General features: G+C 37.9%; 2 protein-coding genes and 1 long non-coding RNA gene across 3 annotated transcripts; all 3 read right to left on the minus strand.

Annotated features, from left to right (window-relative positions):
• Positions 1-18,902: 18,902 nt before the first annotated feature.
• On the minus strand, positions 18,903-22,353 carry LOC107827601 (receptor-like protein EIX2). The gene has a single exon (XM_016654767.2). It carries the CDS (start codon positions 22,222-22,224, stop codon positions 19,063-19,065), a length of 3,162 nt encoding a protein of 1,053 aa, XP_016510253.1. The 5' UTR covers positions 22,225-22,353; the 3' UTR covers positions 18,903-19,062.
• Positions 22,354-23,010: 657 nt separating this feature from the next.
• Positions 23,011-29,960, minus strand: LOC107827600 (conserved oligomeric Golgi complex subunit 8-like). The gene is made up of 12 exons (XM_016654766.2): positions 29,646-29,960; positions 29,404-29,556; positions 28,795-28,943; positions 27,860-27,937; positions 27,667-27,760; positions 27,471-27,545; positions 27,042-27,338; positions 25,504-25,571; positions 25,355-25,409; positions 25,068-25,206; positions 23,854-24,038; positions 23,011-23,767 (listed from the first exon to the last, which is right to left on the minus strand). Exons 1-12 carry the CDS (start codon positions 29,772-29,774, stop codon positions 23,465-23,467), a joined length of 1,725 nt encoding a protein of 574 aa, XP_016510252.2. The 5' UTR covers positions 29,775-29,960; the 3' UTR covers positions 23,011-23,464.
• A 3,449-nt stretch (positions 29,961-33,409) lies between these two features.
• LOC142176353 (uncharacterized) lies at positions 33,410-36,914 on the minus strand. Its single transcript, XR_012704863.1, has 2 exons — positions 34,407-36,914; positions 33,410-33,788 (listed from the first exon to the last, which is right to left on the minus strand). It is a non-coding gene; the product is annotated as an uncharacterized LOC142176353 (long non-coding RNA).
• Between the last annotated feature and the right edge of the window lie 35,175 nt (positions 36,915-72,089).

The following is a 72,089-nucleotide window of genomic DNA, read 5'->3' on the forward strand; positions in this document are numbered from 1 at the left end:
CAAACAAACTAACTAACGTAAAACATTCGTTCTTTTTTTCGTTTTTTTTTAAAATTTCGGTAGAGTTTCGACACTACTTGGACATTGGTTTTTTTTTTCTAAAAATAAGTAGTTATATCTCTACACTGTTATTTTCTCCTCTTTTTCACGATTTTCTAATTTGTGGAAAATGGTGACAACATACAATATGTTTTTGAATTTTCAATGCTCCTTTTTATTTATTATTATTTTTGTTATTATTTTCAAAAATGTGGCATGGGGGACATAGGGAATTCCAAGACTTCTTAGATTCCACAAATGTTCCCCATGTGCTTTTCCCAAAAATGAAGTGTGGGGGACATATGGAATACCAAGGCTTCTTGAATTCCACAAATGTTCCACATGTGCTTAATTAACATAATAGCATGCTTATCTAAAAAATCGTGCAACTTTCTTATTTAACGTGATCAGCATGATAAGGAGTGCCATTTGTCCTCAACTATCATTGGTCCGCCAAATGACCATTTTACCCTTGAATAAATACAACATGTAGCACATAGGATGCCTTAAGATGGTCTACTATTTCCGGGTTGCTTGTCCTAGACGGACCCAACCCCTGTGTTGAGTCCCCTAAGTCAAATGCAACGTGATGCAGATAAGCGTTCCTACTAGGGATCCGGCATGAAGTTGAGTTATTCTAGGTTCAAAACCTGGGTGTTTGTTCTAGACCTGGCTTACCCGAGCGGACAACTCGAGCCGAGGATGGGAGCTGCGTACCGGTAACCAAAAGGCCATCCGGCTTTGCAACTCCTCCGAATCCTCATTCTATTTTGGTATATGACACTAACAGAAAGAAGTCACGACCAGCGTGCACTCCTCAAGAGAGAGAAGAGAGGGGTTTCAACACAGTTTATATATACAGTCCAAGTAATATCAAAGCGGTAAGAGCAACATTTTGCACATTTAGGCTAAAACATGTAATAAAATCAGATAATAAATAAAGCCAAATAATAACAATTATTCTAAGCTCGAATTCTTAACCCTGAACCAGTGGTTCTGGGTCTAAATTCCCCAGCAGAGTCGCCAGAGCTGTCACACCTCCTTTTTCCGTCCCCGCGAGGGGTGAAGGAGTTTTTTCCAGTTAAAGGACAATCGAAACAGGATTTATTTATTTATCTCAGAGTCGCCACTTGGGAGATTTTAGGGTGTCCCAAGTTACCAATTTAATCCCGAATCGAGGAAAAGAATGACTCCATATTACAGTCTGCGCACCAGAAATCCGGATAAGGAATTCTGTTAACCCGGGAGAAGGTGTTAGGCATTCCCGAGTTCCGTGGTTCTAGCATGGTCGCTCAACTGTTATATTTGGCTTGATTATCTGATTTTATACAAAATATAAACTTATGTGCAAATTTTATCTTTTTACCGCTTTCATAATTATTATTATTATTTTTACAAGGAATTGCAACATTGTGAAGATGTATCTCAAACCGCGTCACAATCAATGTACCCGTGGTCGTTGACACACTTTGACTCCGTTGAGATTTGGATTTGGGTCACATAAATGTGCACCCGAATTTAAGAAAATTAAATTATTAAAGGCGCCTAAGGCGACTAGCGTATCATTTACTTTGGGTAGGGCCGTGGAATTCGCTAAACGGCCTGTCCCGAATTCTAAGTATTTTAATATATATATTTAGAGGGCCCCGCAGCTTGTGCATTTTTTGTTTGTCGAGGCTCGTCTCATTCATTATTTTAAAAAAAGAATTTGCAACGTCATGGAAATGCATCTCAAACCACGTCACAATCAATGTACCCGTGATTAGAGACACATTTCGACTCCGTGGAGATTTGGATTTGGGTCACATAAATGTGCACCCGGGTTTAAAGAAATAAATTATTAAATGCGTGCCTAAAGATACTAACGCGTTATTATTTTGGGAAGGCCGTGAAACTCGCTAAACGACACATTCCGGAGTCTACATATTTTTTAATATATATATCTATGAGGGCCTCGCAATTTGTGCCTTTTATTTGGCGAGGCTCGTCTCAATTCCATTTTTAAAGGATGCCATTTTTAATACCTTTAACAATACCAAACCTTACAACCTATTTACAACTAAAATCTCATAACTTGTCAAAAGTTTAATAAAGGAAGTTTAGCGAATGAGTGTTTCGGGAGTAGTAACAACAGGTACTAATTTGTCCAAATGAACTAAGCAAGGGAAGGGACGAACAAATTAACGTCAAGCTGTGTCATAGAACAACTAATCCGACTTAATTAAATGACATCAAATAAACAAGAATAACATAACGCAAAAATGAACAAAAATGCATATGGTGAAAACATGAGCAGAAAATTATCATACCAATTTCTATATTGCATCTTCGAACATTTAACGTGACGTTTCCTTATCTAATACTTGAGGTTTACTAACCTGAACAAACAGAAACGGATAGAGCCATGGACCAGCCCTCAACATCGACCTCAATGGATAACCTCGAACGGGAACCCATGGAAATAGTCATCAAGGCTCAAACGCTCGCGCTAGAAACTCGACCACGACCGGACTGAGAATGAGTCATGGCTGCTACTGGTTTTTTTCGGTGCTCCTTTGAACGCGAGGGGCTGAACGGAAATTACTGTATGTTGGACGGTGGAGATGGGGGAGGATACCACGTTTCTGTTGGTGAAGCAGAAGAAACGCAGCAACAGCTGGACTTGGGAAGGAGAAGAAACGCAGCCACAACTGCTCAACAACGCAGCAACTGGACATGAGGGTGGCGACTGGATAGTCGCCTGGTATGGCGTTACTGGTTCGTTGCTGGGGGTGAGGAGCAACGGGGAGGCTGGTTGTGGTCGCCGGACGTGAAGGAGGGAGGTGGTTCCCTGGTAGTTTAGTCACGACGGGGAAGCAGCTGCAACAACAGCTACTCGGCAACGCAGCAACAGCTGCTTGCTCGACGGGAAATGGTGTAGCAGCAGTGGTCGTGGTTTTCTGGTGACGACAGGGGTGGCGATGGTTTAGGGTTCTTGTTCGTTTTTTGGTTTAGCGGAAGAAAATGATAATTTAGGGTTTTTTCTTTTCTTTTGGAAGAAGAAGATGAAGTGAAAAATGTTCCTTCAAAAACCAGTCCCCCCCTCTAGCCTTGTCCGTGTGTTTTTGTATATGTGCAAAGAAACATGGACCTCATGTGTGTAGGGGTCCAAGATTTATGTCCCCCATGCGCGGTGGGGTTCCCCGTGTGTGGTGTTCCGTCCGTGTTCCCCACGCGTGTCCCCCCATGTGTGGTGGGCTCGGATTATTACGGGCTAGGTCCGAAAATTAGGCCTAAAAACGGGTAGTTTGAACCCAAATATTATTCTTTGCCCAGACCTGAGAATAAGAACACGACGTTGTTCAATTAATCCTATGTAAGTAAAATAACTACCAAAATAAGACTGACATTTAAAACAAAACTATTTTTTAATATTTCAAGATTTAAAATAGCTACAAAACATTAATAAAACTATTTTTGTAATTTTCATTTTTTTTATATAAAGATAAAATATAAAGTAATATTTTTGTATTTTTTTCAAAATTAAAATGACTACAAAACATTAATAGAACTATATTTTTTTGGTAATTCTCGAAATTATATAAAGTACAAAAATAAGGTACAATTTTTGTATTTTTTTCAAGTTTATGAGAAATACATAAACTAAAATTTATATATATATTTTTTGTAATTTTGCTTTTGCGACGAAATAAAGTAAAATAGTCAAAATAGCTATATTAGACCCAATTTAAATATTCACGCTAAAAATGTGAAAATTCTCGGGGAGGGTCAAAAATCACACGTCTACAACTGGCCTCGCGCTTGTTCCTTCCTAACTTAGACCATTTGGATGTTCTAATCGGATCTGGTCTTGCATAATTGGAAAGTTGATGGCAGATTTTGAAGTCATTTCTCACTTGTTCTGACCAAACAGACTCTACTGGGGAATTTTTCTATGAAAGGAGAAAGATAAACAAAAAAGGAACCGAATAAAAGACAAAGGAAAAAGAGGACTCTTTAACAAGAGAAACTGTAAATAAAAACCTATCAAACGCAGATACCGACTCTAATGGTCATGACATGCACATGTGGCCTATCCTCTGCCGTCAATCGTCTTTCAAGATCTTCATTTGGCGATTCCCCATCTGATTCTCAATCTTATTCGACTTGTAGTGCCCGAAGGGTTTTCACTATCAAGCCTCTCTCATTTTGGTTTTTCTCTCAGCTTTCATCGCCTTATGGTGCCCGTGAAGATCTTCACCGATAAGACTCTCTCATTTGTATTACTTTCCAGCTGGGGATTGAGGTGTTACCCATAAGACTCTCTTTTTATTTCTTTTCTGTTGGGGATTAGAGTCCTTTCTGTTGTGGATCAGACTCTGTATGTGGACCAAAGTCTTTTCTGCTGGAGATCAGAGTGTTATGTTATGATAAGACTCTCTCATTTGTCTGACTTGGCATCTTTTGAAGACTGATCGGAAGGTCTTTCTTTGGACTGTAATGTGGGTTTTTGGATAGGCTAGAAAGAAAGGGTATTAAAAGCTCAAAAACAAATCAATTTGGGGTTCAAAATTACAACCTTCGGAACCATATTTGTTTACAACAAGCGGAACCCTTGTCCCAGTTTCTTGCTTGGGGATTTTTTTTTTGTTACACTATGACCGAGCCGTGAGGCGCCTACGTATCCTCTTTGAGGAATCAGGTCAAACGTAGTTCCCAATTCCTTGTTGTGACTTTCTTTTGTTTTTGTTGTCATTTTTCCTTTTCTTTATCTCTTCTCTTTTTTTGGTTGTTTTTGTTTTTTTTTTCTTTCTCTTTTTCTTTTCATATCTTTTTATGTTTGTGTTTCTACTCTTTGCTACTGATTCCGAAAGAGGGGTATGAAAGAAAACAAATAAGTCTCAAAGGGTTAACGAAGGAGAAAGTGTTTATATAGCAGAATAAAATGTCTTCGTCATTCCAATCTTCAAAACACGCCAAGCACAAACAATACCATTAAATATTCGCCACGTCTTCTGATTGTGCCGGACTTGATAACCATATGCATACATTTGCCTTTCATTTGTCATTTTTAAATCACCGTTGGGCAATACTCTCACTTGATTTTATGGTTTTTCTTTATGTTTTATTTGCCCCAGTTCCACATGACTCGAACTCCGAATAATCTCAAACCGTCCTTATTCCTTTTAAATGTTTCGATCACCTCCCAATGGTTTTATGATTATCTTTTAAGATTAGGCCCAAACTGTGTGTGCATGTCATGTCATGTTACCAGAATCGGCGTTGAACAAAATGATAAAAGAACTAAACAAAAGATGACTGGAAATAATAAAAGACCGGATTTTGCATTAGACTAACGGTAAAGTGGTTTGAATAACAAGACAAACAAAACAAACCAGAATACAATCTCGAAACAAATCTGGACAAAATTAAACAAACCGCTATGACAAAAATGGAAAGATAAGAAGGTTTGACACAAGACAATATCCGAATTACAACCCTAAGAATAATCCGGAGAACATAAATGACAACAAAATAAGCCACCAAAAGCTTCTCTCCTGCTAACCAAGGAACGGAGCATCCTCCCAATTATCAAACCTGGCATCTTAGCCACTGAGCTTCGCATCAATATTGCCAATACCATTACCAACTTCAATATCATCAACCTCAGTCAACAAGTTCCCAATAGGATTCGAGTGCTCCATGTCACTGTCATCGATCACAATCCGCCCTTTTTGGATCATTCTTTCTACTTCCCTTTTAAAATTACGACAGCCCTCAATGTTGTGCCCTCTCACATTGGAGTGGTATGTGCATCGTGCAGCAGGATCAAAGCTTCTTGCATGTGGATCTGGAGTATATGCGGGGAGCGGCTCAATCAGGCCAGCATGCCTTAGCCTTTCAAACAGACTTGCATAAGATACTCCGATAGGGGTGAGAGCTTTTCCTTGCTTCAGCAACCTCTCGTTCCTAAATGTCTGATTTGTCTTAAAACCTGATCCAGGAGGCTTCCGGTATGCTTGAGGGGGTGGATAGGCCTTTTGTGGAGCCGGGTACCTGGAAAGTGAAGTATGGTTTTTAGGGTCCCGGAGAGAGAAGTGGTGTTGGGGAGGGGAGAAACATTGAGAAAACATAGCTGGAGGGCGAGTGATGGAGCTACTCGGGTGGCTGGGAAAGCTGTGATAGGCGGTTATATATGGAGAGTGTGGGGGAGCGTATGGCATTGTGCTCGGTGTCTGGGTAAGGACATATTCCAGGAAGCTAGGTGGTGGCGGGGGTGGTGCTTTCCGAGCCATCCACGCCCGATACATGTTTGTCACATGCTGTCTCAGCATTTTCACTTCTTCTACCAACCCGTTGTTCCGTTCGACCAGTTGTTGTCAGTCATTGGTACCGACCCACTCGGTTCTGAGGTTTTGTGTCATTGTCCTTTGACTTTGCTTTGCAGGGAGGAGTTACCACAACCAACCACTTTTCTATATATGAACACAGCAAAGTGAAGCCATCACGTTGGTGTTAGGCATTTGACAGATAATCATATATCAGATATGCAATGCACCTAAGCAGTTAAACCGTTCTATCATGCATTCACTTCAGTTACGTGCGTCGTTCCGGCTTCTTGTAATTGTGCCCCTTTGAAAATCTCCCGCACTTTCCTTTATTTCTCATTCTCTTTTTGTTTGTTTTTTTCTATTATTCCTTTTTTTCTTCAATAGTGGTCGAATCTTATGGATATTGCCTATGTATCATGACCCCGCATGAATCAGACCTTGCGTAGTTCGGACACATAAAAAGTAAACAACAATAAAACATTTTTGGAATTATTTAAAGACGAACAACAAGCTCGAAAGTCAAACGGCCCACATTCTCTAATCCAAAGAAATACAAACTCAAGCAAATAAAATGACAGATTCCTTCCCTTATATGCCGATTTTGACCAAACGGCTGTTTTTGCAAACGTGGCCCCTTCCCAATTTCACATGAATTTTGAGGCCGGGAAGATTATTTTATGACATTTCACAAACTTGTCTGTTCTTTTACGAAAATAGCCTTTTGAAAATTGAAAGATACTTTTAAGGCTATCTCGGCAAGAACGGTTTAAGACACCGCCGAAGTTGGCTCGGCTTATTTTGACTGAAAATCCAAACAGTATTCACCTGGCCGCTGACTCTTTATTTTTTTTTTAATTAAAATAAAAAACCTGGTGTTGCAAACACAGCCTTTCAGCGTCTCTGGGACAAATATTTTAAGGTTGCGTAGCTAACCGGCCAAAATCCTAAAAAATGACCCAAGGTGGCTGTTTATACAAAGTCAACCTTCCGGCATCCCTTTCGAGAACATTCGGCTATTTTTGACAAAAACAGCATCACCCGACTTTTTTATGACTCTCTTATTTTATTTTATATTTTTTTTTCAAAATAGAAGACCCAATATTGTAAACACGACCTTTCATCGCCTCGGCGGCGAAGATTTTAAGGTTGTGTGGGTCAACTGGCAAAAATCTTGAAAAATGACCCAAAGGTGGTTGTTTATGCGAAATCAGCCTTCCGGCGTCCCTTTCTTGAACATTCGGCTATTTTTGACAAAAACTGCATCACCCGACTTATTTACGACTCTCTTTACAATTGACATTTTATTTTATTTTATTTTATTTGTTTTTTTGGCTATTTTAGCAAAAGGGGAGGTTGGACCCGATTAGGGTTGCCTACGTATCTCACATCCGGTGAGAATCAAACCGGCGTAGTTCGCCAATCAGAAATAAAGGAAATAAACTAACTCTTTTTTTTCGAATAAAAATACTTACAAAGAAGAGAGAAAATATTTTTGGATTTCGATTTTTGTTTTTTTTTTATTTTTTTTATTTTTGAAAAGAAACGACGACTAAAGAAATATTTTTTTTTTTTGAATTTTAACTTCTTCTTTTTTTTTTTTTTTGGAAAGTTCGAAAAATCTTCTAAAGAAAAAGGAAATATTTTTGGACTATTACTCTGAATTTCTGAAAGAAATACTACAAAAGAAAAGAAAAAACATTTTTGAATTTTGAATTTTCTTTTGAATTTTTAAACAAATATTTTGGATTTTGAGAGAGATTAAAAGGAAATATTTTTGTATTATTTTTTAATTGAGGTCTAAAAGACTGAGTAATGGAAAATATTTTTGGATTTTTTGGAATATGGTGGGCCGGAACCGAAGAGGTTTGCCTACGTATCTCACATCCGGTGAGAATCAGACCCGCGTAGTTCGGGCAATTAATTGAACTATTTTAAAACAAGACTCTTTTTTTTTATTCATTTTTGGCAGCAAATAACAAAACCACTTTCAAAGCACGACTCTTTTCCTTTTCATTTTTGGCATTTTCATAAACAAATAAAAAAAACTATTTTAAAAATAAGACTCTTTTTCATTTTTATTTTTCATGGCAAGACAATCTATTTTCCTTTTCTATTTTTGAAAACAAGACAGAACAACGACTCTTTTTTTTTTATTTTTCCTTTGGTTTTAGTAAAACAAACTAATAAAACATTATTTTTCTCATTTTCTCAAAATTTCGGCAGAGTTTTGACAGTATTTGGGCATTGGGTTTTTCAAAAATAAACAATTAACTCCCTAACCACTATTTTTCTTTTTTTTCCTCAATTTCACAATATTCCTGATATTCAAAAACCGGTTAGCATGCGGGCGCGAGACAAATAAATGCACGGAAAACAAATAGGATGCATCAGGATGGTCTTTTCATCTCATGTTGCTAGTCCTAGTCGGACCCAACCCCTGTGTTGAGTCCCCTAAGTCAAATGCAACGTGATGCAAATAACCGTTCCTACTAGGGATCCGGCATGAAGTCACGCTATTCTATGTTCAAAATCTGGGTCGGTGTTCTAGATAGTGTACCCTAGCGGACAACTCGAGTTGAGGAAGGAGCACCTTTCCGGGAACCAAAAGGCCAGCCGGCTTAGAAACTTTCCAAGCCTCTTTTATTTAGGGTATGACACTAACAGAATAGGGAGTCTCAACCAGTAAGCACATCCCCAGAGGTAAGAAGAGAAGGTTTCGGCACAGTTTATATGTACAGTTCAAATAATATCAAAGCAGTAAAAGCATCATTTTGCACATTTTAGGCTAAAACATGTAATAAGATCAAATAATAAATAAAGTCAAATATAACAATTCATCTAAGCTCGAATTCTGAACCCTGAACCAGAGATTCTAGGTTCGGTCCCCAGCAGAGTCGCTAGAGCTGTCACACCTCCTTTTTCGCCCGCGCCGCCCAAAAGGGGCGCGGAAGGGAGTTTTTTCCAATTAAAGGACAATCGAAATGAGATTTATTTATTTATTTCAGAGTCGCCACTTGGGAGATTTATGGTGTCCCAAGTCACCGGTTGAATCCCGAATCAAGGAAAAGAATGACTCTATTTAACAGTCTGCGTACCAGAAATCCGGATAAGGAATTTTGTTAACCCGGGAGAAGGTGTTAGGCATTCCCGAGTTCCGTGGTTCTAGCACGGTCGCTCAACTGTTATATTCGGCTTGATTATCTGATATAATACATGTTGAACATATGTGCGAATTTTGACTTTTAACCGCTTTTATCATTATTATTATTTTTATCGAGAATTGCAACATCGTGAAAATATATCTCGAACCACGTCACATCAATGTACCCGTGGTTATCGACATATTTCGACTTTGTTGAGATTTGGATTTGGGTCACATAAATGTGCACCCGAGTTTAAGAAAATAAATTGTTAAAGGCGCGCCTAAAGCGACTAGCGTATCATTATTTTTGGGGTAAGGTCGTGAAATTTGCTAAACGACCGATCTTGAAGTCAATACAATTATTAACCTTTTATTGAGGGCCCCGCAACTTATACGTTTTATTGGGTGAGGCTCATCTCATTTATTTTAACAGGATAATCCTAAAGTGCCTACATTTTCCTATTAAATTTGTCTCTACAAAATGAAAGAGAAAAGGTCCTAATTTGTTTACATGCTTACGAGTTGTTATAGTTGGGTTCCGAATATGATTCGTAAAATCTGAAAATGATGCAAGCAGGGCAGTCCGTTGCCAATGCGGGCCCAGACCCAATGTGTATGGTATAAACAGGACCCGGACCATCTCATTCACATGTTACTACCTAGTTACAGTATACTAGGCATGCTCACAGTTTGTCAAATTAAAAAAAAACTTGGCAATCTAATTTTAATCCTAAACCATTTAAATGCTGAAATTAACCAATAGTATTTAGCTAAACCATATTCCTACAAGTTCCGAAATGATCTATTCGTTTAATGAACTAACTGTTGAATGTTTAAAAATAGTCTAAATCAGCTAACATGCTTTTTGAGACATGATAATCATCCAACAATAACGAATTAACTGGACAGAGTTACTACACCATTTATTTATTTATTAGGCAATACATAGATAGTTCGTCCGCTAAGCTACCGTCAGATGTTCCACTATATATATTAAACAACTACATGATTCTGATTAGAGTAAGCTAAATAGTGTATATATACAAATAAAATTCAGAATATAATTAAGATAAATTCAGAACTTCAACTCTTCATCTCATAGTCATGCTTCATGTTTCAGTTTACAGTAACCAGTGTGTCAGTTGTGTACCTGATATTAGAAGCAAAAGAAAAGGAAGATCAGCAGAAATGCAGTAGCATACAACAACAGCAACACCCAACAACCAGTAACAACCAGCAACGAGAACCAGTGACAGATTTTAAAATCAAGATAAAAAATCCAGCAAACCAGTGAAGTAGTGGCAAACAACCAACCAAACTCAAGGAACAAATCAAACGAAAATCCAGAAACACCAACAACAATCAACGGGCAGAAGCAAAGGGAATCTTTTCAGATTGAAAGACTTAGTTAATGTTTAACCCTTAATTTCTGAATTCGTATATCAGAATATTTAGATTGTGCATCAGGTGTATACTACTCTCTCTTTAAATTTCCAGAATATTTTTTTTTTGGAAGTCTTAATATTTTCGGAATTCCCTCTCTTTTTAATCTCGCCCCCCCTTTATTTTGTGTCCAGCCCCCTCTATTTATAGCCAAACTCTCCTTATTTAAATTAAATCTCACTATCTTCTACCCATCCCCCTTTTAATCCCACGACCTAATGTTTTATCTCCCACTACATTAAACAAATATATTAGTTCCCACTAACACATATCTTTTCTTTATTTAATTTCATTATTCTCCACTACCGCATGTTTTGTCCCCCACTATATTAAACAATGTATAAATTCTCCACCATTATGTCTTGTCCCCCACTACGTATTATTTTAATATTATTTAAATTTTATTTAATCTTAATGGACAGAGCACTCAAAATAAAAAATTGTTCAGATTCTCAATTCCAAAAATACCCCTCTAAAATTACTGAAATTACCATTCTACCCCTGAAAATACTGCAATTTACCATTCTACCCCATTGGGTATAACCAATTCAACTAATCGATTCTAACCAAAATACAGCAGCTATAACCAATTCTTAATCAAATTCAATCACCAAATTCAAACTAAATGATGAACAGCAAAGAAACAACTGGAAATATTTTGAGAACAATATTTTTAAACAACAAATCTACTTTCAGATTCAACAACAATAACAAACAAGTATATTCAAATCATTAAACTCAATCATCATTTGAACTAAAACTAAATCAAACAACATCATAACAAAGATAAATGATTCGAACTAAAATAAACATTTGGGACCAACACATAAACACGCGACATTAAATCACTTGATGAAAAACTAACAAACTCCAAACAAAATGAGCACGAATCTGTCACCTTCATCAACATATCCAACAAATCCAAACAGATCGGGGGTCCAACAAGAATATCATTTCCATGTAAAACATTTACAAATTAACTCATTTGTCATGGAAGCGCAAGCAGCAGGAATTAAGAATAGAGAAACGGAACCTTTCATTGAATGACCAACCCGAGTCGACGTACAAGAGACTCGATCAGAACTTTACCAGACTAAAGCTTGAACCTCGACGGAACTGAGCAGACCTCGGATGGCTGGTGTTTGGGAGACAGACTGGGCGTGTGATGTTGCTGGGTTTGGCTGGAGGTGAACGATGAAGCTCAGGCGTGGTGGAGCTGGAGCTTGAGACTGGAGGAGCAGTGGCTAGAGCTCGCGACTGTGGTCGTTCATGGCTTGGAGCTGGACGATGGTGGTTTGTGTGTTCGAGCTGGAGGTCGTGAGGACGATGAAGAAGATGGTCGTTCACGGACAACACGACATGGAGGTGAAGGTCGACGGATTGCTTCACGTCACTGCTGGAGCTGCTCGCTAATGGAGTCGATGATTTCTGGGTTCAAGTTGGAGGCGGTGAAGCAGCAGCAGTTGCTGCTGCTGATTGACGGAAAATGAGGGGTCGTTGGGTGTTTTGGAGAAGATGAAGCGAGGGGGCGGGTGGTTTTTTAGGGTTTTGGGGTTTGGTTATTTGGGTGAAGGGTAACTGAAAGGGGGAGGGTCCTTTTGGTTTAGTGTTGGACCGGGTCGGGGTGTTTTGGGTTGGGTAAGGGGTTATTTGGTTTGGGCCTGGGGTTTAAAATTGGAGGAAGGGACCAATCCGATTTTCTTCTTCTTTTTGTTCTCTTTTTTTTTTACTTATTGATAAAACTAAAATGTTAAAATTAAATTATAAAAACCAAAATTATCTTAAAATACTAATTAACTTCTAATAATAATTATCACCCAAAATTAAACATCCATAAAATAAAATCACATAATTTGGACATTAAATGCTAAAAATGCAAAAGATGCCTATTTTTGTAATTTTCATTCTTGTAAAACAAACTTAATTACTCATAATTGTAAACCTAAATCCTAAATGCAAATGCGACATATTTTTGTATTTTTTTATTAATTTAGCAAATAAACATGCACAGACAAATGCAAACAATACAAGAAAAATAACACAAAATTCACAACAATTGCAAACAATCAAAAAAATTGTTTTATTTTTGGAATTTTTTGGGAGTAATTCTCATATAGGGCAAAAATCACGTGCTTACAAATCTCTCAAACAATAAATTAATACCAATTATGAAAGGGACTTCCAATCCTATTGTTATACACGAATTCTGCCGAGGACGTACGACCCGATCCAACATATATATAAATTGTGCACTGCCAAGGGTCAAGCGACGCGAATCATAGATGCATCTATTAACCTGCCGAGGCGAATGACCCGCTCCCATGAGATTAGTGGAAAGAATCACCCCGCTCGTGGAATATACTTGCGACACGGACAAATATAAATTTATCAATAAATCATAATCTTTCTCGATTCTTTTCAAATAAAAGAAATTCAACTTGGTGCTTTTGAAATCTTAAAATCCTCAACTTAGTTCCATCCGATACAATTAAGAAATAAAATCAGATAACGGTGTCCGCAAAACATGGTGTAAGCCTAAACTACCCGAACATAAACAGGAATAGCAGCTATGTACGGACTCTCGTCACTTCATACGTATGTAGCCCCCACAAATAATAACACATATCAATTAAGTTTACCTATGGGGTAAATTCCCTCTTACAAGGTTAGAAAAGAGACTTACCTCGTCTCAAGGCCTACTTTCCGGTCCAAGATTTATGCTCAAACCCTCAAATCGGTGTCGAACAATCCAAAACAATTCAAATAGTGTAAAAACTAATCACTATATGTTTAAAAGTTCATATTCTAACTATTTAGGTGATTACCCAACCCTAAATGTAAGGTTCTTAAAATTCACCACCGAGCTCACGTGCCCGCATTCCGGAATTTTCGAAGAAAGTTCGAAAAGTTCTTCAAATATATTTCACCAAATTCCCTAACAAATTTCGTGGTTAAATCTCATTTTTATCAAAAACCTAAGTTTTCATCTAACCCATAATTTTTACTATTTTACATGTTATAATCTACCCATAAACTATGTATTAAACACACATTAGGTAGAAATTGTTTACCTTCAAAAGCTAGGTGAAAACCCCTTTCAAGAAGCTCCAAAAATCGCCCAAATAGTGAGAGAAATGTGTAAAAATGGCTTAAGTCCCGTATTAAATGAACCTTACTTCCTCCAGCATTTTCGCACCTGCGGAAAATCCATCGTAGGTGCGCATGTCTCCCTACTGGCCAAGCTCCGCATCTGCGGGCTCAAGGGACCACATATGCGACCATTGACCTCGCACCTGCGATTGCGACCAAAACTTTCGCACCTGCGGTGCCTAGGCTGTCATCCCTCCTTCGCTTCCGCGGCTCGTGACTCGCACCTGCAAGCACGCACCTGCGGCTGGCCAAGCGCATGTGCGATTATGACAGAACTGGGGAGCTTCAGTTGCTGTCCTAAACTTCCAACTTGGTCTGAGCCTAGTCCGTTTGACACTCGGGAACCCCCGATAACCCGTCCGAACATACCCACAAGTTTGGAATCATAAAATGAACTCACCCGAGCTCTCGGAACGCCCAAAATAGTATTAAAACTAAGAATTACACCCCAAAACCAATTCAATCAAATTTAAGAACTCCAAGTTCTTCAATTTACTTGCAATGCGTCGAAACGTACTTAAACTACTCGAAATGACACCAAAATTTGTTTGTAAATCTTAAATGACATTACAGAACTATTTTCGATCTCAGAATTTCGTTTGGACCTCGATATTACCAAAACCCTCTCCAAACCAAATTTAAAGAACTTCTAAAACCTTCAAGAACCAACTTTCACTATTAGGCGTCAAAACGCTCCCGGGTCATCCAAACTCCGATCCGAATATACGCCCAGCTCCAAAATCATCATATGAACCTATTGGAACCATTAAATTCCGATTCCGAGGTCGTTTATTCAAAATATTGATCGAAGTCAAACTTGCCCTTTTTAAGCCAACCTTAAGGAACCAAGTGTTCCGATTTCAACACGAACCCTTTCAAATCCCGAAACCATCCCCGCAAGTCATAAAACAGTAAAAACACTTACGGGTAATCTTATTTTGAGGAACGGAGTTCTAAAAGGCAAAATGACCGATCAAGTCGTTACAATCCTATAATAAAAGAAACATTTATGTAATGAATAAACTTGGTTTGATCAACTTCATTTAAGTGTTCCATTTACATTATCAGAGACAATTTATAAAGGATGGCACAATTATTATATCCATTAAAAGATAATAAATAAGACATATACATAAAAGTAAGGAAAACTCAATTCCTGATCACAAAGTTTCCGAAAAAGAAAAAATCGTGTCAAAACTTGTCGTACGTATTCGTGAAATAAAATTGAGAAATTTTCATAAAGCACTATATTTTAATGGTAATTAGCTATCTATAGATACCATTTGTTATATTACGGATTGTAAATACGTTTTCTGTTATTATAAGATGTATTAGATGTATTTAAGTTACTGTATTCATGAATACAATAGCAAAAATAGGCGTGAATCAGGGAAGTCCAGCTAATCAGTTGTTGTATTCGAGTGTATTCGACTGTATTCATGGCATAAAATATGGGATTACAGCTGGACAAATTATTGTATTCGACTGTATTTACAGCGTGAAATAAAGGATTACACTGTTTTTAAATGGAAAATGTATCAATTAACATAATAAACTCCTAATATAACTCAAGAAACTCAATTATAACACACAAAATTTGTATTTCCGGTTGTAAAAAAGATTCTCAACCGAAAAATACCCCAAAAACATAGCAATCTTCAGAGAAATTATAATACATCTAAATACATAAATTATATTAATTAAAAAAATATATGAATACATTCATGGTATATAGCGAGATAGTGAATACAATGAAATACATAAAATACAATGGGATACATTGAAATACAATGAAAAAGGACAGTGAATACAATAAAATACATGGAATACAGCGAGATACATTGAATTACAATGAAAAAAAGACAATGAATACAATGAAATACATGAAAATACAGCGTGATATATTGAAAATACATTGAAATATATTAACAGAAAATCAAGTTGCTCAGCCCCAAACTCCGTCGTCTTTGTTCAAAAATAAACCCTAATTTCCGGCAAATCCGCTGTCGAGGAATGGTGGCAGAATAAGGAGCTGTTAATCACCATTAACGAGCAGATGATTAACAACTTTTGAAGCAGCAATAACATAATCTTCATATAAATCAAACCTGATGAGGATGTGCCTTCTCGCTAACCACCTAATCAAGTTACGACCTTGAGTTCCAAGCAGTTTTGGCAAGAACTTTCGAAGTTCATTCATCTCCAATCTCTCAAATGAAAATTTTAATATTAGAGCCTGATGTAGGCCTTCTTCAACAGTGAACTTTCCAAGTACCTCCATAGTAAACACAACAGTAGGTTCTCCATGAACTATTTCAATAGGTTTAAGAATTGTTTTTGATGGATTTTGAGCAGGTTTGTTTGTGAGCACTCTCGTAGCGTATGTAGTGGCTGGGTTAGGATTTAAATTCGTTTCTCCCACAGCGGCATGTATCAAAGTAGAGAGAGAAAGAAAATAGTGTAACTGAATAGAGTATTTAGTGGCTTAGGGGTAGGAGGTAATCAAAATTAGATATTTTGCTATAAACATTAAAAGGTATCTATAGAATATAATTTTTTTTAAATAGTATTTATTTAAAATAAATAAGATGTTAACCTTTGCTATAGGAGGTAAAATTTTCAATAAAAATTTGTGTATGTATTGCTATAAGTTGAAGAAACTAAATTGACAAATTAATGTCCTAAAACAAATTGAGAAAACTTGAAAATTGATTAATTGTAATGAAATATTAGAATTCCTATTCATAACGGGATACAAAAAAGCTATTTGAAATCCTAATTAACCTAGTTAGAATAGGATTAGGAGTAGTCTATTATATTATAATAAATACCTAACTTATGAAAGCAATTCCGTCCTCTTTCACTTTGAGCAACTTTTGGAAATTTCTCTCACAATTTGAAGCATGGATTTAGAAGCAATGTTTATGAGTGTTTTTTGCATAGAAAAGAAGCCAGATGATATATTTGAGTTGATTAAGAGCCCGTTTGGATTGGCTTCCAAAATAACTTTTTAGTGTTTGGATAAAGTAAAAAAATGCTTTTAAGCACTTGTTTTTAAGCTAAAATGACAAAAACAAGCCAAAAGCCAAAAGTTAGAATTTCTAACTTATAGCTTAAAAGCTATTTTGATTTAAAAGTCACTTAAAACAAGCTCACTCAAACGGTCTCTAAAGCTGCTATAACAGTGGGTGAACGAAAGTATCCTAAGGAGTACTTTAAGAAGCATCAAAATAAAATATAAAAGCAGTTGATGATTCCTATTGCAGGAGTCAAAGAAGATTTCGAGAATGGTTATGATTCTTCCCTTGAAGAGGAGGAGCAGATGGATGCAATAAAGATTCCTATTTTTGAAGATCAACAGAAACATGAGAAAGAAAACTACTTACAACACTACTGAAAAGACCAACTCTACTGTAATAACAGAAGAACAGAGTTTCAATAGTAGCGACGCCAACACTCACATGAATACAAGAGTAAGAGCGATGTCCAAGAGTTGCAGTGGTGGTTCAACGAAGATCAAACAACACAAACACTTGAATGATGGAGATCAAGAAGGAATAAAACGGACTCAAAGCAACAACCTGCAGACTACTATTACTGGTAATCTGAATCAGCAACAAAGGTTGAGTGCAGAGGAGTTATAAGGAAGAGCGGCAAAGGTTTCAAGAAGACGGATATTGATGCTGACGCCCAAAGCAAGAACCTACACACTACCTGTTAATCCGAAATCAGTAACAAACGCTGACTGCAGCGGAGTTATGAGGAAGAGCGGCAAAGGTTTGATCAAGAAGATGGATACTGACGCTGACGCCCAAAGCAAGAATCTGAAATCAGCAATAAACGGAGTTATGAGGAAGAGCGGCAAAGGTTTGATCAAGAAGACTGATATTGACGCTGACGCCCAAAGCAAGAACATGCAGACTACTACTGTTAATCTGAAATCAGCAACAAACGGAGTTATGAGGAAGGGAGGCAATGGTTTCAAGAAGACGGATATTGACGCTGATGCCCAAAGCAAGAACAGTGCTACGACATTAACAACAACTAAGCATTGCACTGAAGAAATATTAATGAAGAAGAAGAAGAGATCGAGAGTGGATTTTGAATCAAGTAAAAGGAAATATGAGGATAGGATGGCAGAGCAAAACAAAACAAAGAGAAGGACCATTATGGTGGACTTTCACGAGATGCCTACGCCTGCGAAAGATCCTTGTGCTCCCAAACGCTGCTGGGAAAGGAGAAGGTTTTGAGACGATATCATGATTCAATTTCCCCATGAGAATTTTGTGTTGCCATTCACTTGACTAATATTTTTTTTAGTTAGTCTACTCTAGGGTATATGCCCTTTAATTTGTACACGTGAACTATTTCAAACATTGAAATAATAATAAAGTTACAATTTCACCTTTCATATCGTTTTTAATATCTGTGATTCATTACCTGCTATGCATTTACTAGTTAAAGCTAGGATTTCGTTAGTCTGAGTCTTAGTTGAATATTCAGAATTTTATTTATTGTAAATTTTTATCAGCTTAGCTGAAGTCTTAGTATAGTGACGCTTTCCCTTACACTGGTAGGCATGCAGTCATGAACGGACAGAAAGCTGCACTATTTATTATTTAAAGTTGACAAAAGTTGCTCAATTTACAATGTTTGCTAACGTCAAAATCTATTCACTATGAGGTAGCACGGGTAGTTCAACCTCATTTATTATAATTCTCCGTTTACACTTCAAAACTGAAGCAAAACGTCAATCAGGTGAGATTTAATGTAGTCGATGGAACAAAACCATTTAAGGCGCGATGGCAAACTTTCCATGATCAAAATATGGACAACGTTTTACATAATTACCGAGGTTTGACAAATATCTGCAAGAAGAGCACACTTTACAAAATTCAAGTTTTCAAAATAGTACAAAGATGTCTTATGTACAACGGGATTCACCTTCTTTACCTCTAATGAAACTTAATACAACGATTAAAATGAAAATCTAGCGCTTGGACCTGATCGTCTGCTGCTGGTTACTCTGTTACCAGCTATTCTGTTGCTTCCAATTGAGACAAATCTGTCGATGACTCTATCCAGGAAACTGAAATAAGCTCGTTTCCATGGCTTTCGAACAAGCAAGATACAGTAAGGAACTAGAATACCTGCAAGAAATCCCAATCCAACACTCACATAAAACCATTTATCAGGAAATTCATCACTGCTGTCATTCTCTAGTACTGCTGTATCGTTTGAGTTTCCATTTTGGCACAGTACTAGAAGTGGAGCCCCACAAAGATGGGGATTCCCCTCAAAAGCAGACTCTGTAAAAGTTGTCATCTGCCCCTTATAAGGAACCATACCGGATAAATTGTTGTTGGAGAAGTTAAGATAGCTCAAGAATGACATTAATTCCATGCTTGATGGGATGAAACCAGAAAGCTTATTACTCGAGAGATCAAGCGATGCCAACTGACGTAAGCTTGAAATGTTTTCTGGGATTTGTCCAATGATTTGGTTTCCAGACAAGTTCAAAACCACGAGGCCGTGCAACTTAGTCATTTCCACAGGTAATGCTCCATATAAGTTGTTCCTTGACAAATCTATTGAGATCAGAAGTGATAGAGTCTTAGTGTACTTTTGAAACTGGTTTTTCAAATTCACTCTCAAGCTTTCTTCATAGTAAAGCCCTCTATACTTCCCATACAACAAATATTCATTCACCTTTTGCTCTTGTACCATGGCCTTGAGGTCTCCTACGCTTGTCGGAACTGTGCCAGTTAAGTTGTTTTCTGCAAGATCAAGGACCTGCAACGAACTCAAGTTTGACATTCCTAAAGGAAGTTCTCCTGAAAATGAATTTGACCTTAATCTGAGGATTCTAAGATTTGGAAAACCATCGGATATCCAAGAGGGAATATTTCCAGACAGCCTGTTGTTTCCGAGATCAAGTGTCTCCAAACTGGATAAATTTTTGAAAGAAAAGGGGATCCCTCCTGAGAATTTGTTATCATTTAAGTGCAATGACTGAAGTTGCCTCAGTTGACCCAAGGAACTTGAAATTAAGCCAAATAGGTTATTGTTCCCAAGGTCTAAGGCTTTTAGGTAAGAACATTCCCCTATGCTTGAAGGAATGTTTCCTGTTAGCTTATTGTTTGATAGATCAATGACTTGAAGAAGGGTCATCATTCCTATAGTAGCTGGTATTTCACCCGCAATTTCATTACCCGAAAGAGACAGGAATATTAAATCTGGCATGACTTCAGAAATATTCTGAGGGATGAGACCTTGAAACTTATTGTTTGAGAGATCAAGCAATTCAATTGGGACAGTAGGTAAAAGAATGGTTCCCTTAAATAGGTTCGAGCTCAGGTCAATATCTGCAAAGGGAAATATTGGTAATGGATTTGGTAGATTACCATTTAACTGATTAAAAGAACAATTCAGCAGGGATAAATTAGAAGAAATGTCCCAAAACCAGCCTGGAATTGAATCTGAAATACTTGCATTTGAAATATCTAGGAACTTAAGCTCCTTTTGAGACTTGAGCCAAGTAGGAAAAGAAGGACCTAAATGGCAAGACCCCATGTCAAGATTTCGAATCTGAAATGGAGGAATCCAGTTGGGATTAACATTCAAGGTGAAGGAGTTGGATGAAAGGTCAAGAATCTTCACTTTGCTCAGGTTCTTGAAATGAACTTCTGATAAAGTACCTATGAGAAAATTAGACGAAACATCAAGAACGGATAATTCAGAAAGCTGTCCGAAACTCTCTGGTAGAGTACCAGTTAGCTGGTTTCCTGAAAGTCCCAAGTTGGTCAAATTTTGAAGTGTTCCTAAAGAAGCTGGTATAGGACCATCAAAAAAGTTGGAAGCTAATCCAAGTTGTTGAAGATTTTTCAACTGTCCCAACCATTCTGGTATTTTACCGACAAGACCATTAATGCTCAGCTTTAAGTACATCAAACTAGGCAAGGGCCTCTTGGAATCACATTTCTCGGCTCCTTCGAGTATTTCAGGGAGACTTCCTGTCAAGTTGTTTCCTGATAAATCGAAGTTGATTAATTTGCATAGTCCTCCTATAGTACTCGGTATTCCACCTTCAATGTTGTTCAATAAGAGATTGAAGTGAGTCAAATGAGTCATATTCCCAATGGATCTAGGCACTTTTCCATGTAGTTTGTTCGAACCTAAATCGAGAACTTCTATCTGTTTCCAGCTTCCACTAAATAGTTCATGACAATTGGCACTAAGGTTCTTGTTAAGCGCAAGGTTCAAGTATCTTAACCTCGGAATTTCACTGATGCTAAGTGGAATTCTGCCTCTAAGACCAGAGTTGCTTAAGTCTATATGTTCAAGACTGCTGATATTTGCTAGCCAACTCGGGAACATTGAGTTGAAACTATTGAAACTAAGATCAATAAAAGCTAGTGAAGTGAAGTTGACAGGAGTAAGATATGAAATGGATCCAAACAAGCCACAAGATGAAAGACGCAACACTGTTAGATGTAGAAGCTGGTTTAGCATTTCCAACCAACTTGATCCTACCATAGAGAGATCTACTTGGTTCATCCCAAGATGTTTTAAAGAAACAAGATGAGTCACCCACTGAAAATTTTCAACAGTCAAGGCTGAGAATTCTGAAGAAACATCAAGATACTGTAAGTGAGAAAGATTTCCCAAAGTTGGAGGTATTGTGCCAAAAAAACCAGCTTTTGATAGATTCAGATATTCCAAGTTCTTCAAAGAACCAACAAATCTTGGAATTGGGATTCCACCAAAAGTGTTTAGACTCAAATCCAAGTATTGTAAAGATTGGATTTTTAACAAAGAAGGCCTAATCTCCCCACTCAAGTTCCAAAATCCATACCTGGTAACATCAGCAGAATTGACTGGAAATGGATTGTGAAGGTCTATTTTGATAACAGAACCAGTAGTGTTACTGCACCTTACTCCTCTCCACTTACAACAGTCTCTTCCTTGCCATGACGAAAGCCGGTTCTCAGGATCATTTAGGCCATTCTTGAAATCAAGAAGTGCTTCATGATCATTAGCTGAACAACTTGTAACAACAGTTTGGCCCTCACAAGCAAATTCTACTGCTATTGAATGTAAAATGACAACAAAAAGAATATAAACTTGAAGCCTCTCCATCAATCCCAAGTCTTGCAACAAGAAAGTTACATTTGAACGAATATAACAAAGAACCAAAAGTTTTCAGGATGGGATTAGGTGGTTGAAATAAATGATGTATTAGCAATAACTATTATCAAAATGGTTGTCACTTTCCATCATGTAGAACATTAACTGACTAAGTACAACAAAAAGAATAAGTAAAGAAATTGGCTTCACATTTTTTTTTGTCAACTGATCTTTATGTCATAGGATTTGAAAATGATTTTGTCATGTTTCCTTGAGCGTCAATCTTTCGGCTTTGTCGCTAGCTTTTGTTCTTTATCTTATCAAGTTTTCAGAAGTCAACAACATAAACAATAAACAAAACAGAAAATGAAAAGGGGGAAATTGGGATGAACTTTCTGAAGTTGACGAATACAGCTCAAACTTTATGCAGCTACAGAGCTACTACATGAATTTGATTTTGCACGAAGAAAGAAAAAGAAATCAATTCTGATTTGTTTAATATACATCTGGGTTTTATTTAAACTTTTTAATTTTTATAGAATAAAGTTGAGAAAAGTTGTATCTAGAAGAGTAAAAGATGGATTCACACAATTTAGACACAACCGTGGTTACAGACTGTTGGTTCCAGAGGTTGTTCTTGTCTCTTTAGTCTTAACATATCTTTCTTCATGATTAGTTAAAGTAACCACTTTCCAGTATAAACTATTAATAAACTGTAGGATCAAATCCATTCTGCAAAGTTTTTACCCTGGTAAAAAGATTCTTCAAAAATGCAACAGCATATGGAACAAACACTTCTTTCACCGAAGAAAGCATAAGTCCTATTTTGTTCTCAGAATGAAATAATATTGGAGAGTTCATACAATTTAGTGCCTTTGCAGACCCTAGAGCATCACCATTTATACAAAATCTTCATTACACTTCGATATCTCGTATATAAATCAATTCATTCTCAGTAACATTATGAATAAGTGAGGAGGAAGAGAAGAAAAGCTTTTTCAAAAATGTTACAGGCCAAACTCCATCCGAGTAGTATCTTTCCTTTAAAACGAGTACAAACGTGACTGCTCATTATAGCTATCTGATCATAATCAATCAGCCACGACCACTATCTCATTGGATGAAAAGGTTTATCCCTGGATTTGAAGAACCGAGAAAAGCATCTTTCTGATTCTCTTTAGTACTTCATCAGAAAATGCAGTATAAAGGAGTATATATCAACTGGCTTTCCAAATGTATAAGCTCTTCAACATCACGATGACACATTACCAGGCTTTTCCTCATTTTCTGAAGGGACATTGTTGGGTTCCTCTTCTGTGTTGGTACTCTCAGCTTGTTCAGTACTAAGAACTACCCCATTTTCCTTGTTAGGCATGTCACCGTTTTCTGATATACTCTTGGCCTCTGAATTACGAACTGGTTTTGGAAGTTCCCTGGAGGAAGAGGACACCAATAGTCGGCTAATTCCATCAAAAAAAGTTTTGGCATCGGCTATCAGAGCAGCTCCATCCAGATAACAACGGCCAAAGCAAGTAACACAGTGCGGGAAAGCAACCTGGAAAAGTACAGAATTTGTATGATTGAATCAATGGGTGCAAGAATCAATTATAAGTGAAGTCAAACATGTTCATATGATGCTACCTCAATAAATGCTCGACATAATGATAGAAAAAGCAGAGACTCGTTTTCTCGAAGCATGCGAGTAGTGTTATATCTCAGTAAAGAATCAGAAACAGCCTGCAATCCCTTCACCAGTTCTTGTGCAAGCACGTGTTTTATACTTAATGGAGCACAAGGTCGTAATTCATTCATTGCCGCAGAGACACCTGCAAATCATAGACAGGATGCAAAAATAACTGGATTAGTGCAGCAAGACTATTTAGCAATTAGTTGAAACATAAAGCCAATGATTTTCTTTACTTTCTTTTGGAGCTTTAAACATAAATCTAAAGTTTGTTCCATCAGTGGAAAGCTCAATAATTCTTAGTAGATGGTGAAGCTATTATCTTAGAGATACCAAATAACAGTGGCCACTGACTTTCTTTTTATTCCTTTTCTTTTGGGTGCAGGTGGGCCGGTGAATAGAAGGAATGGAAGGAAAAGAGGAAAAGTAACTTTGGTGGGATTAGAACCTGACACCTAATCGATGCAGGGTGGTTTTGAAACCAATAGTCATGAAAGTACAGCTCAATAGTAAATTGATTAAGATACAATTCATACAATATGAAGCCCTGCAAACTTTCCTGTGATTCAATAGAAGCTCAAATTTTGCCCTAAATCAAAGACAATCTTTTTCACACCTGTAGGTCATAGCCTCAATGAAGATGCTTTCCTCCACATTAGAGATGCTTAGACTAGATAAACAATTCCAGTTCTATAGTTGAGTTCTCAATTATAAAATAATCAGAACAAAATTCCAGCAACCACAGCTTTAAAAAAATCGGTTAAAATCGATTTTCAACAAGATGGAACAGAGTGAACTACACAAGATTTACAAAAAGTGAATCGACCTCTAAAATCCTCTTGTTTTTTGTTTATTCATGGGAAAATCCAAAGAACGAATTTGTAGGATTCTAAAAGAAATTTGCCTTTTGCTTGGCAGGAAACCACATGCAGATAACAGGCATTAAAGCATTTTTGGTGACATAATAACATCCATAACACCATAAATTTATTAGTGTACGCCAGCAGGAGCTCGAAGCACAATTTTGAATTCATAACCTAGATATCTCTCATGCTGGCCTAAAAAACCATCTATTGGTACTTGTCTTTTTCTTGGTGCATTAACAGTTGTTGGCAATGAACAAGGGGGAACCTTCGCAAAAGGAGCTTAAGTAGTGAACTACATAACGTACCATTAACAAAGACAGCCAAAGGTGGGTGCTCCATTAGACTCGAGGGAGGAGTAACATCTTCTTGACTTTCTTCACCAAAACTGCTGGCAGGAAAGCCAACTGCTGGTAATGGAACCCAGCGATGAGAATCAAGGACCAACTGGAATCAAGTAAAGTATACACATTACCAATCCTGAGCGAAGAATGATTGGGTGTTCATTTCAAAAGATAACTTCAGGTCTAAGTGCCTCCATTTAAGCTGACTGTGCTAGGTAAAAGATTTTTACCATTGGTGACAAAATATATACCTGGAAATTCTCGACAGCTGCATTCATGTTCTTCGAGAAGAGCTTTAGGACAGCCCTGCAAAATCATCAGAAAATGAAATGCATAAATGAACTAGCTTAATGACCAATTTTAACATTCAAAAATCACAAAGAACCAATCAGGTATGTACTCTTCAAAAAGAGGGGGAAGCAAGCCACGGAAGTCCAGTCCAACCCAACCAAGCCCCATGGCACAGTACTGTCAGGAGAAAAAGGAATAAAGCATCAATAAATGAGTTAAACCCAAAGCTTGATTTAAACACGGAGTAAGTAAATAACAAATGCAACAATAGGAACAAATATTGCAACGCCTCAAAACAAGCAATAACTATCTCGCAAATGCATCTGAGCAAATATGAACACCTTTATAGATTAAACAAAGCTTTGGCTGAGCCTGATTTCTGATGGCTTCAATACATCTCGTACAGAATAACAAGAGAAGAACTTATGGTTGGTGATGCCTCTTCAACTCCCCAACCCAACAGGAAAAAACTCCAAAAGAAAGGGGAGGGGGAACATACCCCTCTACTCACAATTACATGATAGTCTTTCCTTTGGAAAAGGTTTGACACGATTCTCATAATAATACACTTCTAAAAGAGTTTCACAATTTTCAAGAATTTAATCTCATTAATAAACAAAATTAAATTTAGATGCTGTCTATGCTTTCTACTATTACTACTATAATAAAAACAGTCAAATTAGCATCTTAAATTGTGTGGCAGTCAAATGATGTCACATAAAACAGGACAAAGGGAATTTAAGGAAAAGTCTGCAAGCATACTCTTTAACTAATAGCTGATTATACTAGAATATACAACAAAGAACTTTCTACTTTATTTTAAGCCATCAGAGCCAAGTCAGTTAAGATTTTGGATCTGTCGAGTGATTGAACTTTCAGCCTGCAGAGAATTGAAGTCTACTTATTTTCTATTGTAAATGTGGGAGAAGGACAAGAAAGTTAATGCCATCTGCTTTGGTTTCACGGCAGTTAGGGGACAAAGAGTGGACAAAGATTCAGAAAATGTGACGAAGAAGATGGATAATGAAATTGTCCCCAAAACGTGACAAAGAGATAGGTTGAGAATTGAAATTGACCGAGTAAAGCAAAGCGATTAGAGGGAAACAAACGGATGGAATTCAACTCTACTCTTTTAGGTTGCTGTCTAGATTTTGAGTTATATGGCCCTTAGGACTAGCTCATCAGATGAGATTACCCAAAGGTAAGTATGCTTTTTTGCTTTTGTGCTACACCACTCCCCTTCCTTCCCCACCAGAGAGAGAGAGAGAGAGAGGGAGGGAGAGAGAGATAGAGGGAGAGAGAGAGAGAGGAAAATACATTTGCCTGCTTTTTGCCTCTCCAGAATCATGTCAAAATCTTGATCTAGAATGCTTCTAGCAGGATGGCCAAAGTGCAACAAGAGACTTGAATGGTAAGGACAAACTTAAAAGCTATCTTTCTCCAACCATTTCTGGGATCGCGTTGCTCTGTATTCATAACGCTATACCTTTTCTTTCACGTATTTAGCATTCAAGGTGATTGCAAGCAGAAGACATCAAGGTCAATCACAGCCAAGACTTTTACTCTCTTTTTTTTAGACAAATAGGCATTTTACTAAAGCAAAATGATTCCAAATGAGCAGTCTGGCACAGATAAATATGTGCTCACCATACACTGATCCAGAATGTTCGACAAAGAACCTCCTTCAGTGATCTTTGGTAGCATCATTTTTAGAGTTCTGAGGTGGGAAGAAATTTGGTGCATGGCCCAACTGAAGAGAAGCCCACCATCATAGTTTTCTTCCCTCCCTGAAGTATCATCAGCAAATATTGCACGGTACTGGTTAACAACATCAAAGAGATGCATTCGATGACAATTTATCATCCCTTTAAGGTATTCATAAGCATTTCTCTGGTCCAAGTCATCGAGGATTCCAGAAAGCCAGGCCTCACGGCATCTTAGAAACTGTTGAAGGGGCAAAATTGGTCAGCTATTGGTAAAAATAATGAACCAAATGCAATTAATGAAGACCAAAAGCAAATGGAAGATGTAGGTGTAGGCGTAAAACCCGGTGTTGTTGAAATGAATCAGTCTCACCTGTAAGCGCATCTCATACTCGTTGAACACCCCTATTCGACGCAAGTATCCAATGATACGCAGACATTCTGGCAACTGCACCAATAAATTGTAAACAGTAAGGTCTCAAGCTTCATAATTTATGGAGAACTTCCATTCAAGTATGCGTCAATAGCATCACTGTAACATGATATACATAATCTATGCGAGAAGTCACCTGAATGTTTGATCTAAGTCTTTGGAGAAGCTGAGAAAGAAGAGATTGGGTAGTCTGCCGAACTTCTGCAGCAAGTGCTTGAATGACTGGTAACCTTCAGGGGAGGATGAAAAAGAAGCAAAAGTACCTTAATAATTTTTCATCAAATTCAGTTAAAATCAGTTCATACTGGAAACCAAAGAAAAGAACTCACTTGGGGTGCATTGTTGAAAGCTTGGAAACAAATGCTTCTAAATCAAGAGCTTCATCATAGTTCCCATTCCTCACACATCTGCAAAGTGAAGAGATTCATTAAGTCTAGCACCAATGAAGCACAGCAGGTTAAAATAATGATACTGTTTAGTACTAACAATTATACATATTATGTTCTGACACATAAAACTTCTTTTCAAGCTTGACTCCTAGCATGGCTGTGCTATGCAAGATAATTCAGGCTGAAGCTCCAGGTTTGGCAGCTGTAATGGCTCCAAGAACTACATGACATTTTTTTTTTTAATAATCGTGGTGTCCGGGTCAGCTTGCGCACACCTCGACTTATACCACGGGATACCAGCTACGTCCCACCAGCAACAGGTACCAAGTAACTCTTCCACCAAGGCTTGGAAACATGGGAAGAAATCACCGAGTGTTTTTTTCTCCGCTGGGATTTGAATCTGAGACCTCATGGTTCTCAACTCACTCCATTGACCACTAGGCCACATCCTTGAGTGCAGAACTACACAACTTTGTTCATCGCCCAGATAAACACGAAACTTGATCATTTTCACATGCTAAACCACAACCCCAAACCCCTATGCATAGGAGCAAACGACAATTTCTCACTTTACTCTCTTGGTGATTCAAATCCCTAACCTCATGTTTGAGGTAAAAGGTCCTTTCCACTAGGCTATCCCTCCCTCATAAAATATAAAAAAAAAAAATATAAAAAAAAAAGTTGGATATGATAACTTGGCTACAATGTTTGCACCAAAATGAACCCTCTCGCAAATTTACCAGTCACACACATAAACGGCACTTTGGAATGTAATCTACATCAAAAGCAAATACCAAGGACATTTTATCCCTTCAAAATCATGGATACCGATTCAATTCTAACGTGTGATCCTTACAGCATTGACGAAAACATACGTGTCCATTAGCTGAGGAATTTCAAGCAAGTCCAGCAGAGTACTATGATTTGCAAGCAATGTTTGGTTCATTTTCCTCTTTTCCAAGATATGTTCTGCAGAGGTGCTGAACTCGCTGCAAACAGATGTTAGCTTAGGAATCTCATCGATCTGCAAACAAGAAACACGATGGTAAGTGTTTACGTCCTTGTTCTTCCTAAAAAGAATTTATACGAGAAAAAGATGAATAGTGTGTTCCCACTTACAGAAAGAAATAACAGAACATTGACGCCAACTATAAGGCACACCCTAAATTGAATGAGCTGTCCAGAAGGGTCTTTAGAAGCTTTGTATAGTTAGTTTAAATCTTATTCAAGAAAGCCATTAACCAACAAAGATTCATGCACTAAGCCTATTCCACTCACACTTTTTCTGGATATATATTCGAGCTATAATAGCAATGCAACTGATAACTCATTCTTATAATATCAGTCTCACTTAGTCCTTAGGATTACTATCTCGTTAGTACACTAAAATTCACTTTCAGAATTATATAAGAGCTAAAATAGCAATTCAACAACTCAAAATAAAATCAATTAACAAAATTTCTGCAAGGAAATATGAAAATTACCAAGGATTCAAGATGCTTATCAACAGAAGAAACTTCTTCGCGAATGGCATGCAGTGCATCAGCAGCAGAAATAAAAGCGCGGTAATTTCCAACGGCAACCTCTTGCATCTGCCTCCGAATTCTCTCCGCATCCACTCTCAGAAGTTCCGGTTCCTGCACAAATTAAAATAAAAAGTTCAATTCAAATGAAATTAAATCAACTAGTACATTTCAAACTTGCGGAGATTGCAATTAATTAGTACTTTGTGAAGGCGATCGAGAGTGAAAGAGAGGAGTTCGGAGACGTAAGGCTGTTGTGAAGCTGATGCCAGTGGGAGAAGTCCGGTGACCGGTGATGCCTCGTCCATCGGATCTTCTGAATCCATTGACATTGCTGATAACGACGCCGAGAAATGTATGAGATCTGGAGTTTTAGGGGGGGATCTACTGTTAAATCGTCGCGAGTTCGGGAGAAAATGACCAAATAAATTACAATCGGTATGAAAATGAAATTACGAAGTCTTAAGAGGTCACTTGTTCAGTTAAAGGCTTTTTCTTTCTGTTTTCGAGTTCAGAGCAAGTTTTGAGCTTAATAAATCCCAAACTTTTGTATTACATTTTTTATTTTTTTTAAATATAATGTATGATCTTTAATTTGTTGTTAAAATAATGTATTGGTAAGTCTAAAATTCGTTCCTATAACTTGTACTACAAAATACAGATTTTCATTTCTAGTATATATGTTTAGAAAAGATAAAAATATCATTATCCATTTGGGAAAATGAGGGATTTTTGTTATTTCTAATATATTTAAAATATTCCATATATCTAATTTATTCTTGAAACAAATAAATATTTTTTTTTATTATATTGTTGTAACATTTTAAAATTCACGCACAAAGTGTATGTAATAAACATGTGCTAATTCATAAATATTGTGGTGATTAAAAATGTAAATAGTTTCGACCGCGGGCTAAATTTGTCTCATAGCTATGTACATTTATAAGTAGCTCATTACAAAAATTGGTCATTCACAAAATATTACTAATATTAGCGAATTAGCTATTTGTAGTAAAAAAAGGTCAAGTATTCCTTTTTTTATGAGCGAGTGTTATTAGAATAGATTGGGTACATCTTAAGGAGCTTGAATCTCCGATTTGAAATGATTTGGTGAAGTTTTGAGGTGGTTTGAATTAAAAATTCGAAGTAAAAACTGAACATGATATATATATATATATATATATATATATATATATATATATATATATATATATATATATATATATATATATATATATATGTATGTATGTATGTATGTATGTATCAATATGTATCATATTTGTATTAATTGTATATCACATGTATATCCATGTATACTTGTGCGTGAGATACATGTGTAATACATATTTGATACATGTGTCGCAAAAGAATTTTTTGAACTCGATTTAATTACGAATTTTGATACAAAACCAGTCCAAATCACCTCCAATCTTCCTCAAATTTTGTATATTGACTTATCTATATGTTTTCAATGAATTTCAACTATACCCATTGAAAAAAATTCCTTTTTTACTTAGGATTTTGGAATATTTTTTTTTCTATTTCATCGCCTTAGTTGTTACCTCATCCATGAAATTTTTGCTACCTTATTCATGATATTTTTTTCCGTCTTGCATCTAATGTTGCTAATCACGCTTAAAAATATGGAAGATGATTTTTGCATGTGATTATTTGAGAGAAAGAACCTTATTTATTTGGTTTTTCAACTTTTATATGTGGTTGGCTAGTTTTGGTAAGTCTATGACTAATGGCTAGAGGTTGTTAAGTTGAAACTTAGTTGAGACATCTGTGTAAGTTTCCTTTATAACAACCCATGCGGATCACGAGTCCAAACTGGTCAAGACTCTCAAATATTTATGAAAGCACCACTCTCCGCTATAATAAAGACTTGAGCCCACTTCAAAGTCATTCGAATCACATTCTTTCAATGTAGGATCAAGTCTCAAACTCTATTTTTTCTACTGTACTAAAGTATTCTTTTCATCTTTTACATTGTTGTTAGTTGTATTTGCTGACACCAATTGTAACTAAGGGTGTCTAACGGGCCGGGTTTAACCGTAATCGAACCGGCCCAAACCGATTAAAACCGGAACCGGCTCGGATCGGTACAAGGGGGTCGGATGGGGCTGGGTTAAAGGGGTAGGGGGTTTGATCCGTTCACCTATTTTCAACCGATTATCCGGACCGGTCAAGCCCGATCAACAGAAATACTGTAAAACCGGTTAAATCGGACTGGATCAGCCCAGACCAGTTAACGACTAGTTTCTTTTTTCTTTAATTGTTGATTGGCTTATTTGGTTACCGTTGGCAATGGTCACCTGCCAAGGTGCCGTTGCCCAACTGATTTGCACAATTAGCCCTTTTTTGGGCCTTTTTTTTATAAAAAATTAACACTTCTTGTAATTACAAATTTAACCCTTTGTAAAATTTGACATATTGTCGTTGTTTGATGAAGGAAAAGAAGCATGGTCTGGTGGAATATATAGATTTGTCGATGTTAGGGATGTTGCTAATGCACATATTCTAGCATTTGAAGTTCCTTCAGCAAATGGAAGATATTGTTTAGTTGGAGTAAATGGATACTCTTCTTTGGTTTTGAAGATTGTACAAAAGCTTTACCCTTCCATCATTCTCCCTGAGAAGTAAGTATTGCCAATATCACAGTTATAATTCTCTTGATACTGGTTAGTTTTCATTACTATCTTCTTCTTCAGCAGAGAAAAAACATCAATAGATGTGATGATTCAAAATAGGAAAACAACAAAGGCAGAAGAAATAATCTAACAAGTTTACAGTTACTGAGTAGTTAAAACTTTTGAAAAGGATCACCAACTACTCTTAGAAGTGGACTATTTAGACACTGGCTTATATTAATTGAACATGTTTTGCTTCCTTAAGCTTAAGTGATCTTCTTTTAAGAATCTTTTGTTCCATTTAAATCAATTTGAGGTCTCATAGTTCTTAAATTTGGATGTAGTTTTGAAGATGGATTGCCTCTGATCCCGACCTTCCAAGTATCCAGTGAAAGAGCAAAAAGTTTAGGCGTCAATTTCACATCTCTTGAGTTGATCGTGAAGGACACTGTTGAAAGCTTGATAGAGAAGAACTTCCTCAAGATTTGAACAAGCAGTAGGTGAATGCATTGTAACATTGTTTCTATTGCCAAAAATTAGTGCTTACTGCTCTGGGAGCTGCTGGCACTGGATTTCTCTGATGTTATGTCTATTTACTTACCTGGATTCTACTTGTTGCATGTTGGTTCAACGAGCATATAGAAAGAAGAGTGATCAAATTTATCTTTCCTTCTATAGTAGTGGGTATTATACTGAGATTAGTGGTCATAATTCTTTAGTGAAACTCTTGAGCTTACTGAAATGTGAGGATAAGACGTCCATCAGAGTTAAAAACTCTGCTTATTCGAGACATGTTCTTGTGAGTTATGAGCCTGTGACAGTGTGCAAGGGGTCGGTTGGTTACAAGACAAGTACTCATAAGAATCTCGGGATAAAATGTGAAATTACTGGTTGAAATTTTTATTTCGGTCATAAGCAATCCTAGGATTATTTATACCACAATTGTGGTATTAATTTTATACCATACTTCAAGTGCGATAATTATCTCCAAATTACTAATACCGGGGTAAAACTCAAAATGGCACATTTGCCTTTATTCAAAGCTCTCGTCTCAAAGTTTTTTACGAAAGCAACTTAAAATTTAAAATAAAAGTTTACCCAAGTTTATTTAGTGTAAAATCAAACATATGATTTATATTATACCTCATATATCTTTTTTCTAGTCATATGAACCAAACATCTATCAATAAAAGTATATCTACTAAATAATTTTATCATTATTTAATTTTTCACATTACTATTTTTACATTATAATCCCAGTATAACTTGTTTACAAACTGAACCAGTTAAGTAACTTAGTTGAATAAGCTGAAACAAGCACAACAATAAGATAAATAAATGGTTTTGATTCTTTTCACGTGGAGACTAATTTGTGAATGCAAACAAGAGCATAATATGTCCAAATTCAATAAAAAAACACGCTAACAAAAATACAAGAAATTGTCCTCTTAGTATATATGCATTGGCTCTGAATCACTGGAACTAGTATGTGGCAATGGAAAGCAAGAGTAGTGGAGAAGGGAAGGTGGTATGTGTGACAGGGGCCTCTGGTTTCATAGCTTCATGGCTTGTGAAGTTGTTGCTACAACGTGATTACACTGTCAATGCCACTGTTCGCAACCTCAGTCAGTTTTCTCTCTTTAATTTCTCCATGTTTGTGTTTGGATTTCTTTTGCAGTGGTATTTAATTATTTGCAAAATACCAAACACACCCTGAATATGAAGAAGCTAAACTGGTTGGCTTTAAGGCTAGAACCAAAGGTATGTTATGTATATTAATCAGAAAATGCTATGTATATTTCGTTCTTGTTTTAGTCAAATCAAGAACAGTTATGAATACATTGTAACGGCTAGTGATGGCCTTTGGGATGTTGTTAGTGAGACAGATGTAGTGAACATAATCAAAGACACAGTGAAAGAGCCAGGAATGTGCTCAAAGAGGTTAGCAACAAAAGCTGCGGAATGAGGCAGCAAAGACAACATAACCGTTATTGTTGTTTTCTTACGTCCAGTTTCCACAGCTGAGAGAATTTATTAGCTCTGCTGTCATCATTCATCAAGCTGAGGGTCTATCTGAAACAGCCTCTCTACCCTTCCAGGGTAGGGGTAAGGCTGCGTACATTTTACCCTCCCAAGACCCCACTTGTGGGAAACTACTGGGCTTCTTGTTGTTGTTATTGTTTTAGCCAAATCAAAAGTGCGGTTTCACATACATCTGATATTCAGGACAGAAGAGAAATGGTGCAATATTTTTATGTGATCATGGTGTTGCTTCCGTGCTTCTAAAATGTTAGTTATAAACACGCAGAGGATACAAGCAAAGTGGCTCACCTGCTATGCCTTGACGGAGCTAAAGAGAGGCTGCATCTTTTCAAAGCTGAGTTACTCGAAGAGCAATCATTTGATCCTGCCGTTGATGGTTGTGAATGTGTCTTTCATACAGCATCACCTGTTTCTCTCACAGCTAAATCCAAGGTCAGAAACCTACTTTGTTGCAGTCCTCTATTTATAAAGCACTGTACTGATGTCCAAGAGATGTCTTTAAAGAGGAGCATGTTTGTATATATGTAACTTTAAAAAGAAAACATTTTCTATTTCCATCTTTCAGGCGGAACTTGTGGAACCTGCTGTAAAAGGAACATTAAATGTCCTTCGATCATGTACCAAATCACCATCAGTCAGAAGAGTGGTGATAACTTCTTCTACTGCTTCTGTTATATGAAACAAAAATCGTTTTATTCCTGGAGCTGTGGCTGATGAGACTTGGTATTCGGACCCAGAAAGGTGACTTTGGTAGTTCTTTTCAATTTGATGAGTCTTATCGTTTGATTAGTATACCAGGAGGTTTGGATCTTGTTTGACATCTTTTTAGACGTTACATTGCATTATGTTACCGAATCACTAGAATCAAGCTTTAACATCACTAAAATCAAAGCTATTTCCTTCTATATAATACTATAGCTTATTTGTTCGAATTTTTAAATCTGTTAAGGATACACAGACACACACTAGTATTTGTGTGTGCGTGTGCTATCTGAACTTAATGTGCCCAAGTAAGATATGGTTCTTATACCAGAAATTTACTTAATTCTGCAATCCCTATTGTACCAATTGTGAAACAAAGCCTTATCCGTCTTGAGATGCTAAGTATGTGTCCTTATATATGAGGAAGTAATACTAGAATATATCAGCATTCTCTTAATTTGCAGCAATGGTACCAACTCTCCAAGACCCTGGCTGAAGAAGCTACTTTGGAATTTGCAAAAGAAAATGGGATTGATTTGGTTACACTTCATCCCGGTCTAGTCATTGGTCCACTTCTACAGACTATGCTCAATTCATCTTGTGAGTCTATAGTTAACTTCATAAAAGAAGGTAAGCATGTTCAACTGACACCTTGAGATATTCTTTTGATAAATAATAAATGCATTTTTAAAACATTGGCTTAATTGGATGTAGGAAAAGAAGCATGGACTGGTGGAATATATAAATTTGTCGATGTTAGGGATGTTGCTAATGCATATATTCTAGCATTTGAGGTTCCTTCAGCAAATGGAAGATATTGTTTAGTTGGGGTAAACGGATACACTTCTTCGCTTTTGAAGATTGTACATAAGCTTTACCCTTCCATCACCATCCCTGGGAAGCAAGTATTGCCATTTCTTGTTATAATAAATAAAATTTAAAATAATCATTTGGGATTAAAAGTGGACTATTTACACACTGGCTTATAGTCATTCATGTTTCACTTTCTTATGGTTAAATAGTTCTTTTTTTTTGTTCTATTTAAAGCAACTTTTGAGGTAATCATAATTCTTATATTTGGATGTAGTTTTGAAGATGGATTGCCCCTTACACCAACCTTCCAAATATCAGGGGAAAGAGCAAAAAGTTTAGGCATCAATTGCACATGTCTTGAATTGAGCGTGAAGGACACTGTTGAAAGCTTGATCGAGAAGAACTTCCTCAACATCTAAACTCACTTAGAGGGGTCAAAGACCACTATGGTTTGATACCAAGAATTCGAGTAAAATATTGGTAGAACCATTATCCTAAAAAAGTGTGAGGTAACAAGTATTTTCAGAAAACTTTGTGATGGAACAGCGGGTATCATCACAATACTTTATTCCTACTATTTTAGCCAATAGATTTTGGATACCGAGTTATTAGACCAAAAAAAACTAGAATTAAAATAGTACTCAAGGTTATTAAATTTCCCAGTATATCAGTCAAATTAAATGTTTACCATGACAGCAGAGCTTTTGGATTAATTTCACAAAAGGCCACTGAATCTGAACATAAAGTACACACCACATGCGGTAAAATCATCAAACTTATTTTTCTTACAACAAAATCACACCACTTTCATTTTGTTTCATACAATATCAATCGTTAATTTAAAGTAAAAGAAGACCCCCATGACCCAAATAATTTTACCCATCCCAAAACCTGACCCATGAGATTAAGAAAATGTTCTGCATTTGTTAAAACTTCTGGAATATAGTTCAGATTCTTTAGAGGTAAGTCAACAGTTTACTTTAAACAAACAAACCAAAAAAAAAAGAACAAGGAAGCTCAGTCACAAATTCTATTATTTTACATAGCCAAAGGTAACATCCCACCTCAGTTTTTCTAGTGAGAAAAAGTCTAAGCACAGATATAATTCCTTGCACACAAGGCAAAATACCAACCAGTTACATGGCATTCACAAAGTTGAGCATTTTCCTTAGAGTCGATTAAATATGTCGTACTTCTCATTACAAACCAATGATCAAGCTTTTATTCAGAACATGGTACCTCAGATACGTCTCTCCAGTGTATTTCCATCACAAAATAAACCTAAAATAAGAAATGGAAATAATGAATATCAACTGCCAAGAGTAATACATAGATATGCTACAGTAAACAATGCTCTGGAAACACAATCAAACCAAAACTTGCTCCCGCAATCTCACACCAGCAATTCAGTAGAAGATCCTCTATCACAATCTTACAAAATAAGTGGTCTACTATATAAGAGTAATCCTCTGAAATTTCAGAATACAGCACAAAGTCAGGGCAACATGGTGGGCAGAACCACATACCTTGTCTTCCACATAGAATGTCTCACATTGAGCATTCATGGAATATCCCTGGTTTCATTTTACGTCCACACATCCTCTATTCAAGGTGCTTTGCTCTAAAGACAAATGATTCTCTTGGAAGCCTAAACCAACAGCTCACTGATACCTAAAGACTAGGCACTCTTAATTCTATAAAGCATCATGAGTAAAACCACTCATTCTGCTTGCCTCATCAAAGTAATGGAGGTGAGCTTTATTGAGAACAAATAGTTTGGGTGGGCAAGGCTGTGCATATGCAGTTGCCCCTGCTACCCGAATAGACAAGCATGAGCACCGAGGGATTCAGTGCTCTGATATAGTTTGATATTACGCGTTATTTCATGGTTTTTAAAGTTCAATGAGGAATGTAACTTTTTCTTTTTTATTGAGCCCCTGCTACCTGAATAAAGAAGCATTGAGCACCAAAGATGTAGCAAGGATACGCTGAAAAGTAGTCAATACGCGAAGACACTATTATTAGGAGATAACTTCTTTCTTTGTTCGTTTTTATATATTTTGCATACATCCTAATATGGCACTAAAAGACGTTTTCTTTAATAACTTGAGAGCATATTTCATTAGTCATAAGTACATGACTGTCACCAAAAACAACCGAAATAACTCAAGGCAGAAGATTGCATAACTTCTAACTTTCCGAATCATAAACAGTTTAAAGGTTATGGTATCCAAGTATGGTGTCCTTCTGGGTGTTTATCCAAGGACTCAAGCGACCACCACCAACAACAAAAAAAGCACCTCAGTCCAATTTCAAGATATTTTTTTACAACTAAAAGAGAGAAAACACCAAGTTGTATCAAGCTGAGCCACTGTTATTGCGGTTGTAAAAGAGAAAAGACACCAACTCGATGGTATCATACAAGTGTGTGCACAACTAAATATTTGATATCGTGCTACATGGTTTTAGCAAGAAGTTGCAACAGCCAGTTGGGAATAAACACCTTTTCCACATCTTACAATTTGAATAAAGTTTTGGGATTTCTCAAAGCTTTGGCATAGCCTTAATAAAATTCTCAACTCGTTGCCCCCTCAAAATACAGAGGGATGCATTCACGAATACTACAACAGTTCAGACCATCAAACCCTCAAATTGCATAAAAATTTCGTATACCCAACAACATATGTTGTATCGCCAAAAGGGGAGTAAGAACTCAATCACATACGCAAATTAACAAATCAATTCCAAGCCAACCAAAACATAAAAAAACAGATCAAACCCAAATTTTCAACTAAACACAACATCATTATTCATAAAATCAGTTGATCATAAAGGGGAGTAAAAACTCAATCATAATTCATATTAACAGAAGTTTCTTAGCTCAAACAAAAAAAAAACATCAGATCACACTCCAAAAGTAACACAAAAAAAACCCTCAAATTCCAAAAGTTACCTATTGAATTAGTTGTAGTAGAGCTCAAGGCCCATGCCATCGTGAATTTCGTAATCCTTAAGGGTAATATGGTCCTTATAGACATTGTACCACTTCTGGATACGAATCTTGTCAGCGCGTGTACCAGTCTGAGCAGCAACCAGCTTCTTCAAGTCGCCGATGGTGTCATCTTCGTTGCACTTCACCTTCACCTTCTTCCCCAATCGATCGTTCAACACCACCTCTATCATCTTCTCCCTTTTTTTGTTCGCTTTTGATATGATGAATTCAAAACCTAAAATTGGCGAAGGGTCAATATATATACTGTGTTGGGTCTTCGCCGCCCTTGTACGAATGGACAGAAATACCCTTGGATTAGAGGGAGAGTTTCACTTTAGTCAGCTTATGGGACGAGGGGTACAATTGTAATAGAAATAGAATATTGCTGCCCAGGGAGTACCTTAACATGTCGTATTCAACTTTGAATGGGAATAGATACCTCCTAAGTCCTAATCCTACCCACACAAGTAAAAGATTTTCTTTTTTTATGAGGGTGGTTATTTCGCCCATATTTTGTTTGTATTGGATAATTTTATCTATTAACGTTTAACCAAGTAAAGATATTTGATTTGAAGAAAAATTAGTACTTCCTTCGTCTCATATTAACAGTTGTAGTTACTAAAAATAGTTGTCTCAAATTACTTATTATTTTAAAAGTTTAAGATAAAATTGATTATTTTTCTCTTTTTTACCGTTAGTAATAATTGTTCTTAAAAATAGAGATAACACATAAATAGAATAAATATTCAATGAAGAGAGATTGTATCTTATGATATAAATAAGGGTAGAATAGTCCAATCCCTTTTCTAATTAATATTTCTCAAAGGGCGTGTAAAAGAGAAACACACTACATAATATGAGATAGAGGGATTACTCTGTATACAAATGGTGTTCAAATTAAGTTGTGCACGCTTTTATCCATGTACTTATGCCGCTTAAAATTTAGTGAATATTATGCCGCTTATGGAGTATATGGTAAGAGCACTGCTCTCAAGGTTACAAAACATTTTTTATATTAAAAGTATTATTATGATAATTTATTGATTTTCTTTGGGAATCCATATGCTTGGTGGCTCCTTGCTTGGCTCTATTTGCTTTCATTTGAAGAATCAATTGGTAGTGTGGACCTATATTCTGCTTTCGATGCTTCAATCGGTTGATTCCCATCCAAAACAAGAATATTAGTGGAGACCCAAAGGGTGCAAGCTCTGTAACTTCAAAATTATTCCATACACTACTATCAACTTAGACCCAGCGGTGTTCCATTACCATTTATTAGTGGTGGCAGAGGTAGAATATTTACGAAGCAGATTCAAAATTTAATAGGATTAGAACTGCGCTTAATGGAACTGGACCTCTAATCTTTTAGAAAATTTGAACCTCATGACCATACAGTTAAGCTTTTAACTTGCGTGAAGGGAATCAGTATATTATATATATCAACAACAATAATATATTCATAGTATTTCTATACGTGGAATTTGTAAACGATAGTATGTAATGTATGGATCAAAAATTATCTCTAATATACTTAAGTCATGATAGTATTAATGAGGCATTCACAGGCCGCCCGGTGTCACCAATGCGACTTTGATAGAGATCTTCCCGGGGCCGAAGTGGCTCTAGAAACAATGAAGGTTGCAGTTGAAAAGTTAGCAAGAATTAAGGTCGAGGAGTCATCAAAGATCGAGGCCGAGGTCGAACATCATTGACAGAGTTATAACGACTAATTCCAAGATAGGACATTAAAGAGAATATTCTAGTGAATATTCTCTGTACTTGTACTATTAGGATTTCTAGGAACATGTTCCCTATAAATAGAAAAAAGACATAATGATAGGGGACATGAGATATTCATTTGTAAAAATACATTGACTTTATAGAGAGGACATGGTCTTATTGCAAGCATACAAAAATAACTTTTTACCAAGATTCTTATCTAGCATTTCCACCCAAGAATAACCTAAGTGTTCAAAGGCATATCAATCATTCATCATTATCACAAAGAATAACCATTGATCTCATCTTTTCAGGTGACTCATACATTTTACTTACTTAAATGTCATTTATTACTATTGAATGTCATATTCCATCTTTTTAGATCATTGAGTATTGTTATCATTGCTCATATTAATTACTATCCGGACAAAATATACAGTACTAGTTATCTTGTCATAACATCGGTAGCTTTATTTTTTGGATATTATTTTTAACTAAGATTAACTCTTCTTTATATAAATCTAATTGTTTGAACCAACACCTATATTTTTGGCCAAACAGTTTGGTACCGTCTGTGGAGATTTCTTAGTTAATTTTTTAGTTTCCTTTAGATCTACCGCTAACATGAGTCACTAACCTCAAAAACCCCAAGATCTTTCTCTTTCTTTGCACGTACAAAAACCTACATGGCAGGTAATCAAGGAGAGGGGGATAAAGTAACAGGTGACTTCCCTAACAACCTCATGAATGCTATCAATGAGAGTTGTGAGACATTAGGCGAGGAAGTGACGCCCACTGCCTCCCCCAGGCGCGAGAGGTCGTCATCCCTCCCCCATTATAGCATAATAAAACCATATGGAAAAAGGGCCTCCACGTCTACAGAAGAAGGGACGCCACCCGCCGTGAAGAAGCTCCTCAAAGCATGACTAACTGATACGCTAGTGAGCATGCTCAACAAGCCCACTCTATGCACGACTATAGATACTGCAAAAACCTACGCAATACAACAAGTAGACGAACAGGGTGACCGACCAGACCCTCCAACACTAGGTTTAACCAACAATGCAGGTGACAACGCCCTCGCCATTGTTCCATGGAGGATGGCAGAAATGGAGAATAAAAACAAAGTACTCAGGGATCAAATGAAAGAACACCAAGAACGAGTCGACAAGATACCGGGCGCTCTTAAGCTATTGCCAAAGAGGGATGTTGGTAGGTTCATGGAGCAGCCATACAGCGAAGAAGCAGCCCTACATGCCATACCAAAGACCTTCAAAATGCCGCCCTACCTCAGGATATACGATGGAATGAATGATCCAGGAGATCATGTGACTAATAATGTCACCGCCGTGAAAGGAAACGACCTCACTAGGGAACAAGTGTCCTCTAATTTGTTAAAGAAGTTTGGCGAAACCCTCACGGGAGGGGCATTAATATGGTACTCACAACCACCAACCCCGCTCCATAGAAACATTCGAGGAAATGGCCGATAAGTTCGTAACGGCGCATGCCGGAGCTAAGAAGGACGAAAAAAAAGTAAACGACATATTCGCCATCAAGCAGTCCTTAGGATAGGGACTTCCTTGCCCGATTCAACAGGTTAAGGATGACCTTACCGAACGTGTCCGAGGGGATGGCGTTCATGGATTTTCAGAACGGGTTGTGTAGAGATGGTTCGAGAGCAACTAGAAAACTACTGAGCCGGCTGATCAAATATCCTCCAACCACTTGGGACGAGATCTATAACACTTACTGTGTTGAATTCCGAGCAGATGAGGATGACCTCAATGGACCAATCCATTGACTCATCTCAGTACAAGTCGAGTCCAAAAAAGAACGAAGAGACAACATCAAGAGGGATCACCCGGTCTCACAACCCAACAGGGAACGGTACTAGTCATATGACAGGGCCCCGCCCCACCTTCCCTTCGCTATGAAGAAGGCCAGTACATGTCGAGGACAGAGACTCACAGGAATGAAAGAGGTATGCCCCCTTATTATCTGCTCAAAAATTTTGTGTCACCTACAAAAATAGTCTATGCTCTGGAGAAACTCGAAACGAAAGTGAAGTGGCCGCCAAAGATAAGGTCTGATCCGAGCACCAGAAAATCTGACGCCCTTTGCGAGTTCCACCGGGAGCGTGGACATAAAATAGGAGATTACATCGCCGTCAGGAAAGAATTTGTAAACATGTTGCGGCAAGGACACCTCAAAGAGCTGCTGAGTAATAAGGGGAGAAATAACTTTGCTAGAGGACGCGAATACCAAGGTCCGCCTAAGCCGCCATCACCAGCTTGTACTATCAACATGATCATCCATGGCAGCGACGATGCCTCCATTAAAGACATTAAATTCACCACCACTCACAAACTTAAAGGATCTATCACCCGCGAACGATTTGACGGACTAGAAGAAAGTATCATCTTCGATGAGTCAGATGGCGCCAGTTTGACTTTCCCTCATAATGATGCTCTCATTATTACTTTGCGTATTTTAGATACTGATGTCAAATGTATCATAGTAGACGATGGAAGTGGAGCGTGCATTATCCATCCCCGAGTCCTCACCCCGATGAGACTCGAGGACAAGATAGTGCCACGCTGCATTACCATAACCGGTTTTAATAATGTAGTTGAGCGGACATCGGGAGAAAGTAAATTCCCCGTATTGGCCGGTGGCATAACACTAGAGACAACATTCCACATCATGAACCAGGCAACCGTATACAATGCCATAGTAGGACGACTATGGATACATCTCATGAGAGTCATCCCCCCCAGCTTATACCAAGTGTCGTGCCCCTTTTTCTCGTGAAATTGGGTTTCGACATGTGACAACTCTTTTAAGGAAGGTGTTAAAAAAGAAGAGTCGCCACCTAACGAGTTTGAGGTGCATTAGGGCACTTATTTGCAAATAACTCAGGTTTAACCAATTTGCATCAACAAAGATCGGGTAAGGGCTCAAATTACCTCGAGGAGAAGGTGTTAGGCATTCCTCGAGGTCCACAACTGTGGGTCCCAGTCGAACTCGAATTATATGAGTTAGTCCAAAACAAGAGGGAAAGACAAGACGTTGGGCAATTATTATCAAAAAATCTACCACTAAACGAAACAATTGATTTTACGACAAGATGGGAGGAGGGTCCTAAATATTTTAGCCTAAAGGATCACCCTGTGCAACATAAATAATACTTCATAACTCTCTCGATATGGGGTGGTACTCGTATTATTCAGCGGGCACAGACTATCATCTCCTGCTACCCGATTACTATTTTTAAGTTGTTATTTAAGGAGCACTATTTGATTCTAAGTCGTACCTTATACGTGCACTAACAGTCTCATGCCTATGGTCCAGGAGGCGTTTGAACCTCTATTTTGGGTGGTTCTAGACTTATCTTAGGTTGCTCAAAATGAGAAAACTAGGCGACATACAAAACAAGTTGGACTTCATGTAAAAGCAATTAAGGGCTCAAGTTAGCCTCCACACTTAAACAACAAATGCACGCAAACGAATTAGGCATTTGACAGTTTCAAAATTGAGATGAGTCAAAGCCATTAAGCCCTATAGACATGGTTTCTATGTGACCTTGGAATTTAAACATGCAGACAATTTCATATGCAAGGTGCTACTTTAGAAGCATGCTTTCTGAATAACTATATATCTTAGGGAATCTAGTATTGCATACTGATTACTAAAATTATAGATTATAATTAGACATATATCTATGTGCAGTAGTTGACAGTGATAACTATGGAAGACGTTCATAATTACTCGGTTTGATCCTATAGGCATGCTTTCTAATAGTGGCAACAAAATAGTGTTGAAAGTTCAATATTAGTACTTAAAAGCGAGTGGGAATATCCTATAGGCGGGATTTCTACAATTAGCTATTAAAAATGGTTTTAGCTCCTATAGGCATGTCTCCTAAGTGAGTAGTTACAACAACAGCACATTAACCAATTAAAACCATATAGGCATGATTTCTAAAATACAGATTTGTAGAACATAAACTATCATGACCCTATGGTCATAATGTCTAATGGATATGCCGTAATGCAAATTAAAACATTGGTCACTTTATTTCCTATAGGCATGATATCTGACAAACATGCAGAAGCAGAACGAATTAAATACATATAGGCAGGTTATCTAACACACACAGTAGCAGAACATGTTTGAGCAAATTAAATACATATAGGCAGGATTTCTATCCATTTCATGCAAATATTAAAATAAACCCATTTTCCCGATTTTACTAACACCCCAATTGTTATTACAGTATTATTACAGGCCTAATGAATGAAATAAATTACAAAATAGCTATAGTAGGCCTAAGGTAGGCCCAAGTATACCCGGCCAGGCCAGGCCTTCAATCTCAAGTCCAAATAGTTTTGCAACAGCCCAGCAAATAATCTTCATAGCCAAAACCCAGTAGCCATCAAAAATTCAGAAAAGAGCCATGTACACAAGCCTATTGGCTCTTTCAGTAGGTAGAAAGGGGGTAGGATGAAGCATTTAGGACAGAGTGCCAAGGAACCTTAGACCCTAGTGTGTCAGAGTTCACAAGGGTTTTAAAATAGACCCCAAGCAGTGCTTACACTAGAAAGGCTAACAGAGGAGATTCAGGGAATGACTAAGGATCAAGTCCTAGTGTGTCAGAGTTCGCAAGAGTCTAAATTGGACACCGAGCAGTGCTCACACTAGGGAGGTCAATAATAGAGCTTAGGTAGCCTTGGCTTTCAGCCAGATAAGAATGAGAACTCAAAAGAGCCCAGGTAACAGGTGAAAGAGAGTAAACTAAGGTTGATGGACATCAGTGAAGGATATAAAACATAGTCAAGTTGAACACATAAAGCAGATAATCGAACATGCTTTAGGTCTTAAGAGCGGACTAGCAAAGATTCAGAAGAACAAGTTGAATACCTAGTGCATATGCAGGATTGGTGTACACAGACTCATAGTGAGGAAAAGGTTCAAATTGTGCTAAGTATAGGTACTAATTATGCTAAGTATAGGTGCTAGTGTTGGAAATAGAATTTAGACAGGATGAGAACAGATCATTGCAACTACAGGGAAGTCAAGACATGGTAGAAGCATACTAATAAGGAACAGGATCAAACATGCTACATAGGTAGGATATCATCATCGCAAATTCAGAATAGGACAGGAGACGGACTCATGCTATATAGTTGATATATACATTCATGCTTTTGAACACAACTAGCTAGTCTAGTAAAAGGGATACAAATCATGTAAGTAAAGCACGTTCAAGTAACAAGATTGATAGAAAAATTAAACAACAAAGAGATGCAAAGGTCCTAAACACCAGTAAATTGCAACACATAGGCTAAGTAAGCTTGAAAGGGATCTAATTTACTCAAATCAGGTTTAGGCATGCTTTAAACTATCAATATGAAGTTAAAAGTTAAGGAGAGCTAAGAATTGAAGTAGAACAAATAGAATATCACACAAAACAACTCGAAAGAACACATTAAGCAAAAACTCCAGGCATGAAAACATATGCAAATCATAGATACATAGGAATGAAACTACGAAGTCTAGTAACTCTCTAGTTAAGTGCAAAAATAAGAAAGAATAGAAGTCCACAATATTCTGAATATCAACGAAGAGCAAGAACCCAGAATTTCGGTGGCATTGGCTTTCAGCTGGCCAAGAACCAAAGTATAGAACGAGATAATGAAGGAATAACAGAATAGAGCTTTAAATTTTAGTGAGATTATAGCGATTCTCGTCTGTCTAAAAGGGAATGGGGGAAGGGTTTATATAGTAGTAAAAATCAAGCAACAAACAAGGAAACCCAGTAATTTAAGCAACTAACAAAGTAAATAATCATGCAAATTTATCTGAAAATCAATTTTAAGAGAGAGATGTGTAAACCCTAACTTTTAAGGAAAGTAAAAAATCGACAGAACCTAAACAAAAAATCAAACTCACACAGAATAGGACGAATATAGACAAAAATAATACTCAAAATCAGATATTTGAACCAATTTTGGTTCGATTTGAAGAGATCTATAAACCCTAGTTTTAGGGTAAGTAAGAATCAACAGAAAATACATAGAGATTCGTACCCATAATAGAACAAAGGATGAATATAGACGGAATAGCAGAAAGGTCAAGGATTTGAATCGATTTTGGTTCAATTTGATGAGATTTGCTTACCATGTTCGTACTAGGTGATTTGAGGAAGACCGACAGTCCCCGTGAATTAAGTTATTGTAGGGACATTGAGGTCGATGAGGTCATGGAGGCAATGCGTAAGATGTGAAGGGCAGAGCTACCAGGCCAGACGAAATTCCAGTTGAACTTTGGAGGTGTGTGGGTAGAGCAGTCTTGGAATGGCTTACTGGGTTGTTTAATGTTATATTCAAGACTAATAGGATGCCTGAAGAGTGGAGGTAGAGTACAATGGTTCCGTTGTATAAGAACAAAGGTGATATACAGAGCTGTAACAACTATAGGGGTATCAAATTAATGGTCATACCATGAAAGTCTGGGAGAGAGTGGTAGAAATGAGAGTGAGAAGGACGGTGTCTATTTCAGACAACCAGTTCGGGTTCATGCCGGGGCGATCTACCACAGAAGTTATCCACCTTATTAGGAAGATGGTGGAACAATATAGGGATAAGAAGAAGGATTTCCACATGGTGTTTATTGATCTAGAGAAAGCGTACGACAGGGTTCCTAGGGAGGTCTTATGGAGCTGCTTAGAGGCTAAATGGGTCTTGGTTGCCTATATTAGGGTGATTAAAGACATGTATGATGGAGCTAAGACTCGGGTTAAGATAGTAGGAGGCGACTCCGAGTATTTTCCAGTTGTTACGGGGTTGCACCAAGGGTCTGCATTCCGCCCTTTCCAATTTGCCCTAGTGTTGGATGCACTAACTCATCATATTCAAGGGGAGGTACCATGGTGCATGCTATTTGCTGATGACATAGTTCTAATTGACGAGACACGAGGTGGCATTAACGAGAGGTTAGAGGTTTGGAGACATGCCCTTGAGTCTAAAGGCTTCAGGTTGAGCAGGACGAAGATGGAATACCTCGAGTGCAAATTTGGGGTCTAGCCGACGGAAGCGGAAGTGGAAGTGAGGATTGACTCTCAAGTCATTCCTAAGAGGAGTAGTTTCAAGTACCTTGGGTCTGTTATTCAGGGGATCAGGGAGATCGATGAGGATGTCACACACCGTATAGGGGTGGGGTGGATGAAGTGGAGGTTAGCATCGGGAGTCCTGTGTGACAAGAAAGTGCCACTGTTACTAAGAGGTAAGTTTTATAGAGCAGTGGTTAGGCCTGCCATGTTGTATGGGACCGAGTGTTGGCCGGTTAAGAACTCACACATCCAGAAGATGAAAGTAACAGAGATGAGGATATTGAGGTGGATGTGTGGGCATACAAGGATGGATAAGATTAGGAATGAAGATATTCAAGAGAAGGTGGGCGTGTCCTCCATGGAGGACAAGATGCGGGAAGCAAGACTTAGATGGTTCAGGCACATTCAGAGAAGGAGCACTGATGCACCGGTGAGGAGGTGTGAACGACTAGTTGTGGTGGGCACGAGAAGAGGTAGAGGGAGACCTAAGAAGTATTGGGGAGAGGTAATTAGGCTGGACATGGCGCGACTTAGGATTACTGAGGGCATGGCCTTTGACAGGGAATTATGGAGGTCGAGCATTAAGGTTGTAGGTTAGGGGAAGTTGTGAATATTTCTGCAGTGCACTAGAGTGGGACTAGCCAGTTAGGAGTTAGTCTTAGGATGCTACTGGTCAGCTACTGATGCAGGGCTTTATCGGCTGGATGTTATTATACCTTCCACCTTCCATCTTTTTCGTATTTCTATATTTCCTGCATCTCTTATATTACTGTTATTTTGTAGTTTATGTTATTTTATGTTACTTTATTATGAGTCAATTGATCGTACTAATATATCGTCTCTTGTCTCTTGTTTCTTCTTGAGCCGAGGGTCTCCTAGAAACAGCCTCTCTTCCCCTCGGGGTAGGGGTAAGGTCTATGTATATATTACCCTCCCCAGACCCCACTTGTGGGATTATACTGGGCCGTTGTTGTTGTTGTTGTTATTGTTGTTGCTTGCCATGTTCAGGCAAGCAACTAGGTAACACCACAGACAAACAACCGGTAGTGAGAGGAGATCAATAAGGTAAGTGAATCAACGATTGATTCCATTTTAGAGCCGGATTTGGAGAGGTTGAGAGGTTACGGTGGCTAGGGTTTGACAGAGAGAGAAGGGGAGGTTGAGAGAGTTCAAGGGTGGCAGGTAAAGGGAAATGGGGTAGGGTTTTCGGGGTTAGGTTAATTAAAAAGGGGGAGATGGGACGGTAGCTGTTGATCTTGAGAGATCAACAGCTGAGATAAAAAATTAAATGGGCAGGTCACGATTGGGTATTGATCATGGGTCGTTTTTGAGCTGGGGTAATTGGGCTATGGTTTGGGTTGTTTTAGGTCCGAATTTTGGTTTTAAAAATGGGCTATTATTTAAATACACAAAATTTAACAAAATAATTTATAAAAATACTTAATAGATAAATAAAAATATTATTTATGCAATAAAATGATTAACAATAATAATTTAGCATTATGAAAATATAGAAGGTTATTTTGACACAAATAGTATAGACAAAAAGCAATTATATATGAATATAGGCTATTATTGCAAAATTAGGTAAATAGCTTAAAAAATACAAATATAATTATACGAAATAAAGTAAAAATATTATGAAACATATATGAGGATGCAAAATAGTAATTTGGATGATTAAATCATCACCAAATGATTTGAAGGAATAATTAATAATTATTCAAGTAATTTTCATGCAGAAAAAATCAATTTAAAGCTCTAAAAATTATGGAAGTCAAATCCAACGTCCTCCTCGGCGATCGCCTGCTCTCTGTCATCAGCGGTAGAAGGGATATCCATTGTGACCCGAGAGGACGAGGCCTCTTCTTGCCTCGTAAGTGCAAGGCCTTCATCATGCACCTTTCCCTCGATTGAGTCCCCTGCGGGATACATTGATGCACTTGTGTTCATCTCCTCTAAGTGCGGGACCTGCCTCGGGGCCCTCTCCCACATACACCATGGCGTATCTCGAAGAACAAAGCCATAATCCTCCAAGTCGACAACTACCATCATCCCCCCATCCACGGATCTCCTCTTACAGAGCATTAGACCACCGTCATTAGGGGAGACGTCGTCCTCATCAACCAACAAAAGGAGTTGAGGAGCAGAACTAGCAGACAGGATGGAGACGGGCTCTTGGACCACGGTAGTTAAGGTTGGGACCGATACGGAAGATGTCGTAGTCGCAACAGGGGTAGACTCTGACGGCACATCAACCTTCTTCCGGAAAGAGGGCATCGATGCCCGTTCCTCTGAGAAGATCACCTGCCTGGGAAAAAGACACGACATCAAGTTAGTAGAGCAAATCCATACACATAGGGAAGTGAAAAGACCATGATCAAAGAAAAGAAATTACCCGTCAAAGGAAGAGCCAGTTTGAATCTCTTAAAAAAACTCGACCAATCGTGGATTCCTATAATATGGGGAAGGAGTCGCTCGACCCAATCAAAGATGTGCACAACCAAAAGAGGAGGATGGCTATTGGTTGCAAGAGATGAAAATGAGAAATCAGAACTGAGAACTAAGCAAAAACAAAATGTAGAAAGAAACAAGGTACTTACGAGTGTAGTTCCAAGCCTCAGGAATAGGGCAGTGCATGGATCGGATCGGATCGGATCGGATTTAGCATATTTCGGATTCGAATTTCGGATTTTGGATTCTAGAAAATGCAATCCGAATTCGATCCGAATTATATCGGATCGGATCTGATTTTAAAGTTTGGATCGGATCGAATATCAGATCGTATTATTATGCCTCAAAGTTAAACTAATATGTATATTTTCTTTGTAAAAGACGCAATAAGTTAAGAAAAATTCATGTTTATGCAATTATGAGAGTATTATGGTGCCAATATAGCTAAATCTAGCAATTGTAAAGGTAATAACTTGGAGGTTGATGTAAATTAAAGTGTAGTATTTATACATGTCCTAATAATTTTGGATTTCGGATTGGATTGGATTAAAATATACCAATCTGAAATCTGATCCGAAATCCGAAATTTTAATAAACACAATTCGAAATCCGATCCAATTCGAAATCCGAAATCCAAAATTGAATGGATCGGTTTGGATTTCGGATATCCGATCTGAATGAACAGCCTTACTCAGGAGAGCCTTTAACATTGGCCACGACACCCTCTGTTCTGATGAAGAATAAGTTAAGCCAGAACTAACGACTAGCCTTGTCTTCCATCTTCACCACCAATAATTTTCCTCCATGGTGGCGAAGATTCAACATCGTTCCCCTATATGGGCGAATAGATATGCTAAGTTCCACAACGTTAGTTCAACCCCGGCCAGCTCGATAAACTTAGTCAACATTTTGATAGTCTTATAGACATAAAACACAAGCTGAGCAGGGTAGACACTGTAGTGATGGCAAAATTCATCCACCAATGGAAGGAGGGGGAAAGAATAGCCGATGAGAAGGGGTAGGCATAAAGAGCGCAGTACCTGAGGCGATGAACCTATACCTTGTCCCCTTCAGCGGGATCGGTTTGGCATGGTTTGGAAGGCCGAATTTGGCCTTGAGTTCTGCCAGTTCCTTAGGCGTCATCGCCGATTGAAAGACTCCAGGCGCGACATCAGGTACTTTGGTAAGGTAAGACCTGGAGCCAGGATTGCGGGGGATAATTTCCTAGACGGAAATGCTTCATCCTCAACAATGGCAGAAACGCTCTCCCCATAGGAGGGAAACACCACTGCCAAGGGAGCAATACGACTCCCTTCGCCAGCGTCAGAAGATAGGTTTGACATGATTCAAGGTAGTGAAGGAAAGTAACATATGGAGAGAGAATGAAAAATAGTAAGGTCAATGAAATAGAGAAGGGATATTCAGAGAAGAAGAAAGCAGGAAAATGGGTTGGTGCTTCAAAACGTTAGAGGAGTGAAACTTCAAAACCAAGTCCAAGAATCCCTATTTATAAAAGTCATGGCACCAAAACCAAAACATCGCTCGTCATAATTGGCACTGGAATCAAAATGGTAGGTGTAATCAGGGTTCACACACGAAACGAAGCTACGCATTCAGAATATACGTCATAATAACGCATGATGTCTTGATGTCATTTCAACCCTTGGACAGGATAACTCCAACAAATAACCCAGGAAATTTTGAAGTATTTGAAATGTGGGGCTCACAGAGGGCCACGTCACTAGTTCGCCATAACAACCATGACCCGTGTAGTCCGCTTGATAAGCTCGACCACAAAAGATATTATTTGCTCATCGAACTGGCCCACAAAATCGACCTCATAAGTAGAGGGACTAGTTGTATGGGTCAAAAATTATCTCTAGTATGCTTAAGTCATGATAGCATTACTGAGGCATTCACATGCCGCCAGGTGTCACCAATGCAACTTTGATAGAGATCTCCCCAGGACCGAGGTGGCTCTAGAAACAATGAAGGTTGCAATTGAAAAGTCAGCAAGGATTAAGGTCGATGAGTCATCAAAGATCAAGGTCAAGGTCGAGCATCCTTGACATAGTTATAATGGTTAGTTCCAATATAGGACATTAAAGAGAATATTCTAGTAGATATTCTATGCACTTGTACTATTAGGGTTTCTAGGAACATGTTCCTTATAAATAAAAAAAGACACAATGATAGGGGGAATGCAGGATTGAGTGCAAGCATACAAAAATAACCTTACAGCAATTTGGTCTTATTGCAAGCATAAAAAATAACCTTTTCACCAAGATTCGTGTCTAGCATTTCTGTTACACCGCATAGTTTCGAATGTGAGAGTACGTCGTAAGTCAATTGATGTAAGATATGAAATGAGATCATCTTTGAAAGTACATTAAGTAAGTTAATAATGTTAATTTGGAGGTTATAAATACTTAAGATCGTGGAATGCAAGTACCAAGAGAGTTGGAAGGCTTAGAAGCTAAACCAATTGAAAAAAATAAGTTTCGTCGAAATTCGACAAGTTGGGAATGTTATACTCTGTACTTTTGGGGTGAGACTAGGGTGCTCAAAATGATAAGGAGGTTATTTTATGAGTATTTTTGTCTTATGATAGTCGTGTGTTATATTTTGAAGTCAAGTGAGTTGTGGAACAAAATTTGGAAAAGATCCTCACAAGTTACGTTCATAAATATGCTAAAATTTAGGTCAAATGTAGCTGAGCTTTTCTCCCAATATACTTGGAATTAAGGAATGATATACCTAACATATTTAATATCTACGAGTCTATTTTCTAACGTATTAAACCGTTCATCAATACGACATAGGAGTAGAGAGATATTTACAGTTTTGCGAGCCTGCGCAGACTGCATAGGTGACAAGTAGGTGTGTCACTAAAACTTTTTGAGCAATACATTTTGTGTGTTATATGAGGTATTTTTGGGACATATTATATACCAAATTGAAGTTCTTGGAATGTAGTTTTCAACTCTCTTGACAGTTCTTTCATACGACATTTGGATAAAAAGATATAAGCATCTGAAGAAGAGCCAATAATAGGGGGCCAAACTAGTACCTCTTTGATTTTTCAAAAATGGATATATATAAGTCTTATATCGTCTCTTTCTTCAGTTTTCCACATACCACGACCAGAATAAGACCCCTAAACTTATCCTCAAGCTCTCCACAAGGGTTTCCAAGAATACTAACATCCCGGGTATGAAATCAAGAAGCGATAACACTAGAACTCCCTATGATGTAAGTATCGGTATATCGCCTCTCTTTTTCTTTGTAGTTTGAGTTTTGAAGGGTACTTCATAGTTAATAAAACTTATGATTTCTGTAATTGAGATTTGAGTATCAATAAAGGTTGATAAATTCATTTTATAATAGTTAGAACTCACGGGACGGTGATCGGAAGTTGTGAGTTCGAGTTATTCGACTTGTAGTAGACTGCTTAGTGGGATGTTTCGTGTTGCTTTTGGGCTGTCTATTTTGCTGATGTTTTATGGAGTTTTGGAGGATAAAAGGTATGGAGAAATACCACATAATGACGGAATGGTGGGCTGGCCATCCATCGTTACATTTTTAGGTTGTTTGACACTTCTTTTGTTGTCATTTTATGTATGAAGTGATTAGGGTGTGTGGGTTGTTTTGTGATATTTTGTGATGGAGATAAGGTTGAAAAATGATGCATACATGTTTTTATTGTTTTGTTCTTGGTGTTTTTGGTACATGGTATTGGAGGAGGGCCTTGTTACAAGAGAGATGCTGCCCAAATTTACGCAAACGAGCTACTAGTTTAAGTTGCAAACTTAGCCTTTACTCAGCACTGATTTTGAATCTTCTTATGTTATGGCAGATTGAGTTGAGTTATTTGAAGAATTGCTGGGAAGGTATTAAGGACTCAACAGAGTTAAGGTATATTAAGGCTAAACCTTTCTTTCATTTTGGCATGATCTAGTAACTACATGTGTTTGATAACAAGACATAAAGAGAAGTTCATATTCCTGACTTTATGTACATTTTTCTAGTCTCATAAGTTACAATATTCTCCTTTATCAGGACTTCATATTTAGTTTAGTTGTCTTCTGTTAGCCAAGAGAGTAGAGAGTTTATATATATACAGTATTATAGTATTTTCACCATAATCGAGCTATAATTGATGGGGAGGCCCCTATTGGGCAACCTCTGATCAAATGGTGAGTTATATACCGAGCCTACTATGGTCGAGCGCCTATGAGCGACCCCAGAATGGCCGAGATACAGAGCCTAGTATGGCCGAGTGCCTATGAGCGAGCCTACTTTGGCAGAGCAGTTACACATACCGAGCCTTATAAGGCCGGACAACTATTTTACTTACTATATTGAGAGAGTTGAGTTAGTATCAACAGGTAAGCATATCTTCAGATTATCTTTGACTCCTAGTTAATTTAAGTTATTATATTATCAGTTCAGTTTCAGCTTTCAATTATTATGTCGCCTTACATACTAGGTACATTATTTCGTACTGACGTCCCTTTGCCAAGGACGCTGTATTTCAAGCATGCAGGTCCTCAATGACAGTTGGATAGACCCTCCCAGCAGATAGAGTCAAACATCAGCTTGGTTGATAAGCTCTACTTCCTTGGAGTTACCAGGTATATACCTTGGAGTCCATTTTATATATACAGGTTTGATGGGTAGGTTGAGGCCCTGTGCCGACTATGGTACAGTTCAATTATCCCTAAAGGCTTGTAGACGAGCCCTGTCCATTTTTTATATATAAGTATTGTGGCTTTACCAACCCTATGTAGATGTTTATTTTGGTATTACTGGTTGTAGACGTTATTTTCAAACAATTCAGAATCTTCATCGCCCTAAGTTAAGGGTTACCCCTCTAGAGTTCACATTTGTCACACTTCCTCTTTCGCCCGCACCGCCCGTGGGGGGGCATGGAAGGGAGTTTTTTCCAATTAAAGGACAATCGAAACGGGATTTGTTTATTTATTTCAGAGTCGCCACTTGGGAGATTTATGGTGTCCCAAGTCACCGGTTGAATCCCGAATCGAGGAAAAGAATGACTCTGTTTAATAGTCCGCGAATCAGAAATCCGGATAAGGAATTCTGTTAACCCGAGAGAAGGTGTTAGGCATTCCCGAATTCCGTGGTTCTAGCACGGTCGCTCAACTATTATATTTGGCTTATTTATCTGATTTTTTTCTTAACAATTAAGGACTTATATGCAAATTTAACTTTGACCCGCTTTTATCATTATTATTATTATTATTTTATACAAGAATTGCAATGTCGTGAAAACGCATCTCGAACCACGTCATAACCAGTGTACATGTGATTTGTTGACGCATTTTGACTCCGCCAAGATTGGGATTTGGGTTACATAAATGCACACCCATGTTTAAGAAAATACCCTTATTAAATACGCGCCTAAAGACTACGCGTTGTTATACTTTTTGGTAGGACCGTGAAATTTACTAAATGACTCATCCCAGAATCTAAGTATTTTAAAAAAATAAATAAGATTGGAGGACCCTGCAATTTTTTGTATTGTTTATATTATTTATTTATTTTTAGCGAAATCCTCCCTTATTTTATGAATATCCTAAAATGACTACATTTTTATTTTTATTTTTGTCTATAAATATAAAATCAATCTTTACATACTTAAAAATAACCTATTAAATACTAGTTTAAAACAAATATTAGTGGAAAGAAATATTACTAAAATTGTAATTATAAATACAATATGGAATTGTCAAATAATTTTTTAAAAGAAACTAATTATCCCATAACCGAATTAAAATCATATTGTTAGATGACTTGAGCTATTGAAATTAATTATTTACAACTACTGAAAATTAGAAACAATCTTGATTACTAATGCGTATTTCTAAAATTTAATTAATTTAACCTTAACTAACCTTGTTTTAATTCAAATCATGTCCTAATACTTGATTCGCAAAATTAATTTAAATTCATGTTTTAACTAAATTTAGCTACATGATTTCGATTAACTTAATGTTGGCAATACTAAAACCCTTATAAATAGTGAACTTAATCAATTTTGCCAAACTAATTTACTAAAGTCATTTTTTCGTTATTTTCTTTTCATTCTAATTATTAGACAGTTTAATCAGTAATGAACATGCTTAAATATATACTACCTAATAATCAGGTTAAAGCAAAGCATTATTTAATACATCGCTACAATATGTCTAATTATGCAAAACGACGGCGATTTACAGAATAATAATATATGAAATAACCTAAATACAATTAATAAAAAAAAGCTAAATTAAAAATTTAAAATTTCATTCTTCATTTCAGCTTACAAAATGCCAAAATTACAGTTGTGTACCTGGTATTGCCAATATAAGAAGAAGAAAGTCGGCAACGTAGTACGTAACACAACAACAACAATAATAATCAGCAATCCAGTCAACAGAAATCCCAGTGACGGATTTGAAAATCAAGATAAAATCCAGAAACACCGACAACAAACAACGGACAGAAGCCAAGGGAATCTTTTCAGATTTGAAAGACTAATTAATGTTTAACCCTTAATTTCTAAACTCGTATATCAGAATATTTATCAGGTGTATACTACTCTCTCTTTTAATTTCCAGCTTTTTTTTTTTTGTATTTTTTTTCTTTTTTTTTTGAAAGTTTTAATATTTTCGGAATTTTTCTTTCTCTCTCTTCAATCTTCAGCCCTTTTTTTCTCTCTCTATCTCCTCTTTCTTTAAATCTGTCCAAGTCCCCCTATTTATTACCATCTTTCAGCATTTTTAAAAAATTAAAACCCACTATCTTCCACTCATCCCCCTTTTAATCCCACTACCTAATGTTTTGTCCCCCGCTACATTAAACAAATACCCCATTATATCTTGTCCTCCATGCTTATATTAAACAATTGCATTATTTCCCACCATTATATCTTGTCCCCCCATTATTAATTATTTTAATATTATCTTAATCTTAATGGACATAACACTCAAAATAAATATTTGTTCAGAATTTTAATTCCAAAAATACCCCTCTGACCTTACTGAAATTACCATTTTACCCCTGAAAATACTGCAATTTACCAATATACCCCGTCAGCTATAACCAATTCACCTAATCAATTCTAACCAAAATATAGCAGTTATAACCAATTCCTAATCAGATTTTATGAACAAACTCAAACTATATGATGAACAACAAAGAAACAACTGGAATTATTTTGACTGAACAATGTTTTTTAAACAACAAATCTATTTTCAGATTCAATAACAATAACAAACAAATATATTCAAAGCATGAGCTCAAATTCAAATTAAACTTAAACAAAATAAATGAACAGATTCAAATCACTAAACTCAAATAATCAATTGATCTTCAAATTAAATCCAACAAAATACAACAAAGATACATGACTCAAACTAAATCAAAAAATTAAAAACCAAAACATATCACTGAATTAAAAACGAATTTCAAACAAAAATGAACACGAATTAAATCTATATTAAACAACAAACAACGGATTCAAGCCATTTAAACTAACACTCTTCTATATTAAAATTAAGAGTCGCCAGAGCTGTCACACCTCCTCTTTCGCCCGCACCGCCCGTGGGGGGGCACGGAAGGGAGTTTTTTCCAATTAAAGGACAATCGAAACGGGATTTGTTTATTTATTTCAAAGTCGCCACTTGGGAGATTTATAGTGTCCCAAGTCACCGGTTGAATCCCGAATCGAGGAAAAGAATGACTCTGTTTAATAGTCCGCGAGTCAGAAATTCGGATAAGGAATTCTGTTAACCCGAGAGAAGGTGTTAGGCATTCCCGAATTCCGTGATTCTAGCACGGTCGCTCAACTATTATATTTGGCTTATTTATTTGATTTTTTTCTTAACAATTAAGGACTTAATTGCAAATTTAACTTTGACCCGCTTATATCATTATTATTATTATTATTATTTTATACAAGAATTGCAACGTCGTGAAAACGCATCTCGAATCACGTCATAACCAGTGTACATGTGATTTGTTGACGCATTTTGACTCCGCCAAGATTGGGATTTGGGTTACATAAATGCACACCCATGTTTAAGAAAATACCCTTATTAAATACGCGCCTAAAGACTACGCGTTGTTATACTTTTTGGTAGGACCGTGAAATTTACTAAACGACCCATCCCAGAATCTAAGTATTTTAAAAAAAAAAATAAGATTGGAGGACCCTGCAATTTTTTGTATTGTTTATATTATATTTTTTTTAGCGAAATCCTCCCTTATTTTATGAATATCCTAAAATGACTACATTTTTTTTTTAATTTTTGTCTATAAATATAAAATCGATCTTTACATACTTAAAAATAACCTATTAAATACTAGTTTAAAACAAATATTAGTGGAAAGAAATATTACTAAAATTGTAATTATAAATACAATATGGAATTGTCAAATAATTTTTTAAAAGAAACTAATTATCCCATAACCGGATTAAAATCATATTGTTAGATGACTTGAGCTATTGAAATTAATTATTTACAACTACTGAAAATTAGAAACAATCTTGATTACTAATGCGTATTTCTAAAATTTAATTAATTTAACCTTAACTAACCTTATTTTAATTCAAATCATGTCCTAATACTTGATTCGCAAAATTAATTTAAATTCATGTTTTAACTAAATTTAGCTACATGATTTCGATTAACTTAATGTTGGCGATACTAAAACCCTTATAAATAGTGATCTTAATCAATTTTGTCAAACTGATTTAATAAAGTCATTTTTTCGTTATTTTCTTCTCATTCTAATTATTAGACAGTTTAATCAGTAATGAACATGCTTAAATATATACTACCTAATAATCAGGTTAAAGCAAAGCATTATTTAATACATCGCTACAATATGTCTAATTATGCAAAACGACGGCGATTTACAGAATAATAATACATGAAATAACCTAAATACAATTAATAAAAAAAGAAAAAGCTAAATTAAAAATTTAAAATTCCATTCTTCATTTCAGCTTACAAAATGCCAAAATTACAGTTGTGTATCTGGTATTGCCAATATAAGAAGAAGAAAGTCAGCAACGTAGTACGTAACACAACAACAACAATAATAATCAGCAATCCAGTCAACAGAAATCCCAGTGACAGATTTGAAAATCAAGATAAAATCCAGAAACACCGACAACAAACAATGGACAAGCCAAGGGAATCTTTTCAGATTTGAAAGACTAATTAATGTTTAACCCTTAATTTCTAAACTCGTATATCAGAATATTTATCAGGTATATACTACTCTCTCTTTTAATTTCCAGCTCTTTTTTTTATTTGTATTTTTTTTCTTTTTTTTTGAAAGTTTTAATATTTTCGGAATTTTTCTTTCTCTCTCTTCAATCTTCAGCCCTTTTTTTTTCTCTTTATCTCCTTTTTCTTTAAATCTGTCCAAGTCCCCCTATTTATTACCATCTTTCAGCATTTTTAAATTAATTAAAACTCACTATCTTCCACCCATCCCCCTTTTAATCCCACTACCTAATGTTTTGTCCCCCACTACATTAAACAAATACCCCATTATATTTTGTCCTCCATGCTTATATTAAACAATTGCATTATTCCCCACCATTATATCTTGTCCCCCCATTATTGATTATTTTAATATTATCTTAATCTTAATGGACAGAACACTCAAAATAAATATTTGTTCAGAATTTTAATTCCAAAAATACCCCTCTGACCTTACTGAAATTACCATTTTACCCCTGAAAATACTGCAATTTACCAATCTACCCCGTCAGCTATAACCAATTCACCTAATCAATTCTAACCAAAATATAGCAGCTATAACCAATTCTTAATCAGATTTTATGAACAAACTCAAACTATATGATGAACAACAAAGAAACAACTGGAATTATTTTGACTGAACAATGTTTTTTTAAACAACAAATCTATTTTCAGATTCAACAACAATAACAAACAAATATATTCAAAGCATGAGCTCAAATTCAAATTAAACTTAAACAAAATAAATGAACAGATTCAAATCACTAAACTCAAATAATCAATTGATCTTCAAATTAAATCCAACAAAATACAACAAAGATACATGATTCAAACTAAATCAAAAAATTAAAAACCAAAACATAAACTCACATTAAATCATTGAATTAAAAATGAATTTCAAATAAAAATGAACACGAATTAAATCTATATTAAACAACAAATAACGGATTCAAGCCATTTAAACTAACACTCTTCTATATTAAAATTAAATCCTTTTAAATTAATAAAACAAACTGAAAAATAATTAATTGAATCTTCAACTTAAATCTAACAACATTATAATTAAGCTAATCAATTTCTACCTAAAAATAAACAAGAAAAATGAATGAAACAAACTGAAGAAAGATTAAAAAAAAAACTATGAACATGAAGTTAATATCAAACATATTTAATTTCAAATCTGAAAAATATCAAACAAATTACGGACAGAAACGGAACTTAAACCAACTAACCGGATCGGAACGACGAAGAACTTGAATGAAAACAAATCTGCCCGGAAACAATTATCGCGCCAAAATAACTCGACGCCGAAGACGACCACGAACGGATGATCAAAGAAGATGGTCGTTTGGTATCGTTTGAAAACAAGGCAATGGCAGCCCGTCGAAGCTGGACGAAATAGAAGGCAGCAGCACCCCGGAGAAATAGCAGTTGCTGCTGGTTTTGAACGTGAAGCAGAAGTGAAGAAGACGAAGACGAGGCAACAGTAACAGCAACAACAACAACGACAGTGGATGGCGATGCAGCAGTATCCAGCAGCAGCCATGGCGATTCTTCCTGAGCTCGACGTGAGGGCTGCCATGGATGGTGGTTTTGAGCTTGAGTTCGATGGTCGTTGGTGAAGCAGCAGCATGACGAAGAAGATGCAGAGGGGCAGCCATGAGAGGGTGGTTGTTTGGAGCAGAAGTGAAGAAGAAGGAGATGAAGACGGGGCAGCCATGGGAGCTTGGCGCAGCAGCAATAGACTGGCTTGGGGTCGTTCATGGTGGTTTATGGAGGCGGTGAAGCTGAAGCTCGTTTGGATGTGACAAAGAAGAAGAAGGCGAAAGGGTCGCCATTGACGATGAGGCGAAGACAAAGCAGTAGGTGGCTTCTCGTTCGACGACGTGTGTGTGTGTGTATGCATTGCTATGTGTGTACGTATATGTGCTGTGTATGTGCATGTAACGTGAGGGTGAGGGGGAAGGTCTAGAGGGGGTGGTCATTGGGCAGCCATGGGAGGGGTTATTTGGATGCTTGAAGAAGAAGAAGGAAAGAGAGGGGGCAGGTGGGGCTTTTTTTTTTCTTCAACAGTGAAATTTTAGGGTTTTGTTTTGAAATGAAAGATAGGGAAATAGGGGTGTTGGGTCTTTGGGGTTATGGACTGGGTCGACCCGGTTTAAAATGGACCGGGTCATAGGGGAAGGTTGGGTATATTTGGGCCTGTGGTTCAAAATTGAAGAAGAGGCCTAATTCCTATTTTCTTTTATATTCTTGCTCTCTTTGTTTTTACTTCCTAATTAATAAAACTAAAATTCTAAATTAACTTATAAACTAAATTAACTTATAAAAAATACTAAATAATTCCAAATAACTATTATCGCACATTTAAATAGCAATTAACGATAAAATCGCACGATTTAGACGTTAAATGCTAAAAATGCAATGTACATTATTTTTTATGATTTTCTAATTTTTGTAAAACAAACTTAAATAAATACTAAATGAAAATGCGATATATTTTATATTTTTATTAATTTAAACAAATAAACATGCACAGACAAAATACAAACAATTATACAAAAATACCACAAAAATACAAACATTGCACACAAAGGAAAATTGTTTTATTTTGAATTTTTGGGAGTGATTCTCATATAGGGCGAAAATCACGTGCTCACAGCTGCCCCTCTTTGTCCGAAAACACGAAGGGTTTTCGTGCAAAGATAAAGTGAGCGGATACGAGCGATTTTTGCCCGTTCGAGTACTCCGTGTGAAGCATTTTTTGAAAGATTTGACCGAACCTTTGCTTCAGAGGTTTCCTACATATCCTGGGATAAACAAGAATCAGGTTAATGTAGTTTGGGAAGTTTTGGTAGCTGAGACTACCATGAGACTGCAATGTTACTGCTGTTGCATGCTACTTTTACTGTTTGCTGACCTCCTTATTACCCCGTGCCAAAAGAAAATAAGAAGCTAGACTAAGCTAAGAATTACAAAATCTTATCTGTCTTCCCCTTGCTCTGGTTGCCTTGCTTTCTTGTCGGTTTGTGTTTCCTCTGGTGCCTTTCTTTCGAAAACTGCTGGGGATGACACTGGCCTTTTGCCTTTTTGAACATAAGTTTTATTATTCCGTTCTGTCTGCTGGGGACACTGCTTCCTATATTAAAGCTTGTTATGTTGGGGATCTTTGTTGTACTCCCCCTCATTACTGACTTCTGTTTGATCTTGAAATGTACTCCTCTGTTCTGCAGGCGGGCTCCTGACTTCAACAACTTCCTCAAAATTTTAACACCTCCATTCTCCAGGCGGGCTCCTTACTTCTTCAACTTAAAAATATAATGACCTCCGTTCTACAGGCGGGCTCCTGACTTCAACAACAACTTAAAATAATTTAACCTCCATTCTCCAGGCGGGCTCCTGACTTCAACAACTTTCTCAAAATAATTCAGCCTCCATTCTCCAGGCGGGCTCCTGACTTCAACAACTTTCAAAATAATTCAGCCTCCATTCTCCAGGTGGGCTCCTGACTTCAACAACTTTCTCAAAATAATTCAGCCTCCATTCTCCAGGCGGGCTCCTGACTTCAACAACTGCTTCCTTCAAAACTGGTGTTTTATTCCTCTGAAAATTGCTGGGGATAACACCGATATTTTATTTCACCAATATGTCATGTTCCTTCTTCAAAGACTATTTCTTTTAAAGCTGGTGCTTTCGTTTCCCTGAAACCTGCCGGGAATAATACTGCTGGGGAATTATCTTCCTCCTTTTAACAATGGTGGGGATGATATTGATTCCAAGGCCATTGCTTTTACAACTTTGGATTATCTTGCTTCTTCCAAGATTGCTTTTCTTTTAAAACTTGTATCTCCCTTCTTGTATACTGCTGGGGATTTTATTTTCTTCAAAACTTGTGTTATCTTCTCTCTTTCCCAAATGGCTATATGATTTTAAGAAAATTTTCGTAATGAGAGAAAATTTTCCGCCACAGTTTAATAATCCTCTTTGTGACCCTGTCTTCCTGTGGTCAATAATATTTCCTTTCCCTGCTTTAAATCAAAGAGAAATTTGTTAGTTTAAAACGTGGTGAGTGATCGTGCCACTTCTGCTGGAGATGGTTTTCCCTTTTTCTTTTCCCTGCTTTACTACAAAACTTGTTGGGGATGGTATTTTCTTTTCTCTTCCTTCCCCGCTCTGTGTTGTCCGACTATTGTGGAACCTGGTCGAGAATTTGTCGGAGTTGTTCTTGTATCTCGCAAATCTGCTGGGGATCCTCTTGGAATTTGATCCATAACTTCCCTTAGAAATTTGGGCCTCTTAGGATCTAGACCCATTCATCATTTGGTCTTGCGACAAACTTCTTTTTGCTTTGTCGCCTTATCTTTGGCTTGTCCTTTTCGCATTTTGCCTTGCACCATTTTGGCAACTGGTAGTAAGCTCTGAAAATCCTTTTCAAAAATAAACTGTTGGGGAAATAAAATCTTTTAAACCAAGAAATGAAAGAGTGATAATTTTAAAGATAGAAAAGAAGTCTTTCTGAACAAACGCTGGGGAAAAAGAAAAGAAAAGAACTTATCTGAATGATATAACCAATCCCAACGATCATGTCGTGCATTCCGGATTGATCAACCCAGTCTATTTGTATCAATCAATCTTTCGGATGGCCTCATCTCGCTGGGGATAAATAAATACTCAACTTTTGCCAAATGTGGACCTTTTCTGCCAATCTCGCCTTGTCGCCTCATAGTGCCCTTCGAGGGGTTTTCACTAATAAGACTCTCTCATTTCTCTCAACTCTCGTCGCCTCATGGTGCCTGTGAAGGTTTTCATCGATAAGGCTCTCTCATTTTATTTTATTTTTCAACTGGGGATTGGAGCGTTGTCGATATGACGCTCTTTGTTGGGGATTCTTTCGGCTATCAATTCATTTCCAGTTTATGATCCTCTTCTCTGCTGGGGATCAGAGTGTTGTTCCCGACTTCCACGTGCATGAACTTGGCACTTCTCGGATACTGATCGGGAGGTCTATTTTGGACATCAATATGGTTTTTTGTGTATGGCTAAAAGGAAAAAGGGTATCAAAAGTTTAAAATAATTTGGAGGGGTGAAACAGTACAACTCTTGGAATCAAACTTTCTTTTCACAACTTCTGCCCCAGTTCTTCTTACTTGGGGATTTTTATTTTTTGGTTAAACTATGACCGAGCCGTGAGGCGCCTACGTATCCTTCTTTGAGGAATCAGGTCAAACGTAGTTCCCAATTCCTTTGTTTTTCTTGTGATTTTTCTTTTGTCTTTATTATTGTTTTTCTCTCTTTTTATCTTTATTTTTAATTACTGACTCCAAAAGAGGGATATGAAAGAATAAATAAGGCTCAAAAGGGTAAGCAAAGGTTAAATTGTTTTGATAGAAGAATGAATTGCATCCATCATTTCATTCTCCGATAAATGCCAACCATAAACAAATGACAATTACAATCAAAAGAGATCATACATAATATCTCTTAACTGCGTCGGAATTGATAGCCATGTCGACGCATTTCCCTTCGATATCTGTTAAACATAAAAGCGCCATGGGACAATACTCTGGTTACAATGAATGGTCCTTGCCAATTCGGGGCGAACTTGCCCTTTGCTTCTGCTTGGTGTGGCAGGATTCGTTTCAACACTTGTTGCCCCACTTCAAATTTTCTGGGGCGCACCCTCTTGTTGTAGGCTCTTGCCATTCTCCTTTGATATAACTGGCCATGACACATAGCTGCCAATCTCTTTTCATCAATCAAGTTCAACTGCTCCAAACGGGTTTTGACCCACTCATCATCATTAATCTCAGCCTCGACGACAATCCGAAGGGATGGAATTTCAACTTCCGCCGGTATTAATGCTTCAGTTCCATATACCAACAAATAAGGGGTTGCACCTACTGAAGTCCGGACGGTAGTGCGATAACCCAACAGTGCAAATGGTAATTTTTCATGCCATTGCCTGGATCCTTCTACCATCTTCCTCAGTATCTTCTTGATGTTCTTGTTGGCTGCTTTAACAGCTCCATTTGCCTTGGGACGATATGGTGTGGAATTACGGTGTGTAATCTTAAACTGTTCACATACTTCTCTCATCAAATTGCTATTAAGATTAGCACCATTGTCCGTGATTATCACTTTCAGGATCCCAAATCTACAGATGATATGGGAATGGACAAAATCCACCACTGCCTTCTTGGTTACTAACTTGAAAGTTTTGGCTTCAACCCACTTAGTAAAATAATCGATGGCCACCAGAATGAACCTGTGACCGTTCGAAGCTGCCGGCTCAATAGGCCCAATGACATCCATGCCCCATGCCACAAATGGCCATGGTGCTGACATTGTGTGCAATTCCGTTGGTGGAGAATGAATCAGATCGCTGTGTATCTGACACTGATGGCATTTCCGCACGAAATTGATACAATCATGCTCCATAGTGAGCCAATAATACCCTGCTCGAAGAATCTTCTTCGCCAATACATATCCGCTCATATGTGGCCCACAAACTCCAGCATGTACCTCTGTCATAACTGTCGTGGCTTGACTGGCGTCTATACATCTCAGCAATCCCAAATCTGGGGTTCTTTTGTACAACACTCCTCCACTGAGGAAGAAACCACTTGACAATCGCCGAATGGCTCTTTTTTGATCTCCGGTGGCCTGCTCCGGGTATATCCCCATCCTGAGGTACTCTTTGACGTCATAAAACCACGGCTCGCCATCCACTTCTTCCTCTATCATGTTGCAATAGGCATGTTGATCACGAACCTGGATGTGCAACGGGTCCACATGAATTTTGTCTGGGTGGTGCAACATTGATGCTAAAGTGGCCAATGCATCGGCAACCTCATTGTGAACTCTTGGGATGTGTCTGAACTCCACTGATCGAAATCGCTTTCTCAGATCGTGCAAACATTGTCGATATGGTATGAGCTTCAAATCTCGTGTTTCCCATTCACCCTGAATCTGATGCACCAGGAGGTCCGAGTCCCCCAAGACTAAGACGTCCTGGACATCCATGTTTGCCGCTAATCGCAAACCCAAAATGCATGCCTTATACTCAGCCATGTTATTGGTACAATAGAAACGCAGTTGAGCTGTAACAGGATAATGATGTCTTGTTTCAGAAATAAGCATATCTCCTATTCCAACTCCCTTCGCATTTGCGGCTCCATCAAAGAAAAGCTTCCAACCTAGTTCCTCAGGTAAGTCCAACTCATCTATATGCATTACTTCCTCGTTAGGAAAATACGTCCTCAACGGCTCGTATTCTTCATCAACAGGATTCTCAGCCAAGTGATCTACCAACGCTTAGGCCTTCATGGCTGTCCTCGTCACATAGACGATGTCAAACTCCGTGAGTAATATTTTCCATTTTGCTAACCTTCCTATGGGCATAGGCTTCTGGAAAATATACTTTAACGGATCCAAACAGGAAATGAGATAAGTAGTATATGAGGATAAATAATGCTTCAATTTCTGGGCCACCCAAGTTAGGGCGCAACATGTCTTCTCGAGTTGAGTGTACTTAACCTCATATACTGTAAACTTCTTGCTGAGATAATAGATAGCTTGCTCTTTTCTTCCTGTAATGTCGTGTTTCCCCAACACGCAACCAAACGAATTCTCCAAGATCGTTAGATAAAGAATTAATGGTCTTCCCGGCTCAGGGGGAACCAATACAGGTGGATTTGATAAATATTCTTTGATCTGGTCGAATACCTCCTGGCATTCCGCCGTCCATCCTACTGTAGCATCCTTCTTCAACAGCCGAAAAATGGGTTCACAGGTTGCTGTGAGTTGAGCAATAAATCTGCTGATGTAATTCAACCTTCCCAACAGACTCATTACTTCTATCTTGTTCTTCGGCGGTGGCAAATCTTGGATAGATTTGATCTTTGACGGATCCAGTTCAATACCTCGCCGACTGACGATGAATCCCAAAAGCTTCCCAGATGGAACACCAAATGCACATTTGGCCGGGTTGAGCTTAATATCATACCTTCGAAGTCTTTGAAAGAACTTCCTTAGGTCTGCTACGTGGTCTTCTTGATGCTTGGACTTTATGATTACATCGTCTACGTACACTTCAATTTCTTTGTGGATCATGTCATGAAACACAGTGGTCATTGCTCTCATGTACGTTGCCCCAGCATTCTTCAAACCAAATGGCATTACCCGGTAGCAATAAGTTCCCCACGACGTAATGAAGGCTGTCTTTTCCGCATCTTCCTCATCCATCAGAATCTGATGATACCCAGCATAGCAATCCACAAAAGATCCGATCTCACGTCCGGCACAATTGTCGATCAAGATATGGATGTTGGGTAAAGGAAAGTTGTCTTTAGGGCTTGCCCTATTCAGATTGCGGTAATCGACACATACCCTGATCTTTCCATCTTTCTTTGGTACCGGCACCACATTAGCCAACCAATCAGGATATCGAGTGACACGAATAACCTTTGCTTGCAGCTGCTTGGTTACTTCTTCTTTAATCTTCACACTCATATCAGTTTTGAACTTCCTCAATTTTTGCTTGACGGGAGGGCATGTCGGGTCAGTGGGCAATTTATGAACCACTAAATCTGTGCTTAACCCCGGCATGTCATCATACGACCATGCAAAAACATCTTTGAACTCAATAAGTATTTTGATCAATTCCTCCCTGATATTTGGTGCAATGTGGATGCTTATTTTAGTTTCTCTGATATCGCCGGCATCCCCTAAATTGATGGCTTCTGTGTCATTTAAATTGGGTTTGCATTTTTCTTCAAACTGGCTTAACTCCCTGTTTATCTCCTCGAATGCTTCATCCTCATCGTATTCCGATTCATTATCATAATCGACATCTTGTATGATTAGCTCGGAATCAGATTGATCTTTTAGACTAGGTTGAAGATCCGTTGTGCATGCCATGTCATTAGAACCAGTATGAAAAGAACTGTTCAGAAAAAGAAACGAAAGAAACAAAATTAAAAATAATAACTTATAAAATAAAAAATAAAGAAGAAACTTTTCATTTTATTGAATTATGGGATAACAAGGTTTCACACTTTATTGAACACAATAAGAAGGAATCTGGATTACAAACCTGGAATAATCCATAAAACAGACAAGGAAAATCAGAGCCAACTACCAGGACTCCCTCCAAGTAGGAAGAGGAGTAGCCATCCAATTGTTGACCTTGACCTTAGGAACCACAAACTGTATGTCTGCCTTACTGGAACCCTCTCCAGCTTCTATCATGTTGACGTCGGCAAACACTCTTCCAAAACTTTCATTCAAATCTCCGTCTGGCCCCATCAGAGGTCCAAGAACTTTCGGGACCGGCGACTTTCTGCACCCTGCTTTAACAAATGATCTGGACAGGCGTGGGACTGGCTTAGGAAGGACCCAGACTCTTTTCTTTAATTTGCGGGCCCGTTTCACATCCGCTGCGGTAGGCTTGAATCCCAACCCAAAAGTTTCCAGGTTCTTGGGCAAAGAAACTGGCTGGATCATTCCCTGCAGATCAACCCCCAGACCTTTCCCTGGTACAAACCCATTATTCAACATTTCCGAGGCTATCATGAAGGTTGCAGCTATGATTCTGGGAAGTGGAAGGCCCCCACCCTCAGGAATTTTGTCTACTGAGACTGCGTCGAAAACCTGATAAACCCATGGGCCCTTATCATCGCCGGTTTCTATGAAGGGCACAATAGCATCACTGACGGCGTGTGTGCCGTCATCCCCGTGTACCACAATCTCTTGTCTATCCCATTCAAATTTGATCACTTAATGCAGTGTAGAAGGCACTGCTTTAGCTGCATGGATCCAGGGTCGTCCCAACAAAAGATTGTACGACACCGCCACATCTATTACTTGAAATTCCATGGTGAACTCGACTGGACCAATGGTTAATTCCAGTACGATATCACTCACTGTGTCAGTGCTGCCCCCATCAAAACCTTGGACGCAGACACTGTTCTTATGGATCTTATCATCAGCAACCTTTAGCTTGTTCAGAATTGTCAAAGGACAGATATTGACACTTGACCCATTATCAATTAGTGCTCGAGTGACCACCGATTCTTCGCATTTTACCGTCAGGTAGAGTGCTCTATTGTGTTCAGTACCCTCTACCGGTAACTCATCGTCAGAGAATGTCACTCGGTTTACTTCGAAAATCTTGTGCGCTACTTTCTCCAAATTGAGTAATCCTGCGCCTTCATCTTCTTCAAAAATTCCTCTGCTTCTTCCTCTGTCACTGGTTTCTTTATTGTTTCAGGATTGACCCTTCTCAATTCTGCGGGAGCAAAACACCTTCCCGATCGAGTTAACCCCTGTGCCTCGCATACGTCTTCCACAACCTCCTTCCCCTTATGCGTCACTGTCACTTGACTGTAGCTCCACGGCACAGCTTTCTCACTTGTTATCGGCAACTGTATGACCGGCTTGATAACAACTGGTTCCACGTGGATCCCTTTTACTACCAACATTGGTTTGCTTGCTACTCCCTGCAACACTGCTCTGACTGACTCTGGCTTCTTTGCAGCAAGAGACGCTCCTTTCCCTACTACCACAAATGGCTTGTCATATACCTTTCCCGACTGTACCACTACCTTTCCACTGGTCGACTCTTCATTAGAACTGGCGCGAATCATCATTACCGTTTGTGAGGGTGTTTTTGGTTTCCCTCCTTCGTGCACTAGTTCGATCATGTGGGCTTCATGGTGCACCGGTAACGGATTTTCATTGATGTTGGGTGCCTCTGGTGCTTGAACCTCGATCCTATTTGTGTCAATAAGATCTTGTATGGCAGTCTTCAACTTCCAACATTTCTTAGTATCATGCCCGGGAGCACCCAAACAATATTCGCAGCTTACTGAATGGTCCAGATTTCTGGGAAGGGGATTTGGCAATTTGGTTTCAACAGGACTTAGTAGGCATATCTTCTTCAACTTGTGAAATAGAGTAGTATAGGTTTCTCCCAACGGAGTGAATGTTCTTGGCTTCTGCATCCTTTCATTCCTGAAAGCCTGATTTCCACGGAAGCTTGGCCCTGAAGGATTCCTGTAGGCCCTCGGTGGTGGATATGTGTTTTGTGGAGGTAGATATGTATGTTTGGGAGCCGGTGCACGCCATTGCGGACGAACCGGAGGCTGGGTGTAAGTTTGGGCGTGATGGACGGAAAAATGTTGTTCTTGTGGTGGGTAGTAGGGTTGTGGAGGGTAATTTGGAATGTGTGAGTAGTTTAGATGATGGGGTATGGGTTGGTAATGAGGGGAAGGACCTCTAGATCTGGACCAATTGCCTGCCTCTATTGTCGTGACCTCTTCTCTCCTTTTCTTTCCGAGCACACCTCCCGTGCGGCTCTGAATGGCCTGAGTTGTTGCCTTAATTGCCGAGTAACTCAGGATCTTATTGGGCTTAAGTACCTCTTCTATCATACCTCCCATTTTCACCACTTCATTGAAGGATTTGCCAACTGACGTCACCAAGTGACCGAAGTAAGTCGGCTCTAGAGTTTGTAGAAAGTAATCTACCATTTCTCCCTCTCTCATTGGAGGATCAACTCTGGCTGCCTGTTCTCTCCATCGGAACCCAAATTCCCTGAAGTTCTCTCCGGGTTTCTTCTCAAGCTTTAGCAATGTGAGACGGTCTGGGACTATCTCAAGGTTGTATTGGAAGTGTCCTGCGAAAGCCTGTGCCAAGTCATCCCAGGTGTACCACCTGCTCGGATCTTGTCTTGTATACCACTCCAGTGCCGACCCGCTCAAACTCTGGCCAAAGTAAGCTATCAGTAGCTCATCTTTTCCCCCTGCTCCCCTCATTTTGCTACAAAAGCCCCGTAGATGTGCCATAGGATCGCCATGCCCTTCGTACAAATCGAACTTGGGCATCTTGAACCCTGCTGGTAATTGAACGTCAGGGAAAGGGCATAGATCCTTGTAGGCTACGCTGACCTGGTTGCCTAACCCGTGTATGTTCCTGAAGGACTGCTCCAGGCTTTTAAATTTCCACATCACCTCGTCCTGTTCTGGGCTCTTAGTCGGCTTTTCAATCTCCGCCGGGACCTCAAAGTGGGGATTATAGGTATGTGGCTCGGGTGCTTTGAATGTGAGTTCAGGGGGGTAATATTGTGTATCGTGAGCCTTTGTTCGGGTGCTTTGAATGTGAGTTCAGGGGGTAATATTGTGTATCGTGAGCCTGAAAAAATGGCTCGCTAGACGATCTGTGCAATGGGGCTGGGGCAGGCGCCACAAAGACGGGAACATTTGGTGGAGGAGGATTCTGATTGGGTGGTGGAGCTTGGGGATCATAGGCCTCTCTTCCCTGATAGTAGTGATGGCTTGGGAAACTCGTTGAAGGACCGGGAGAGGGGTATTCTGATGTGTGTCCTGGTTGGAGAGTAGGAGTAACAGGTAGTTCCTGCCCTTTTTGGGCTCTAGCTAAGGCTATCTGCATTTCATTCATTTCCAGCCTCATCTTTTCCATTTTTTCCATGGCTTCCTTCAGCATCTGATTTGCCGTCTTTTTCTGACTCAACACTGTTGTCTGAACCAGTCATGCTTTCTGGTATGGGCCCTTTTGATCTTGTTTGATAATGGTACGGTGCCAGTACGCTTTAACAAACTAACTAGTATTGATTGGAAAAACAACAAACTTGTCAGTGTTGGAGTCTTAACAGATATTGTAACTGCACATTGGGGGATGCAATATTCTTAGGCAGTTAACCATTTCTAACATGCTTTTGCTCTGACCGCATGCATCATCCCGACTTATTTTATTTGTGCCTCTTTCGAGCATTTCAGGGACCTCTCTTTTCTTCTTCTCTTTTTTTCCTTTTTTTTTTAAATTTTTTTTTAATTACGGTCGAATCCTATAGAGATTGCCTGCGTATCGTGACCCCGCAC

Source organism: Nicotiana tabacum, chromosome 22, assembly GCF_000715075.1.
Source record: "Nicotiana tabacum cultivar K326 chromosome 22, ASM71507v2, whole genome shotgun sequence".
In the NCBI taxonomy this organism is placed as follows: domain Eukaryota; kingdom Viridiplantae; phylum Streptophyta; class Magnoliopsida; order Solanales; family Solanaceae; genus Nicotiana; species Nicotiana tabacum.

What these genes read in the sequence shown, in the direction of transcription:
- LOC107827601 (XM_016654767.2), bottom strand. Translation starts at nt 22,224, where the DNA reads ATGGAGAGGCTTCAAGTTTATATTCTTTTTGTTGTCATTTTACATTCA.
- LOC107827600 (XM_016654766.2), bottom strand. Translation starts at nt 29,774, where the DNA reads ATGTCAATGGATTCAGAAGATCCGATGGACGAGGCATCACCGGTCACC. An exon ending in ATAAGCATCTTGAATCCTTG is followed by an intron (nt 28,944 to 29,403) that starts GTAATTTTCATA and finishes TCTTGTTTGCAG; the next exon opens with ATCGATGAGATTCCTAAGCT. An exon ending in TATGTCGAGCATTTATTGAG is followed by an intron (nt 23,768 to 23,853) that starts GTAGCATCATAT and finishes GTACTTTTCCAG; the next exon opens with GTTGCTTTCCCGCACTGTGT.